Source organism: Durio zibethinus, chromosome 17 (assembly GCF_047325235.1).
Source record: "Durio zibethinus cultivar Kanyao isolate XHJ-2024 chromosome 17, ASM4732523v1, whole genome shotgun sequence".
NCBI lineage: Eukaryota > Viridiplantae > Streptophyta > Magnoliopsida > Malvales > Malvaceae > Durio > Durio zibethinus.
The window spans coordinates 23085708-23146265 of NC_143178.1; the positions used below are offsets into that span (position 1 = coordinate 23085708).

Here is a 60558-nt window from a genome sequence, read left to right on the forward strand (position 1 = left end):
AGTAAAGAACAAAAGTAAAAAAAAAAAAAAATCAACTAACTGAAGCTTAAAAAGTTATGAAAAAAGAAGATTTTTAATAATTTTTTCACAAAAATGAAAATTTGCATCAAAATCTAATACAACTGGATGACATGAAATACTACGAAATCAAAATAACAGCGCAATGGATTTTTTTTAATCCGTTAATATGATATTAAAATTAATATTTAAAAATTACGAATTAAAAAAAAATAATGTATTAATATTTTATTTGGTAAAAAAATATATAAAGAAGTTGGGGTGAAGGGTAAATTAATAATTAAAAAAGGCGCAATGTACACTGCGTTGCATGTTAGCGTTCTACCATTAGTAAAACGGAAATTTCAGAAAAAAATAAAAAAAATCCCATGGAATTTCGCAAACTTTCAGGATTAGGGTTTCGCTTCCTACTCTCTCTTTTCCCTCTTTGGTCTCTCACTTCAACGACACTGGTAAGATCACTAAATCCCCAAATTCTCTTTCTAATTTCAGATTTTCTATTCAATTTTGTTAAATTTAGGACTTTTTTTTTTCTTTTATTTCCAGGAATCAGAAAAAGCTCAAAGCTTTGAAATTAGTTAAGGAGAAAATATATATATTTCTTTTGGAAATTTTGAGGGAAAAAGATGGATGAAGGGGAGGGAGGGGATCAGATGGATCAGTTCCATAGAAACGAAGCGATCTCGGCCGTTGCTGATGAGGGTTTTTTAGGAGAAGAAGATGATGATTATGAAGATCTTTACAATGATGTTAATGTTGGTGAAGGGTTTCTTCAGTCTTTAAGAAAAAACGAAGCTTTAGGGTTTAGAAACGAGGAAACTAAGAATAGTGCAAATAATAATAGCGGTGGGAAAGTTGGTGGGTCACCAATGGGTGCACCGGAATCTGGTGTTTCAATTCCTGGGGTTGCTGGTGGTGGTGAAAGAGGGGATTCTAGGGTTTCTTATGAGAGTCAAGGGTTTAGAGGTGGTGGTGCTGGTGTTGATGTGAAGGGACCTAGCGTGGGCATTGGTGGTGGTGGGGCTGGGCTTAGGGTTGAATTAGCGCAGGAGTCAAGTAAGTTGAGTGAGATGGCTGCGGGGCAGAGCGGGAATAATAATAGTAGTTTAGGTGTTGTAGGTGGTAGGGGACAGCAGGTACATAGTGTAGGGAATGTGGGGAGTGTTGAGAATGACGGTTTTATGAGGCAAGGAGGAGTAGGGGTTGGGAGTGTCAATGGTGTTGCTGGCAGCGGTGGTGGCAGTGGTCCTATGATTGGGAATGGGGGTGGAAATGTGGGTGTTGGTGGTCCTGGTGTTGGTGCAAGTGGTGGTGGAGGTGGTGGGACGATATTGTTTGTTGGAGACTTGCACTGGTGGACAACAGATGCTGAACTGGAGTCAGAGTTGTGCAAGTATGGGCCCGTGAAGGAAGTTAAGTTTTTTGATGAGAAAGCAAGTGGGAAGTCAAAAGGGTATTGTCAGGTTGAATTTTATGATCCAGCCGCAGCCACATCTTGTAAGGAGGGAATGAATGGGCATATGTTTAATGGAAGGCCTTGTGTTGTTGCCTTTGCATCACCATTTACTGTTAAGAAAATGGGAGAGGCTCAATTAAATAGGAATCAACCGATGGCACAGTCTGCTCTTTCGCAAGCTAGGAGGGGCCCTAATGATGCTGGAGGCAAGACTGCTGCCAATAACATTCAAACTGGAGGGAATTATCAAGGTGGGGAAAATAATAGAGGTTATGGCAGAGGGAATTGGGGAAGAGGCAATGCTCAGGGTATGGGAAATAGAGGGCCAGTTGGTCCTATGAGGAATAGGGCTGGTGGGATGGGTGGTAGAGGTATCATGGGAAATGGTGGAAATGGATTTGGACAGGGTATTGGTGCGACGCCTCCTCTCATGCACCCACAGTCTATGATGGGTCAAGGTTTTGATCCTGTTTTCGGTGGACCCATGGGAAGAATGGGCGGTTATGGAGGCTTTCCTGGTGCTCTAACGCCTCCATTTTCAGGGATTTTACCTTCGTTCCCTCCTGTTGGAGGAGTTGGTTTGCCTGGAGTGGCTCCTCATGTTAACCCTGCATTTTTTGGAAGAGGTATGCCCATGAATGGTATGGGCATGTTGCCCACAAGTGGTGTTGACGGGCCTAATATGGGAATGTGGTCAGATCCCAGCATGGGAGGATGGGGTGGAGATGAGCATGGTGGTGGGAGAGCTGGAGAGTCTAGTTATGGGGAGGAAGTTGCATCTGACCATCAATATGGCGAAGTTAGTCATGATAGAGGAGGTTGGCAAAACCCCATGAAAGAAAAAGATAGAGCTTCAGAAAGGGAGTGGTCTGGTTCATCTGAAAGAAGGTTTCGTGATGATAGAGAACCAGGGTATGATAGGGACATGCCTAGGGAGAAGGATATGGGCCATGGCCATGATTGGCCAGAAAGAAGGCACCGGGATGATAGAGACATTGGTCGAGATCATGATAGGGAGCATGACAGAGATAGGGAGCGCTCTCGAGATCATGACCGCGATCGTGATAGAGAACGTGATCGGGACAGGGATAGGGATCGATATAGGGAAGACAGAGACAGATATGCAGATAATCATAGGTACAGGGACCGTGAACCAGAGCATGATGATGATTGGGATAGGGGACGGTCATCAAGGACTCACAGCAAGTCACGATTATCACAGGAGGAGGAGCATCGATCAAGATCTAGAGATGCTGATTATGGGAAGAGGCGACGGCTTACCTCAGAGTGACTTACGTGATGCTTCTTATAGCTGAAACAATATGTTAGAAAAATAATAAAAAAATCAGTAACTGCAGAAAGTTTCATCATTCTCTTTTGATGTCTCCTTCAAACTGTTGGTATTGTGGTCATCAATTCATAGCCATTCTTAGTTCATTGCCCGAATTTGTTGATCGCTTCTCTTCCCTTGGAGTATAGTCTCAATTTTTCATGAAAGAAGTAAGTTCCTTATCTGTGGTTTTCTACTCATATATCTGAGTACCGCATTGTCAATAAAATATCCTTTAATTTTTTTCTCTGAACATGTGGGATTGTGTAATAATTGTTTTTGTATGCATATGTAACAAAGTTACTCGTACATTTCATTATCTAAATCATTGAAGATCTCAAAATGTTGCAGTAGGCTAGCTAATATTCATGTAATGTTGGTCTTTATTCATTTTTCTGCTATCTTCGTTAGATTAGGAATGTTCTATGTGCTCATTATGACTTGTGTTGAGTTCAACATAATAGTTCCCTTGTTTTACATGCATTTCTTCCTTATCATAAAAGATTTAAAGTAGGTGCTGAGTCATTTTAATATATGATTAGGGAATTAATGGTTGTTGCCTTTCTCCTTTTTATGCGCTGTTGCTTGCCAAGAATGAATTTTCTGGCTATAAGATGCAAAACTTATCTTCCTGATGTTTACTTTCTGATTTGCTTAAAGGTTTGACCTTTGCAGTATGCTATCTTATGTTTGTTAATTGAGTTAAGCAAACATTCATTATTACTGGGTCAAGTACTAGAACCTATTTTATTGTGCATTTCTCAAGTTTACTATTGATGTTCAAAGGCAATTACTGTGATTATAGTCTGTCTTATTTTTTAAGAACATGGTTCCTAATATAATTGTTACTCTTTTATATATATATATATATATATATATATATATGTAGCTTGAAGGTATTTGATCTTGACATTTGAAGCTGTTGAGCAGAAATATGGGTATCGTGGAGATGGAGATGATCTCAGTGAGAGAGACGACAGTAGATGGTGTTTCCTTTTGCCGGCATTCATGTAGAAGTGGAAATCAAGCGTATAAGTTTTTAGCTTTCTTTTGCCTTTATGTTTTAGTTAATCAACACTTGATGAAACCCATGTTGTGGATGATGTTATGGCTTGAAATTTCTTAGGTCTGAGATGTGGTAGATTATTTCAGAACTTAAAAAGTTTGAATGTGATGTAATAGTATTTAGTTGAGGATGTTGCTGCTGATGTTTATTTTCTGTTGGTTGGTTGTATCATTTTTGCCCCCCATTTTTTCTTTTTTGGGTTAGTTTTAGTGTACCATTATGTTAACCATGCAATTTTTGAAGAGGGATGTAGAATACTAACCATTTGGTTTGAGCAATGCCATTGTTAGAGCCTTGAGGATTGTACAAAGTGACTTTGTATATAAGAAAGATTTTTATTCAAGCTTCTTGTTCTTTAACCTTTTTGCCCATCTTTTCTAGATGTTCTGATTGAATGAGTTGCTGAAATATAAATCTTGCGTATAGGGATTTTACATGCTCATTATCTAAATCATTAAATGCAAATATATATTATTTTTAGGCTACTTGAGCTTAATGGAGATTAGGGTTGGGGCAAAAACTTCAATTGAACCCTACTACTCCTCTCTTGCATGTGTGTGGGTAAAAAAAAAATTCCAAACTTCAAGTTCAAGACTTTTGTTTATAATTTCCTTGTCTACTTATGTTACTCTTCCTACTATTTGAGCAGTAAACTCAAAATTTCATGTAAAAAAACATCAATTCCTTGCTTGAATCCTTCTTTTAAACCATAAGTTGGAGGACAATTACAATTAACAACCACTATTTTATTTTTAAAGATAATCCATTTGAAAATTGAAGGGAAAATGACTTGAGTAGTTTGATACTTTAGAATCTCATAATTTTTAATAATAAAAAAATAAAATTATCATCCATGTATTGCACTTGATTAAATTTATTTTAAATTATTTTATATCTTATATGATAAAAAAAATATCATAATTGAAGTTTAAATTAGCTTCCAAATTCTTTACTAAAAGGGAAATTCTCTTCAAAACTAGAAAGGCAACCAAAAGTAATGCAAAAAGTAGCTTTATGGTCTTTATACTAAACAAAATTGACCCTCCCTCTCCCTTTTTGGGTTTGATTCAATGGATAAGCAAGTTGTTTAGGAAAAAGAACAATCTTTGTAATTAAGCTTAGTTTTGGGATCACTTTCATTAATCATTCAAAATTGTTCTTTAGATTCTTGAACTTTTCTTGTATAGATAAACAAACATTTAAAACAAAATTTCTCTTTGATTTCTTTAACATTTGCAAAAATTTTACCCTCATTTCTCATTATTAATTACTTTTATTTCTCAATATTTAACAAAAGTAAAGAGAAGTAGAGCCAAACAATGATGTAAAGGGGGTTTAAAAGTTAACAAATAAAGATGTGAAGGAGTCTCAATATTCTATATAGTAATAATGTGATTCCCTTTGTTGTCTTTGTACTAGGAAAGCTGAACCCAATGGAATCATTTGGGCCAGTCTTACTTTGATTTTAGTGCAATTCTTTTTTCTTTTTTTTTTCATAAATTATAAACCTCAAAAACTAAATTGTTGAATGATATTTTTTAAAAAATGATTGTATAAATTAATAAAATTTTTCATAAAAATTTAAGATTGCTCGTGCTTATTGTCGATATGTTATTGGGTTATCTTAGTTAGAAGAATGTGAGATTAGAAAGAAGACTAACTTAAACTTATAGTCAAAAAATACAATTAAGGGCCGTCAAAATTGATATTTTGGGATACACTTCAACACTCAAATTAATATTGTATTTGAGATAAGGAAGGAAGGAGGAAAAGATATGAAAGTGATGAAGTGTTGAAAAAAGTTTCAATGAAGGAAAAGCTAAGTGTGTAATAAATAGGATTTTCTCTTATGTATTTGGTTTTCAATTACTTTATGTATGAGATCAAGAGGCAATGCTTGACTGAAATAATTAATAATTGATGAGATATTTAAATAAAATTTGAAAAGAATTTACGTCAATAAATATGAATCGTATTTAATAATTCTAAATAAAATTAGATTATATTTAATGATTTTAAATAAATTAAATGTCAAATAATCAATTTTAAAGTGATTGTCTCGATAAATTATCAAAAAATCTTAAACGAACTCTTCTTTTAATAAATGACGAACCATTTCCACGAAATAAGTAACATGAGTGTCTACACGTGCCTTAATGGAATAACCCCAAAATATAATTGTATTAACCAAACTTTAATCAAGTTGATAGTTGATTAGTTAACTTAGGCATAACACTTCCCAAGTTGTTTAATCTCTCACAACACCACCCTCCCAAAAAGAAAAAAAAGAATAATAAAAGTTTTTAATGACCGAAATTAGTTTTTAAAATAGTTCGATATTAGATTCAAATAAAACTTAAAAATTTATTTTGATTAAGAAAAAAAAAAAAAACTTAATAACTTCTTTAGCTGATCATTGAGTGATATAAATTAAAATAAGCAGAAAATTCTAAATTAGACATCATTGCTTGCAAATTAAAGAAATAGGCTAAGAATATCTTAAGAAAGAGACAAGACAAGGGTTCGACTTTAATCTCTCGCTTCTCTCTTAGCGTAAGATTCTGTTTCTCTTGAAATATATAAAAAAAAAAAAAAAAGTGAAAATTTTTCATCAAATCACAAAAAGAAAAAAAAAAAAAAACAGAGATTTTCCATGTTGTTCCTTTTTAAATACTTAAGCAACACCTAATCTGAGTAATTTCCAAAAATGTAGAAAGGATGTTCTAACAACCTATGTAAGTGTCGGTGCTTCATTCATTTTTCGTTAGACTGGTTTTAATAAAACTTCGCTTCAGAAAAGAAAAAAAGAAAAATAAAATTGTCGGCAAAAAGTTGGGACAGCTGAAAGGCATTGAAAAGTATTTGTTTTTTTGGTTTATTTGTTAACAACTTAAGCATCACTTTTCAATAATTTAATTATTTCGGCAGATTACTTTGTCAATTCGTACAAATTAATCAATGGATTGAGATAAAAATCTTAGTTTATTTAATAAAAAATTTTATTTTTTATTCGAATAGAAGTAAAATAAATATTATATTATAAATACGATAATCAAGATAAATATAATTTTAAATTTTTATTTAAAATAAAATAAAAAATTAACACATATTTCATACTCGTATTTTATATATATAGTAAGTATATTTTTTTATTAAATAATATAAATTATTATTTTAAATTAATTAAAATTAAAATATATTATTAAAAAATATATATTAATATATATTTATAAAAAATTATTTAAATATACAAGATAAAAATTAAAAAATAAATTATATTTTTTATTTTTTAAAACGCTATGAATATAGGGATTCTCATACTCATTAAATATCTACAGAGATGGAGATGATGATAGATTTAAAATATTCATTACATATGAGTATAGAGATGGATATAATATAAAAATTCATAGATGAATATAAAGAATACTTTACTTTGTCTTATAGCTTATCTATTAACATTTTTAGCTCTTATGTTAACTCGACAAACTGTTCAAATTTTTTTTTTGTTATAATTATATATTAAAATAAAGAATTTAATGACTCGAAATCGAAGAAATAATTTTTTATTATGTTTATTTAAAATTTTTTTATCAAAGATAAAACATATCACAAAAAAGTCTTCAAAATTTTTTATATATTTAAAATTATCAAAATTTAAATTTTAATCATTAAAATTAAAAAAAATCTTGCATGGAGGGGGGGGGGGTTTCCAAACTTCAAGGCTTTATTTTTAATTTCCTTGGTTACTTAATTTACTCTTCCAACTACTTGAGCAGCAAAGCCAAAATTTCAACTAAAACATCATTCCCTTGCTTGAATTTTTCTTCAAACAACCCATAAAGTGGAATACCATACAAAGGTCAGAAGTTGGAGGATAATAACAACAAAATTAATTTTCTTTTTTAGATAATCCTTTTGAAAATAAAGGAAAAATTTGAGTTTGAATAATTTGATTAAACATTGAATATGAGATTTAATTCAATTAACTCAAATAATCACTAAATTTAAATATTAAAATTTAAACACTAAATTTATTGAATATTAATTTTAAAGATGATTTTATGAATCAATTAAATTAAAATTTAATACATTTAATAATTTTTTTTATGATTAACAAATGGATTCCATAACCAACACTTGATTAATAAAACCTACGCTAACTATAAAAGCATATTATATGCTTTTTCTGTCTCAAATTATTTGAATAGTATTGACTTTCACGGAATTTAAAAAATTTTTGATTTTAACGTATTTAATATTAAAATTAAAGTTTCATGATTTTTAATGTTAAAAAATAAAATAATTATTAAAATATAATTTTAAAATATAAAAAATAAGAATTTTAGATCTTTAAAAAAGAAAAAAAAAAACATAATTTTGGAACATTCCAAGAAAAAAGTAGACAAAGAAAATGAGATAGATGGAATATTAATATACACCAACAATTTTTTTTTTAAATTGAACTTCAAATTTCTTTTTTCTTAAACTATACTATTTTATATGTAAAATTATAAATCAAAATTTTTTATGGCTAAGAGGGATTTTTTTTTCACATTTGTTCAAACGATTTTCTAAATTAATTATAATAATTTTTTTGGTCTAAAATATTTTAATATCCATAATTAATTTGATTTTTGATTAATTGAAAATCGAGTTAGATCTAATTTTATAAAAAGCAAATCATGAATTAATTATAATAATATTTTTTTAGTTAGAAAGTCACTTAAAACATAATTTTGACCCTTCAACAATGGCTATGGAGCTATCATCCTTTATTATATTCCTTCCAACTTAAACAACTACTCTTTCAAATATAAACCATAAATAAAAATAAATATAAAATGCCATATTAATAATAATAGTATTATTATTATTATTATGCAAAGAAGGATCCCTTACCAAACTAACCAGGTCAAAACGACTACACACCAACTTCATAATACCTCACCTTCTAGGGACCCATGGACTTAAGGTTAGGTTAATTTCCATTAATTTTATATTAATTACTTAATGTACAATTCACTTAATTAATTATAATATCATTTTAAAGGGTTGTGAAATACATATGTTAAAAGATTATCCTATTTCAATCTATATTTCGTAATCATTAAAATTAAAAATTTAATTATCTGTTTACAGATTACATAATCATGAACACATTAATTATTTTTTTGTAAAATAAAAAGTTTTATTTAATAATAAAAAAAGAGATTGTAGATATTAAAATTAAAATTTTAAATTTACTAAATATATTTCTTGAGAAAATAATTGTAAGAACCAATTGATCTAAATTTCAAATTCAACAAATCAATTATATTTACTTATATATAAATCCGTATTAACATAACCGTAACAATTAATATTTGATATTGAAAAATTCATAGTATACATGAAAATATGAGATTGATATATTAAATTAGCACCTAATTATAGATTAAAAAAAGAGTATAGAACAATGGGACTAAGAGGGAGGACCACTTATGAAAGGATATGATTTGGGTGAGGAAGGGGTCCTTTTCTCATTATAATTATTAGATTTATAATATATGAAGCCTAAGGCCATCTTTCCATCTTGGTATTTAAGATTTCCTTTTCTTTTGTATAGTTATTATTATTTATTTTCTTGAAAGCAAAGAATCAATCCCCCACCATGTGAAACATAACTAAATAAGAGGCTTGAAGTATATTATTAGTAAAATTTAGCAAATACTTTTCCTTTTTTGGGTTTGATTTTAATTTGTTGTCCATCATAGAATTTATTAGTTTATTTTTGTCAAAACCCTTTTGCTAAATTTGACAAAATCATATCTCCTCAATAGTTTTTCCTTTCTCTAATTGATGTTGAAAATGGCAGAAATCTTAATATTTGTTAAATTTATAAGTTGATCTTGAGAAATTGAAACCACATGAAAAGTATGAAGTATCATATGATTGAAGATCCATTAAAGATTCTATAAATGAGAATAACACTAGCATTAATACATATAATAATAATGAGTTTCATTGTAGAACTAAAAAACAAGCTATTCTTTTGCATTATCAGGAGAGTTAAAATTAAGTCATAGTAGTTTCTTTTGCTTCTTTTTTTTTTTTAGTATTTTTTTAAGTGTAATGGTAATTTTGAGTTTTATCTAACACATCGGGTTTAATAAATTCATAAAAAATTACCTATTTTAATTTTTTTTTTTACCCCTGAGTTCTTATATTGGCCAACTAACATGGGTGATTGGAGATTACAAAGATGGTAACCCAATGAGTCCAAAGAGTCTCATTGTTATAAACAATCACCGAACAACTCCAACTCTGCAAATTTGTTAGTTTTTAGTTGTTGGCCAATCTTATTCATTGCTGAAAACCCACCCTCTCCTTTCAAAGTCCTCTGGACTACCATAAAAAGGAGGGAGAAAAAGAGCAAAAAGAACAGCAGTACAAGAAAACTTAAAAAAGGGGAGACATCAAGGCTTTGCTTGAATCCTTCTCTGATATAGAGAGAGGCACTTTGGTAAGACACAGATTTCATGCTTTCCTCCCTCTCAGGAATGGAAGACAGCCCAAGAATTCTGATGGAGAAGGCGAGCAGGATCTTGAGAAAATCAATCTACACCTTCCTTCAAAACTATCAGTACCTGACAGCAACAGCTGCAGTTCTTGCTTTTCCCTACTCAGCCTCGATTCTCCTTTCACAGGTGTTTGTTCCCTCCTCTCCTGTCTTGCCAACAGTTCATAATCGTCTCAGGATTCTTTTCCAGGCTGCAGGGTTCCCTCCTTCCTCAGATTTCTTCACAATTCTCAGTTTGAAGATTTCCCAAACCATCTCTTCCTGTATATTCACTCTTCCTTTCACCCTTTCTTTCCTCCTCATAGCCAAATCCTCCATAATTCAACTTCTCAACCAACATAAACCAAACTTGCCACCTTCTTTCTCTTCAGTTTGTTCCCTTTACAAGCCTCTCCTGGCAACCCATATATGCAATTTCCTTTTACTCGTCTCAGCAAATGCAACAGCTTTCTCCCTTTTATTCTTTGCCTTCAATTTTCTTGAAGGGTTTGGATTCTCATCCCCCAATTGGCTCCTCTTCCTGTCAGCTGCAGGTGCTGTTCTTTATTCTATCATTCTTGCCAATGCCCTCATAGTATGCAACTTAGCATTGATTTCATCAGGAATGGAAAGATCCAGTGGATATATGGCAATTCTCAAGGCCTGTGTTCTGATCAGGGGAAGAACTTCAACCGCCTTAACATTGGCAGTACCTGTCAGTCTGGTCCTGGGAGCCATTGAAGCCCTCTTCCATTACCGGGTTGTGAGAGCTTATCACACTGGTAATATGACCAGCTTTCCAACAGCTTTAGAAGGGATTTTAATTGCTTACTTGTACTCCACATTTATTGTTCTTGATACTGTTGTGAGTTGCATGTTCTTCAAAAGCTGCAAGACAGGTTCTTTAAGAGACCTGGATAGCAGATACTCTTACAGGGTTGAAATTGCAGAGGAAGATGGTAATGCTTATGTGGAGTTGAAGAATATTGAAGAACTGCCATAGAAAACATTGGAAGAAACAACCAGGGATCATCCAATTCTTTTCTTGAATTTCGAAGGGAGAGAAGAAGAAGACTGCACATATAAATTCATACAAATAATATTTGTATTCAAGATTCATTTCTGTTACTTGAACAGAAACCAGGCAACTTCTGAGATTTAAAGATCCATATATGCAATATAGAATCGAGTCAAGAAGCAGACGAGGAAAAAAATTTTTCATTGTAATCAATTTCTCTGTTACATACTCCAGTTATTTTTATCGCTTCTAAAATTCTAATATTTTGTATCAGAATTTGGAAACTACTGTTCATGAATGTTCTGTAAACAAAACTAAATACTGAAAAAAGAAGAAAGAAAATTTCATATTACAAAATGTACCTAGCATGCCATGATCAAGGAAATATTAAATCTCAGAAAAAATCAATTTAGATATGCTTAGGGTTAAAAATATCTACCATGGACAAATGGAACTTCTTTTTTTATATTTTGGGTTATGATCCATAGGGGTGTTTAGTTTTAACTCAATTAACCAACCCAATTAATTTAATGAAATTAATCAGTCAGCTATCGAATTAATTTTGATTAATCAATGAAAATAATTTTTAAAAATTTTGATTTGAAAACTGAATTAATTAAATTAATCGAAATATAACATAATTTAAATATAAAATAAAAAATACATGAAATGAATCATTTTATTTTATAAGTTATTAAAGTTTTTAATATAATATTTTGATATTTGAATATTTTATTTAGTTTATTTAAAATATTATAAATTAAGAGTTTAAAATATAATTTAACTTCAATGTATTTATTATTTGATTAATCAAAAAAATTAATAAAACTGATAATTAAATTTGATTGATTAATTTTTAAAATTATTAAATTCAATTTGATTAATAAAAATAAAATAAAATAATTTGATTTTGAGTAATTCAATTCGGTTTGAACTAATAATCCCAATAATTGTGGAGGTTCGAAATCAAGACCTCGAAGTTGATTTCAAAACTAACAGATCATCATTACAAGTCAAATATTTGTGTATTCGGTGAAGCAATACATATCACAAGAGAGATCTCAACATCAAAACAAAGAAGAAACCAGAGATGAGAGCAGCAGATAGCTTTGTTATTCAATAAAATATTCTTGAAATTTGGCATATTTAGAGGATTTAGCCAGGTCTGGCTGACTTGGTGTTTACCATAGTTGAGGACACTTTGGCTTTGGTTTCTGCTATAGGATCATTAGACCTTGATCAAGTCAACCAAGGTATTGACGATAATTACTACCAGGGGAAGAGAGGATCTCCTACAATATTTAAAAAAAAAAAAAAAAAAACCCTCCCTTTCATTTGCACATGGAGGGTTTGCTTAATTAACTCTGGAAACAAAATTTAAGAAGGATTTGTGCAGAGATCTTGGATTTTGAATAGTAAGTTTTTTCAAAACTTGTTTCACACTTCTGGATGATAATTGCTCTGATTGTCACGTTTTTGTCTTAAAAAATTCTCATGAGTATGGATCAAAATCTTTGCATATAAACAGCAATGTATCTCATAAATGCAGGATAGAAGGTGTTACCGATCTCTTATAATAAAAGAGAAAAAACAAAAGAAAAGTATGGTGAATTTTAATCAATAATGAAAATCCAATATTGATTATCTCAAAATTTAATTTAATTGATTTATATAATTATTTAAAAAAAATAACATTAAACATATTTGAATGTCAAATCATAACACTTAGAATCTCCTTTATCACCCCCCCCCCTCCCAACAAAAAAAAAAAAAAAGAAAATCCAGCAACGGTTAGTCCTTCCTTACCTTTACTTAGGCCCGAGAAATTGTTGGGCGCTTAGTGTGCTTACTAAAAACAATGAAATATTCTCTATTCACCATGTGAATCAACTACAAATGGAATGTTCTAAATAAGGATAAAGATAACCAATTATGAAGATTTCCATTTTTGGTAATAGTTAAAAGAGGAGAGAGGGAACAAACAATTTCATGAATTACTTCTTGATTCAGGAATCAAATCAAATGAAACAGCTATATTCTGGTGCTATATTACAATTACTCTAAGAAAGCCCTTCTTCTAATTTCCCTTTTCTAAAACCTAAAAACCTATACAATCTCTTCTATGATGGGCTACTGTAAAAAATCTCAATTTTTTTTTTTTACGAAAGGAAACAAAAAGGAAAATGATTATGTTACAAGAAAAATGAATTGAATTCTACCGTAAGTGGTTAAATCTTTGTACACTACACGTTTTCATGGTACAGTGGGACTTTCCGGCTTTCCGATCCCATGGACATCCGCTCAGGTGCTCAAAAAATATGCCAAATGAATGGCGGAAGCTGAAAAGAGATCGGCTAACATTGCGAAATGCTGGCCCATGACTATAAATTTCCTTCTGAAAATAATGCTAGAAGGGCCATAGCAGTGACCTTGATGAACCACTCTGCTTAGAAGCTTTGTCCATCTGACATCTACTTCCAAAAATTCATTGATCATTCACAGTAATGGGACTGAAATCTTCCCCATAAAAAATGTCTCCTGAAGCCTTAGGCATAGTTCAAGGCCTGCTAGCCTCCAGGACAAGGCCCTTGCCTCATTTACAACATCTCTGAAGGCTTAAAAAATTGCACCAATACCAGAGAATGGGAGGCATCTCAACAGTCCTCAAAAGCAGCATTTCCTGTCTTTCAGTCAAACTCTTCAGCACAGACATCTGCTGCTAGGCAGGAGCATATTACCTTTGTAGGAATAGAGAAACCGATCCTCAACTATTTTGCACCCTTCTTTGTAAGGTTAATTCCCTTAGCCTTCTCCATTTCAGCCTCCTTCTCAACTTTCTTCTTCTCTAATTCAGCTTGCTTCAAATTCTCTTCATGTGCTTTTCGAAACAACCTCACAAAATTTAAGAGTGTTGCAGTAACTGTATTGATCAATACAGCATCAGATAAGGCCAAATTCAACTTCAAATCAAGATATAAAACCAGAACACTGGGAAGGAACATGTCGATTTAGATTGAAATAAACATAATCCTATCTCAGGATAGACTCTGATACATGAATATTAAACAGAATCCTAAGTAAAATAAAATTAGGTTCTTTTTTGTTGTTGCTTTTACTATTGACTATTTGCTTTTGAAGGTACAAAGCACAAACCAAAAGATGAGTGTTCATATAAAAACAAAGATATTTTTGAAGATCTGACAATTTAAAAGTTGAATTCTATGAAAAAAAGCATGATTTTATTTCAACATAAAACCATTTGTGTAAGTTGGTGGTACTTTTAAGCCATTTCCTCCCTTTTTTAACCAAATATACATTTACTTTTTACCATTTGCTTTTGCTTTATGATAAAAAATTTATGAAAAAACATAGAACAACTTAGGGCCTGTTTTGTCTAGGAAAATGTGTTTCCATTTTGCTTTTACTTTTACTCTATACATGATCAATCAAATAAGAAAAACAAAAAGTTTGTAAAGCTTGTTTTCTAGTTTTCTAAAAAAACTGGACAACTACTTTCAATTGTCTTTTAACTAAGTTTGGAACCCTTTTCTCTAATTTTTCATATTTGGTTATTTACCTTGTTTTATTGATCATGGTTAGAGTCAAATGTGGAGCTGGAAAATGGAAATATTTCCCAAAACTAGACAGGCCATTACTTCCCTATATCTTTTTTTTTTCTCTTAATTATCCCATCTTTGCTTTTCTCCATAATTTAACAAGTAATTCAGTTTCCTAAAAATGATAAACATTCTAAATTCAATCACAAATCACCTTTATCCTTCTCTAAATAAGATGCTCATCCTCATCTTTACTTTTTTACTTCTTCCAATAGAATTTCCTTCTCTTTCGGCCCTAACAAGACAACTTCCCGAAACATTTGGCCCATTAACCATATTACGAGTGATATTCCCTTTTCCCATTTGATGGGGGGACAAGGAAAGGGGAAAAGGAGGTTGAATTGTGGTGTTGAAGAAAAAGGAGAGAAAGATAGGTGAATAAAATGCATTCTTCTAACATTCTCATTAGGCACATTGTAGATAAGTACTTAGGCATAATAGGTGCGAAAGGTATTATATAAACAATCTACCTTGCTCAAATGGGCATCGGGCAGGATCCTCACCAAAGTAGAGTGCAAGTGCATCTGCATTCCTACCCTGTACACCAAAAAGGTAAAAAAAATCAATGATTGAAGACAAAATCAAAATGGTTGGACGACATTAGATGGCGTATCGAAGAGAATGTCAACAGTTGGCAAATTACCACCACAGAATATAGATTTGATACAGATGCCTCCTCTGTTTCAGCAACAGAAATGAATTCCTTTAATGTCTAAATTAAAAAAAAAAAAAAAAAAAACGGAGAAAAAAGAAACGTTAGAATAATGGAAGTATTCTCCTGACAAATAAAAAGCAGTTGATAGTGTTTGATGTAGGTAACAAGGCCATAACAAATGCTCACTCCATTGCATCAGAAAACAACAGATAAACCCGATGGTGTTTCAATTGGAAAGGACTACCATGAACATTATCTGAAGGAACTTTCAAATAGGAAAGATTATTTCTAACTATATTATTTTATTAGTAAATATTCCATTATATTAGCAATAATCACTTCTGTATCAAAGCTAATGTTTTTGCATTATAAACTTGTACTACTCCGATTGTTAATTTACTGACCTCAGCTTTTAGGGGCATGTCATGTTTACATAATATTTCTCTTATTCTATTCTATAAAATAATTACACATGCAAAGGGTTAAAAAAAAAAAAAGCTAGTGGACAAGCAGGAACTCCATTGATGGTCAAATATGGAATGTTACTGAATTAAATATTTGAAATGAGGTAAATTATAGTGAAGACAATGCAACAAATCTTGTATATTTATGTTGAAGAATAAAAAGCATTGAAAAAACTATGTACCTTCCGGAAAACTTCAGACACAGGACCATCATTTTCAGAGGCAACCAGCTCCTGCCTAACCTTTTCTAATCCCTTAATTATAGCTTGCATTTCTTCTGCTAAAGATTTTAATTGTATCTGCAAGGGCACAAGGCTTCAAACTAAACATAGTGTTACCAAACTACAGACCTCAAACGCTAAAAGACTGATGGAAACCTTAGTTGCAGCCTCAAGGCTAACAAATTCCAGGTGAAAATCTAAAAGTGCCGGTGTCTTGGCAGCTAGGACCTGAACCACAATAAAACACAGTTGAGACTCAATTCAAATTGACAGTTGCTGTTTGCATCAGAAAGAAGTCTCCAGTAGTAATGTAACATATGAACTCAAGTGTAAAACATAATTCAGGCAAACCTTACAAGAAACAGAATAACCTTAATAACACCACAGAGAATAAGATAATTAGTAACCAAACCTTGCAAAGATAATGCATTAGCGTCATCTTGCTTGTAGAAGCACGTGTATCTGTGAGCTTTAGAAGACTGTCCAACTTAAATCCAACAGCAGAACCTGTATAATAGGAATGCTTTGAAACCTCATATTAAAGGAACATGCAGAAGTCAAAAAAATTTCACCAACTCAAATCTGAATAGTTGATCAGCATTAAATGCATAAAAAACAGACATGACACCTGAAACTAGTAGTTTTGGCAAAAAAAAAAAAAAAAAAATTGGAACTAGTAGCCTAATGATGGATAAAAAATTGATTGACACCAGCAGCGTATAAAAGTCAAAATGAAAGTCATAGATGTGGAAATTGGACATTAAAAGACATAAATGCATAATCTACTTAAACCTCTAGCTATTGACAAGAATGTGTTGATGATTTGCACCAGTGAAGCAATCTTCCTTTGATTTAGAATTAAAGCACATGCCTTAGGAATCACATTGCTCAAGCACTATCAAAAGTACAATTTAGTAGACATCTATGGAATTAGAACCCAGATAAACACCAAGACTCTGAGATATCCAGCCACATCTAAAATTAAGACACAAACAAGGAACAAATATGCAAAGTTCAGAAAAACAAGCTTCACTTTTCTTATGACATCCAGATAACATTTTCCATTTCTTCTAAAGAACAGGAAGTTAGCACATGAGGTCATAAGCAAACCTTAATAGAATTTGATAGAAACTATCAGAAATGATAAGCATACTTTCAACACCGTAATCTATGCCCTAGGACTACAAAGACCAACAAGATTTCCAGTTTAAGATGCAGGAATGCAGCTCAAAATACAGTACCTTAACCTCACCAGCAATAGTGCAGGTAAACATCAAAGCAAGTATTATTCAAATGCACGAGTCTAGACAAACATCATAGTAATACATTTTGGCTAGCAAATCTCTTCTCTACATGATATTTTATAAGCTGCAGCTCTAGCATCAAAGACTTGAGCCAAAAGAAATTTTGAATATATCACTTACCCCTTGCAGTTCCTTGGTTCAATGTATTTCCCAGATAGAGAATTTTCTTCATGATTTCCTTCAATCTAAGGGAATTTCGTACCTATATAGCCAATACAAAAAGTAGTAAGACAAAGAATGAATAAACACAGCAGTCAAGTCCGTTCAGCAACATTAATGATATACCTCATTACAGGCAGAATTTACAGTGTTTAAGCTCTTTTTAAATTCAGAAATCTGCAGATGGTAAAAAGTGTAAGAACACAGGTCAAACAGGGGATTCAACAAAACAAAAGGGAGAAAGCATACAAGAGATTAATTATTAAATAATATTGCAAATTTACAAAATCAGATTAACTATGGAGATACTGCCAAACCTGAGAGAAGAACTGAATCTTGAAAGAAAACACTCTTAATTTTGACTCTACTCGTGGCACTTTCATCTGCTCCAAAAAGTACTGTACACGAAAAATCAAAAGCCAGTTTGGGTTTATAAGTTTTTGCAAAGATGGATCAAATGATAGATGTAACTGGAGAAGCATCCAGGAACTTATTGTTTTAGCTAGAGTTTCTTCATAAAAGAGAATACCAGAATGTTGTTATCTTGTATTTGCAGAAATGCTATATGTTCTCTAGTGCTTTATTTATCTTCTTAACGTTGGATCAACCAAAATATAGTAATATAACAAACTTTATCTGGCCTTTCTTTCTTTTTTTCCCTTTATTAGAATAAGCAAAGAACCCATATCACTAAAAAGAGCCAAGGGAGTTCCAAATGAAAGTACAAAGCTAACTTTAACAGAACAACAGATATATAAAATCAATAGCCTCTTGCTCTTCGATTCACAGCTGCCTATTTATTAATAAAAATGAGGTGTATAAAAGCTGAGGAGCTTTTTTAAGGGTAATTCTTCCCTGAAACATCCTTCTATTCTCAATCTCCACAAAATCAAAAGAAGGATCAAATATGTCTCCTAACTGTTCAACCATATACACCCATCCAAGACCACACTCCTTTCTAAAGGCAAATATGTACTTTTCCAATATTTATTTCAGTCAGTTAACTAGCTTATCATCTCTCAGAATGAGAATAAAACAATGAATAAACAAAATAAAAATTTTATAGAAGAACATGATCAATAATCAAATACATAACTAATGGCCCCTCTGTTTGAAAATAATGATCCAAATTACCAAACTTTCAGGCAACAATCTTAACTGTATTCACGCTCATGAATAATGCAGCACTTTCTCAATGAAGCTATTAATGATGATAATACATCCTTAATCATACACACACACACACAAAAACAAGGTAAAAGAAAAAGGATATTAGAGACTAAAGTACTCTTCAGCATTGACTTTAGAAAAAATTACAAGACACCAGCTCTGCATGCCCAACAAGAGAAATCTACACTTCTTCCCAAATCCAACAGCTTCTGCTGCTAGATCAACTAAGTTGCTGCCAAGACATTGAGATTCTCACACATTATTTCTGTTATTGCTTGTGCATCTTCCTTGATTAGGCTTTTTATTTACTAGCATTACAGATTCATCTAGATTCATGTTTTTATTTACTATACAAATATAGCTGGAATTACTATCTTCATTAAGGAGTTATCAGGCATCAATTGTTCCAAAAATAATAGTAGGGAAAGATAGTAGCTTTCACAAGTACAAACTTCATCTTGGTTTACAAGTCCTTATCAAAAATGCAAAAACATAAAAGCAAATCAATGCTTAGACATTAATTACCATCTTTAACCTATAATATGGAAAGAATATCTCATCGCTAAAGTGTCTCATTAAGAATAATGTCAAAGGGTCTTACAAAGTATAAATTTGTGAAGTAAAGAACAAATATGTCTGGATTATTGAAAATAAACACTTAATTCGATACATCTAGAAACAGAAAAGGAGAGACTCAAACAAAGATAGAGGAAGTATTATATGGTATAAATGCATACATAAATACATGAAATTGTAGTCTCCTTTCATTACAAGAGGGGATGGAGGAAAATAAAAAGAACTTGAGGGGGGAGAGGTGGGGGGAGTTTTTAAATGTGTTTGCCTCACTCCATAAAAAAATGACTTCAAATAAAAATGGTAATATGAATCATTCAAAGACGCTTCAAACAAGCCAGATAACATATTTCATTATCATAGCATCTTCATTTTAAAACAAAAATCTTAAACTGGATGGCATAAAGATTTTTTTCATATTGGGGGATGTGGGATTTGAACCTCTTTGAGTAGGGGAGAAGTATGCACCAACCATTGAGCCAAATGCTCGGAAGCAAAAAAGTTAGATGGTCAAAATTTAGAAGAACATGAAGTCAAAGACAAATAAATTTTCAGAAAAGTGCACTTGTAACAGGTCAATGGCAATGCAATCATCTATCAATTCACCAATGTAAGAACCCAAGTCTAACAATTTGACAAAATTAGAAGATATGGTTTGAGAAAAATTTGCAGACCTGTTCACACTTCCCTAGGCTCTCCTTGTCACCAGTGTAGCCCTAAAAAATCATGAGGGTAAATCATAATCAAAGAAGACAAACTTGTAATGGTAAATGGATTCCTACACTGCATCAAAAACAGTTCTGAATAGCTTAAAATCCGATACTGAATCTATATATATGCTGAAGCTCCACCTTGAGAAGTTCCATTTCCTCTTTAGTTGGACAAAATTTTATGAGATTTTCGACTTGATCAACATCTAATACTGTATCATCCATTGCTAGCACTGCAGCCTGAGAAAATGGATGAAGCTCTATATGGTTAGTAAACAAATATAACCGATAACCTTTAGTTAAAACTAAGGAGAAAAAGGAAAACAAAATAAGAGAGAAGGAATCAATTCAAAGAAAATCCCATTTTCACCTATTTGTTCACTAAGTCAGTCAATGGCCCTAAGGACACCACATCTCAGGGCACTTAAGTGCAACCACTAGCAAAACAACATGAATAAAATAACCTTATCATCCTGGCCATGTGTATTATGTGGAAAACTGCCATGTTCGAGGTTCACATCTATATAAATGAGAATACCAGACACACTTCCTCTAGTTGTGTAAAAAACACTAATAAATGCAAGAACATGACCATATCCAGCTTACCATCATATCAGAAAGTGGCATCTTAACTTTAGTGAGCATGATTTCAGTGTTGTTGGCCCTCCTCAAGTCAATCTACAATGTGGTAAACAAAGTTCGTTAGCGATGACATTGGAGAAGGGGGAAATAATTATCATTATAATGATCTTACAAAGTTCCAGATTGGTAATAAACACAGAAATTATTTTATACATTTCCAGAAAGGCATTTTTGACATCAATATCAGGTCCCAAAAATTCAAAACAGAAAACATGAGAACATCAGGGCTATAAATCATAAAGAATGTACATAGTCCCAAGAGGACACCCTAGCAGTTAAGACTTGAGAATTTATCATCGAGGTCTTGGGTTCAAATATTGGTATGACTGGGACGGGATTTATGGGATGGGAAAAGGACACCTCCCATTTTATAGCTTAAAAATACTTATGTTAAAAAAATTTATGTGTATAGAATAAAAACTTCATTAATATCTTCAACTTGCAGCTCTTTTTGGAAAACTTCCAAGAACCAGAACGAGAATGAGAATGCATATATCATTAATTTGAACCACAAGACAAAGATTAGAATGCCTTTTTCCATGACAAAGTAGAATCTTGCACTATATACTTAAAATTACAAATTCTTCAATTTCTAAGAGTGCAGACTTTGTACCCTCTCAAGCCAATAAGGTGATTCAAGTAACAGTACCACAATCACCTATAAAAAAAATAGATGTATAGGGCTTATTCAGAAAAATGAAATTCCAGATTACCAGGTGGACTTTGTCAGTTTTTGATCCAACTGACTTGCGCCGGTCTCCAGATTTACCCCCTGAATCAGCACGCTTAGGAACAACTGCAGAGAAAAGAGTCTCAAGCTCTGACACATCAAATTCTGGCGCACTAGGAGAAAAAAGGCAATGCCAGCAAATACAAATTAGGAAATTAATAAATGTAAAAGAGTAATACAAACATATGATCCCATGGAATATTAGCATAAATATTTAGTCAGAAATTTATCACTTACGGAAGTGTACTATAAAAAAAACTAAATCAGTATAAGAAGATATAGTACATTTGAGGCTCTCCATGTCTTTGCAATTCTTCCCATAAGCTTCCTTGTATTGCCCTTGTGACCTTGCTCCAGTGTAAAGGCTTTAAGGAAGATCTCCGAGGTGCTGTAGCAGCTGATGGACGTGATAGCCCACGCCCTCTTCCTCTCACGTCAGCTGCCTTGGCACCGAAGGGCGGAGGCGGAGGAGGTCCACCACCAGGAGCTCCAGGTGGAGTTGGAGGGCCAGAAGCTCGACCTCCAGGAGGTGGAGGTGGAGGTGGTGCTCCACCTATTGGAGGTGGAGGAGCTCCACGCATTGGAGGCGGGGGTGGTGCTGGCGCTCCATGAGCAGGTGGAGGTGGTGGGGGTGGTGCTCCACGTGGGGGAGGAGGTGGAGGTGGCACTCCATGCAATGGGGGAGGGGGTGGAGGAGGGGCTCCAAATGTGGGAGGAGGTGGGGCACCAGACGTCAATGGGGGTGGTGGAGGTGGAGGAGGTGGGGCACCAGTCATCGATGGGGGTGCTGGAGGTACTCGCAAAAGAGGTTGTGGTTGTGGTGGTGGTGGTGGAGGAGAAGCTCCGTGCTGAGGAGCCATTGGAGGCGGTGGAGGCACCAAAACTCCATAGTGAGGAGGTGGAGGTGGAGGTGGAGGTGGAGGTGGAGGTGGAGGTGGGGATGGGGGTGGTGGAGGAGGTGTGGGTGGAGCTCTTTGCAAAAGAGGTGGTGGTGGTGGATGAGGAGAAGCACCATGACGAGGAGGCAATAATGCTGGCGGTGGAGGTGCCAAAGTTCCATACTGAGGAGGTGGAGGTGGAGGTGGGGGTGGCGAAGCTTCATGCCTAGTAAGCGGTGGTGGCGTGAGGGCAGGTGGAAATGGAGCACCACACAATGGAGGGGGTGGGGGTGAGGGTGGAGGAGGGGCTGATGGCACTCCACGCATGAAAGATAGAGCCGTAGCACTTTGAATTGGCGGAGGGGGAGGTGGTGGAGGGAAAGGACGTACATTACCAAGTTTTGACGTACTTAATGATCTGACAGAAGGGGGTGCAGGAGGAGGTTGTGTAGGTAGAGAATGTAGTACACTAGGGGCAGCTGAAGAATACCCAGACTTCCAAGGTGGTGGAGGTTGTGGAGGAGACGACACCAGTGCAGCAGTCTGCTTATTAGACAATGGGGGAGGGGGAGGGGGAGGTGGAGGAGGAGGAGCTGCTGATGCATTTTGTAAAACCATCCCAATATTCTGTACATTTGCTGCTTTGAAAGGTGAAGGTGGAGGAGGGGGAGGTGATGCTGCAAGTGACATTCTAGAAACAGCATCCCCAATTACTGGCAGGGGAGGAGGTGGGGGAGGTAGCATAGATGTTGCATTTTCCTGAAAAGATTGTGAAACAAACAAAGAAGATCTGGGTGGAGGTGGGGGTGGAGGAGGAGGTGGTGGGGGTGGGGATGGTGAGAGTGGAGGTGAAGTGCTGGGTGGAACACACACCAATTGCTGCAGACCAGGTGGTAATGTTGGAATTACTGGAGTGGAAGATATTTCTTTTGGAGGGTCTGAAGGTTTCATAGGTTCAAACTTCTCACCTTTTTGCTCGGATGAAACATCCTTTGAAACCACAGCTCCAGTAGAGCCCTTTATGTTGGTACCTGAATTTGATTCCTTCAAAGCTGCACTGCTGGTAAGTACAGGCGGTGCACTATTATATCTTGATGGCGGATATGATACATGCATTGAATTGGTATAAGACCCTTTGTTAGGAGGGATCCACCGAGATATGACATTTGGCTTTGCATGTCTTGCAGAAGGGCCCTGAGGTTCTAGTTCTTTGCACTTTGGTTTCACCAGAACAGAATCAGAAGCAGGTTTTGGACCCAGCCCAGCCTGTTTCTTTGAAGCAGGCAGTATTTTCTCAGGTTTAGGTTTGGAAACATCGGTTTTCAACCATTGCTGCAACATCTTAGATTCTGAAATATTCAGTGGAACAGTGTCTTCTCTCTTCTCCTCATCTTCCGGGTCTTCCAATTTGCCAAGCACATCTTCTGTCACTTCCTTGGTTTCTCCATCTCTCAGCACATCAACAGTAAACACCACTGAGTCGACCTTAATGTCTCGATCATCAACTGCTATGTCTTTCACAGCATTAATGTCAGAATCCATCTTCTTATGTAATTTGTAATTCACATCATCCACAACTATGTCCTTCACTGCACCTATACTAGAATCAACCTTGACATCCTGTTTGCGATTCCCATCATCCGATGCACAATCTTGAAATGCAGGAGGATCCACATCCTCCCTCCAGACATCTTTCTGCTCTGGCTTGTTGTCATGAACCATCAGACTGTTGTCATCCACCTTTCCTTCCAGCGCATCGACTGCATTGCTGAAGATCTCTTCCACCTCAAAAAATTCCTCTGGTGAAGCACTTTCTATCTCACTCCCATCTTCATTTGCCACAACTCTGGTGAGATGAGGGACAACAGCATCAGGATCCGTAAAAAGTACCTGATACAGAGTATGCATTCAACTCCTACAGCCTCAGAAAAGAAAAACATTCACAGAATAATAATTACCTACCTCTGCTCTAAAGTCCTTTGGAAATTGATCCCTTGCATCCCACAACACATCAATTTCATCGCGGTTGAATATCAAAATATTTCCTCGAACAAACGCTGTGTGAAACATAATTCTGAATATCATCTCTTCACGTACCAAATCTTCATTTAAATGGATGCACTCAAGCACAACATCCCCTTGAATGTGGCAATGAACATCTATTTTCACCAATGCACACTCTTCCTGCAGATAAACCTTATTAGAAATCCCAAATTTTGGTCAATTTATCTTTTCAGTTTCAATTGTGTGACTTAGGCATCACCTTTAGGAAGTGACAAACTTGTTTTTTTGTCTTTGAAGTTGAAAACAGGAGCTTAGAACTTCTATTGGCTGGTGTTTTCGGGTCCTGTCCATAAACACGTATAACTGGCCTGCACCCTTCTCCCCCTTCAAAGAGAGGAAGAAATCTAAGAATTAGACAATCCAAAAATAGAGGTGTATCTGAGGGAGGCCAATCCGAACCCAAATTTCTTCTAGAAATATACTGAAGATATCTCAACTGAGAAGGCTGAGGGTTCAAAGGAGACAGAAGCTGGAGAAGGTCCCTAGGAGCTTGCTTGTAGACCATTTCAAGAGTCTTCTGCTCACCATTGTACTGTTTTCGATATAACAGAAGACCAGCAAGCATGAAAGCAAGTATAGGCCATCCTCCTCTTTCGCAGTGCATCAAAAGCACATTCTGCTGCCCCTCCAATGACAACCAGCTTTCACTTGATCGAAGGAAGTGATGAATCATTTCAAGTGGCAGCAGCGGACATCCCTCATATTGCCGTGGGTAATCCATAACAGTCATGTCATACTGAGATAAAATGTCTGAAATTTGGCTCCGCCTCTCCCCTTCTCTGAAATTAAACACCATGAAAGAAGCATCAGGAGAGTAGTCTTGTAGCTGCGCCACAATGCCATCCATATACACCTTGTACTCATCTTCTTCCAATACATCCGCAGAGAAGCAACAGTCAAATACTGCAAAACAACCAACACAAAAAATTGAACCAAATAAGCAATACTTCTTAACCACATGCCTCCAAAAAGCAAAATATAATATGGTAAGTTCTTAACTGTAAAGTTCAGTACAAAAGCTCAAAAAAAGGAATTTATGAACTTTCCTAATAAGGAGAATAGCAAATTATATCTCCAAATAGAAACATCTATATAGAAAATGGTATGAAAACTTTTATGCATCAATATGAGAGAGAGAGAGAGAGAGAGAGAGAGAGAGAGAGAGCATATCAGATTCTAAGCTCCAAGTGATTTGTTACAAAGTTCAAAAGCAAATCAATTTAGTAATTCTAGTTTAAGGCAACTATGCCGCCTTATTTCAGCTTATCTCCCCGACAAACAAGCTAAAAATCATTAATAATTTCTTAATTGTAATAAAATAACCCAAAATTAATCAACAAAACCCTAAAAATCAAGAAATTAAGCAGTGCATTGTCCACATAAATGAATATAAAATCAAAAATCGAGCTAAGAATTTTGAAAGAAATATTCCAAAGAGAGAATTTGAAAAACTGTCTTTGTAGGGTAGAATGAAGATGATTTCGACATTTTAAAGCTAAATTGAACAATAAATTAAGAAGAAAAAGTAACAAAAAAAAAGAGAGCGAAGAAAAAGTTACCGTAGACACGTTCAGAGATCTCGAGAAGCCGATCCGGCGGCTTCCGGTAAAAGAAGCGTCTGAACAGCGCCATCTGATGGCGCTGTTACTCCCCTGATCGGATCCAAAACCCTTTCTTTCTATCACCAATCAGATCACATTTCAAATTGATTCTCCTCTCTTCCCGCAAAACCACAAGATCCCCGATTCAGATTCTCAAATTCAATTATAATTGACCCAATTCCGACGTAAAATCAACACAATTTTCCGTCAATGCCCACTCCAAATTATTCAAATTCAAACAAATGAAGCTTTCTTATCACAGAATTATTAAAAATTCAATTCCTTAAAAAACGAAACGGTAAATTAAAGAGAGAGAGAGACAGAGAAAAGGACATGTTGGGGAAAGTTTGGTGCAGAAAAAATAATTAAAAATTAAAAAAAAAAGTAAGAGAGAAGTGACAGTAGGTGGTGAAGGTGGGGATTATGATGAGAAAATAAAAAGAAAAAAGAAAAGAAAATTTTCGGATTTACAGAATCGGGAGCTGTAATAAAAATTGTAATGATTTTAATTTAAAAAAAAAAATCAGGTGAAAAATGAAAAAGAAAGACTCGACTGAAAAGAAGAATACACTTTTGGACAGTTGAACCCGGTTTTTTAATTTTTTCTTCTGACTTTGCTTACGTGTATACCACGTGGACATCACTGAGTGATTTTTAGTAAAAAATTTGAGAAAAAGACATGACAGTTAGGGAACACAGAGGGATTGTCCATGTGTAGACTTTGGACATGATGTCCTTTTCTATTTACGTTTTTTGCAAACAAAAAATTTAAAATGAACTTGGAAACAGCTATTATTTCTTTGTACAAAAATAAATAAAATGAAATTATTTAATATTTATATCATATTAAAAGATATTTTTCAGATTATTCTTTTGTTTTAATCAATAAAAGTTTACGTAAATAGTTAAAATTTAAGATTTGAGTGTAGAATATTAAAATTCAAATTTTTATGATTTTTTATTGATAAATTATTTATAAATTTTAAAAAAATTTTAAAAATAAAAAATGAATAAATGAATCTCTTTGTGGATTTATAGCTTATCTTAATCTTGAAATTAAATAACTTCTCCTATTCTTAAATTTTTTTCAAAAAAAAATGTTCTTGTTTTCTGCTTTAATATTTTAGTTTAATATATGAATTTGTTTTTTATATACTATTGATAAAATTTTTAAATTTTATTAAAAATTTTGATGAGTATTATTTTAATTGTGTTAATTTTTTATATATTCTTAAAGATTGAAATCTAAAAATTTTAGGAAACAATGTAAGAAATAATTTTTTATACATATATATATTTTTGCTTCAAACTTGATTCAACAATTTTTTTAATTTATAATCTAAACATTATCTTTTTTTTATTTAGAAATAATTTTCCACAATTGTACTAACATTTTAAAACAAAATCTTTAACTAATTTTTTTTATTTTTCCTTATCAAGAAGAAAAATAAAAGAAAATATCTTGTAAAAATTTTGGGAAATTAGTTTTATTCTTTTTTTTTCCTCTTTTTTATGTCTTCTAAGAAAAACTTAAATGGATGAGTCTAGAATTGTCTAGATTTGGAAGATTCAATGTCTCATTTTTTTTTTTCTTCAAAAAAAAAAACATTTTTCATTTATTTTACTTTTCTTTGGTTTTCTTATTTGGCAACATTTTGTTGGATAAACCATTATTAAATATGATAGAGGCATTGGCAATTGTAACTTTTTTAGGGGATCAACTACATGATTTTTATGTTGCCAAATTAAAATTGCAAAGAATTATTTTAGATCATGACATTTTATTTGGAAGTCCATTACTGTTTAAATATTTCAAAAATTATCATAGTCACTCAAATTGAATTTAAAAAAATTAATTTTAAATTTTATTGTTAAGGTTAAAAAAGTACATATATCTTTTAAAGTATAATAAAAAATAAAAAAAAATATGTGATAATTTTTTAATTTCACTTATAAATTTGAAAAGTGTTTCAATGTTAGTATATAAAAAAAATGCTCTAATTGTTTTTTTTTTAATTTCTAATCTATCTTTTATTTCTAACACTATTTATTTAACTAACTTGAAAAAATATTACATGTTTAAACTTTTTAAATTTATAATTTTTTAAAATCTATCTGACATGCATGTTAGAGTAAACAATGCCCTCATTTTTAAACTTTGAGTCAAATTCTATTTTAATTTATAAATTTTTAAAGGTTTTAATTAAGTTCTCAATTGCTCAAATATATACTAATGTAATTCTTTTATCTATAAAATCATCTAAATTAATAGCAAATACCAATTGACATCATGACGTAAACTACCATCTCATATTACAAATGAGGGATCAAAATATAATTTTCTCAAAATTTAGGGATAAAGATAAAATTATCTCAAAATTTTATATATTTCATATATATTTTATAAAATATTAAATTTAAAATTATACTTTTTATTGTAATATAATTTATTAGTTGTATTTTTGTTTTTAATAGAAAATAATTTTTTAAATTAAAATAAATTAAAAATATTAAGCCAATAATGATTCATTCAGACTAAATCTTCTAATCGATAAGTGGACCAAATAAAGAACTTTAATTTAATTAGTTTTCTTTTTATCATTATCAAGATGTTTGTATGCATACCATTTTTATCTCTTGAGTTAAAAGAAATTGAATTTGCAATTCTCTCTTAGGGAATAAAATATTTTTAAGAATAAACAAATCATAATGGTTTTTCGTCTTTATTTTCAGTTATTTTTTGATATCTTACAATAGATTCACCCAGATTCTTGTTATCAATATAGTTTTTCTCTTTATATCTTTTATTAATTTAATGTCTATTTTTATGAAACAATAAAATGCTTATAGTTTGATATAGAATAAATTATCTATAAGTTTTTACAAACATGCTTATCATTTTAAAAACAAAAAAACTTATTTTATATTAAAATTATTATTTTACTTATAAATCACAATAAAAATATTGTTTTCTATCCATAAAATATATTTTTAAAATGTTAAATATCTTTTATTTTTTCCTTTTCAAATATATTTTATTAAAAATAAATAAAGGAAAAAATAAAAATAATTCAAGAAAATTTTGATTTTTATATATTTCAAATATATTTTATAAAATATTATAATTTAAAATATTTTTTAGTTTTTATTATGATATCGTTTATCAATAAAATAATATTTTTAATTGAAAATGGATTTTTAAAAAATTCAAAGTAAGTTGAAAATTTCAAAATAATTTTGTTAAAATTACATATCATTTTGAAAAATTAAGTAAAAATTTTTATATTGGTTTAGGAAATTAATGAAAACTTTATATCATTTTAAAATATTATGTAAAAATTTTAAAATCATTTTCAAAAATAGATTTATTAATCTATTCAAAAATATAAAAACTTTATATTCATATAAAATAAAATATAATTTAAAACATTTTTATTTTTTCTTTTTTTATAAAGTGTATTTTATAAATATATTTAAAAAGAAAATATAGAAGATATTTAACATTTAAAAAATAAATTATTTGGATAGAAAATAATATGTTTTATCATAACTTATGAGTAAAATAGTATTTTCATTTTTTTTTTGTTTTTAAAATGCATTAAATCAAAAAAAAGAATTTGAAAATTTTAACTTAATTTTGAAGTTTTTAATATTTATTTTATATTTAAAACAAAATTCTATCTAATAAATTATATTATAATAAAAATTATAATGCAAAAATATTCAAATACAATTTAAATTTATATTTTTTGTTATAATATAACTTATTAGATAGATTTTTGTTTTAAATATAAAATAAATATATAAAACTTAAAATTAGTTAACATTGAGTGAGAATTCTATTTTTGTTCCTAAACTTTGAAAAATATTTATTTTGATCAATCATTTATCATTTAAGATGTTAATTGACGTCATCATGTGATACCAATTGATATTTATTGTCAATTTAAACGATTTCATATACAGAGGGATTAGATTAGTATACTTTGGATAATCAAAGATTCAATTATAATTTTTTAAAATTTATGAATCAAAATAAAATTTGGTCCAAATTTTACAAATTTTAAGGTCATGGATGCTATTTATTCATGCATGTTATTTCAGCTAATATTGATGTTTATCCATAATCTTTATATGGCAATTAGCAATTATAAATTGGTAAGTTGGAACTAATATCCAATTTGATTGAGTGACATTAACAAATGCAAAATTAAATGCTGTTTTAAAATTCTGTACTAACTTTATAATTTAGAAAACTTTATAAAATTTTAGCAATTATAATTAATGTTAAGTAAAAAACTTTTGCTGTTAAAGTGAAATTTGAATTTACTATTTCATCTTTGAAAAAAGGTAAATAAAGTGTCTTCCCTTCTTTCTTTCTTTATTCCATTGATTATTCAACATAAAGGTATGGTGGACTTTATTAATTTGCTGCACCACCAACACATTTGTTAACCTGTTTCTAATTTACAATATTTTCTCAATCTTACACCATCTTTTCCTTTATGTATTAGAGTAATAATAGGGAAGAGCATTCAATCAGTTGAGTGGTTCGGTTTTAAAATTTTAAAAATTAAATTAATTAATTTTCATTTAAAATAATTATTAAATTTTTAAAAAATTATCAAATATATTGTTAATATAATTTTTTAATTTCGTAAATAAAATTAACAAAGTAATACATATTTTTAAAATATATTTAAAAAATAAGATGTGCATCATTCTATCAATCTCACTTGTAAAATTAAAAATTTTCGTTAATTATATATCAAATAAATTTTTAAATATTATTTTATATTTATGTTATATATTATATAGAATAAATGATATATTTTATATTATTTTAAAATATTATGTAAATTATATTATATTTAAAAATAAATTAATAGAATAAATAAGTGTGATTTATTCGATTATGAATTTTCACACTCAACAAATTGAATAAACTAATTTTCTAATAAATTAGAATTAAAATAAAATAAAATAAAATAAATCTATTTAGATCGGTATTAATTGATTAAATCGATTACAATCGGTTAATACTTACCTTTAATTAAAAATAAATTAAATTTCACATCATTTAAATCAAAATTTCTCACATAAATAATATAATAAAAATATTAAAATTGAATATTTTATGTGATATTTTATTGTTTAACATAAAATTATTAAAAAAAATTATATGTATAAACTCGTTTGAAATTTTAATCCCTAAAGATCTACTTCAATGATATAACTCTTTAAAATAAAGAATTGTAAAAAGATTCACGTGTATCACACGTGTTGTATAATTAGTTGTTTGGAGCACATGCCTTAGCTAAAGAGAAAAAAAAAATCATATGCACGTGCATCACACGTGTCTTGTAATCAGGGGTAGAAATTATAGTTAGACCACATAATTAAGGAGTTGTTTACTTGATAATCCCATCAATAATTCCTTCTAATCAAACACCATTTCTAATTAGAGTCAACTAGTGAGACAACAAAGTCAACATGACGAACGGCGAGATGATGTGGATGATGATAAGTAGGACCCACTTGAAATTATAGCAGCCACTCCACGGTTGCCATTTGCAAGATTGAAATTGAGAAATCCGAGTTGTCTTGTGAAACTGTAAGTTGACAGACTGCCATCATTCTTTTTTTTTTTTTTTTTTTTAATAATATTAAAAATATTAAAATCAATTTTAATATTATTAAACTAACAATTGATATTTAATTTTAACTTTAATTAATTGATATTTAATTATGTTATTGTCAACTTGCCAAGTTGTCATCCTCACGTGATTAACTAAACAGGAATGAAAAAGTAGAAAGAAAGAGATAGGAAAGACGGATCGTGCAAATTCCATTTCTTACACAAAAGACACGTATGCTAAACATTATATAATTGGCTTTGGGTATTGGAACAACGAGGCCTTTGAAAGGTATCTTGTCTTGATTCAAATCTTCCTATAACTTTGGATTAATTCAAATGATTCATTATTTTTTTAAGAAATAATTGAAATTCGAATCACCAGTTGCAATGTTTTTTTTTTTATTTTTCTTTAAATTTGGGTTTTTTTTTTTTGTATATAAAACTATTTGTAGGCAAGAAAAACATACAAAAGAAGTATGAAAAATTAAAAAAATTTCCTTTTATTTTTGGTTCGACAAAATTTAAATATTTGTATTGAAATTAAAAGTTTAACATTTTATTTTAGTGATTATTTGATTTAATATAACCAATTGATTTAGCGAAACTAAACTGTTTTTGGGCCAAAAAAACAAGCTTCTTTATTTTTGGGCCTTATATTGAGATTGAAGCACGTAGCCCATGGCCCACGGCCCACGTCCTAATCTTTGGTTTTCAGTTTGAGAAAACCTTTAAACTGAAATCATTACAAATTTTCTGGTTGATTTTGAAAAATCACCGACACCAAAGTTTCTTCTCAATCAGTTTGGTCGCATATGATTTATTTTACCCTCAAGCCAGCAGTTTAATTTCAATTTATTTTTTTTTTAATTTGTGGAAACTGATTTGATTTGGTTTTACAATTCAATTCTTCTTATAAGTGCTAGCCAACTTTTGCACATCCATTCCACAAGATTCACAATACCAAACAGCTGATAAAACAAAATTGTATAACTCAAATCCACCCAATTTTGATACCAAGTGGTATGAACAAGTCTTCTACCTTAGTTTAACATATATATGATGATTTATATATATTTGATATAAATTTGATAATTTATTTATTCGTATTTATCGATTTTATATCCAACACATAAAATACAAAAATTATTATATTATAATTCGTATCGATAAATCAAAATTTATATTATAATATCTTTTTTTATTTTTTTAATGTTATATACGATTTTTACTAAAATTTCAAATCATATTACTTTTGTGCTTTTTTTTATATATCGTGTCATTATGTAACATTTAAAATTATTAAAATTATTAAGCATTTGCTATTGTCACCATTTGGTATTTAAAATTGTCAGGCATTAGTCTTTGTTTTTGGATAAACCTCGTGATTTCACAGCCACTGCAATCAAACAGAATGGTTTCCATTTTTTCAGGTAATACTAAAACTTAGGAAAGGGGAACAAGAAAAAATGGATACCACTCAAGCAGTCAGGCCTGGGGAGAAAATGGCAAAGAGAAAGAAACATTTTGCTGCTATTCTAAACACCTTTGAGTTTAATGACTTCCCAAAGACACAAAATCACTTTCTATTGCACTTTGAGCATACTCTTTGAGTCATGTAATAGATACTAAAACACTTGTGAATGTAGATAAACGCTTCCAGGTGGCTAACCCTGTGTGGCTATGGCTTTCTCCTGACATTTGACATTTCCAAAATCCATTCTTAAGGCTTTAAAAAAGACTAAAGAACTACCAAAGTAACACTGAACTACAGATATGAGAAAAGAGAGAAGCCAGACATTGATAAGCCTTATGAACCATGATCATGTTCGAGACTGATCTCAATTCAATTGTGATGAACCTATACATAGTGGGGTCAGACTTGATGAGAAGAAAGTAAGGAAACAAAAGGAAGTGAGACGAAAACTTCAATTGAAAGGGAAAAAAATAATCATGGTTCTTTGCAGAAAGAGACTGAGCAGCCACCCAGGGGCCCTCTTCCTTTCCTCTTTCATTAGAGTTCCTAGAATTGTAACATGCAGCGTACCATCATAGTGTAGTTTCTCGGTTTTGTTCTTCCCCACTTTTGTGCAGAAGCTTCAACTTGATGTTGTTATTGGCATGATGGATGGGTATGGCAGCCAACCTATCGCTTTTGCACTTGGATTGTAGGACCCTGAATGACTGTTTCTGGTCAGAAGCTTCATCTTACTGAGTCCTGAGGCCTGAGAATATCTGAAGATTACTTTTTACCTGCAATACAAATTATTAGTATAAATAAATAATGTTAGACTGTATAATCTCGTTCAAGAACATGAACTAAATGAGAAATAACTCTGTGGGGCAAAAGTCTGGCAAGTATTTACAGCTTTGATCGATAATCAAGTTCAATCTTACGGTTGCTTTAAATGAGATTTATGTCACCATAAAGTGGTTGGGAAGAAGTGAAAGTTATAACACCAAAAATAGCCATCATAAATGTAAATAGTTGTCTAAACAGTTAATAAAGTTATTTCTGTTGTTATTGTTGTACCTCTTTGGAACCATGACTTTCGAATTGCTTGGCGGATCTGTCGCTCATGTCGTTCTAAGAGTTCATCAATTCTATGTGATTGAGACAACAAAGGACCTGAAAATTCAACCTTGTCCCCTTCATCTTGGTAACCCTGTCAGAACAAACAATATATAATTTGATCAATATACAAATTCTAAAGAAATTGAAGTGATGATATCTACTGTTTTTGGTTTAGGGGCATAGATTAGAAATGAGTTATTTTTCCTTATTTTCGTCTAATTTTAACATGAAAATAAAGAGGATCCATTTACAAAAGCCATATTCATCTCTCAATCTCTTAGGGTATGAAAGGCACATTATGGAAGGCAGCTTCCTGTTTCGTTTTGGTAAGGAAGTTTATTGAAAACTCATCTGCTAAAGTAATCCAAGCTCAACGACAGTAATTACTTTCAGCTCATCGAGGTTCGAAATTTTATTAAAGTTTCAAGTTTTTTAGTTTTATATTGAATTCGAATCATTTTAAATCTAGTCGATTGACATAATTCTTCATGCAAAATTGAATTAAAACTGAAAAACTGATGTATGTGTAAATAAGTTTAAACTAGATGTCAAGAACAAAATTTTAATGTAATTTCTGGTTCTGATATTTACAGACATACCAAATTATTTCTCTTGACTGCCATTTCCTCTCTTTGATAAAGTGCCAATGATAGCTCTTGTGAGTGGTATCCATCAGAAGCATCAAATGAATCTGGGCGCTCAAACTGGCTCCATTGTTTCTGCATAGCATGCTTGGCAGCTTCATATGAATCTTGGCCTCTAGAATCAATGTGGCCTCCATATATTACATCCCCATTTTCATGTCGTTTTGAATCAAGATTATTTCTTGCATGAAATTGAGCACAAGGTTCTAAAGAATTATATACGTGACCTCTTGAGATAGATCTGCTGTATGAACTTATGGATGCATCATCTTTTCGTCTTTTGGCCCATGCAAAGCCACTTGATGTAGAAACTTGTAATGGACCAGAAAAAGGAATATCACCTTGGGATGAATGCTTTACATGGACAGCCTCTTCTAATGCATCAGTAGATAGATTTGACACTCCATCGCTGATAGTGGCATTTCTTTGCTTTGAGTTATGGACATGGTTACTATTAATTTTCTCAGAACCTCGATTTTGTGCAACAGTATCCTGCATGTAAAATAGATTGTATATAAATTTTTCTGGGTAACCATAAATACAAATACAGAGAGAGAGAAAGGGAGAGAAACCTCAACTGGTGCCAATTTACTTAGTCCATGGGGTTTTCTTATTGGCTTTCTTGTTTCAGGCCCACGAACTTTTCCACTTATCTTTTTCCTGAGAATTCATTGAAACATATTGAAGATGGTATCAAACAGTTTTAAGTGGTATATATGCGTGTATATGGTGGAATTTGCAGATGATCATCATTGTGTATGTACTATAGCATGCATGAGTTTACTACATATTCTCTAAAACCTGAAAAAGAAACAGATCAAGTAGCCAAATATCAATTGAACATTTCCATCTGTCAAGGAAGCAAATCATTCTGTCAGAAAATTTTCAATAATTGGGATAGCATTCAGGAGAGTACTAGGATCCAGCTTATTCATTTAAATGATATGATATCTTCCAAAACACAAGGAATGACTTACTTTTGATATGTCATCTAGCTGAAAATGAAAAAAGAAGGAAACTTTGGCAAAATATTGTGTGGATATCATATGCCACAGTTATTAAAATTTATTACACTCAATATAAAAGAAGCCAGAAACAACACGGTTCCAGGTTCAAGAAAGCTACCTAAATTAATGTCTCCGTACACATTTTAAAACAAAGTTCTTACCTCTTTGCCTCTTCACGATGTTTTGCATCAATCTCTTTGCTGGGTGGATATACTGGCAAGCTTGATGGATCACATGCATAAGGCTTAGTTGTGAAATACTGAAAATTTTAGATCAAGAATCAGAATATTGTAAATGACGCAAAAGAAAACCAATTAGAACTATAACACTGGGTATAAAACTGGATATTGCATTTGCAGTGTTTCTAAAGAAAATGCTACCAAATATATAAGACAACAAAGCCACATTATAACTTCATAACGATATGCAAGTGAGATAGAACTGAAACTTATAGGCAAGTTACTTCAGGCCCTGAGTTTATTAAGGATTTTAACTGGTGTCATTCCACATTAGTTAAGTTTGATTAGTTTTGTGCCTATTTGATGTCCTCATTATATCTTCCCTTATATGGATCTTTTTTGTTTGGTGCCTCTTTATGTCTGACACACATCCAACCATGTTAGAGGCGTTCGATATCAGACTTACAACATAGACACAAAAGGGGATATCAAGTACCACTGCTTCATAGTTGCCCCTTCTGTTAGATAATTAGTTGTTTGTTGCTCCAAATTTCTTGTCTATGTCGAAGGCCATTTGGTTCAATTGTTTGCACTGGACCTAAATTTAAGGGTGTTTAGTTTTGTTATTCTAAGTTTTTACTTAAATTTGGCCTTATATTCAAATTGGGTACTACATGTATAGTCAATTATTATTAGATTAGATGCTTAACAAGGGTGAACAACAAATTACAATTTCGAATGAGAAATGATCATGGTTCCTTTTTGCATAATTACCTCTGATGCAAGAGCGGAGGAAGCAGTCCCACGCTTGTACGGCTCCACTGAAAGCAAAGTTTCTATTAGATTCACAGCAGTGGCAGGTAAATCTTTAAAAGTCTCCCCAAGACAACTATCATAAGGTTGTTGTGGTTTGAATAGAGTTGCATGGGGAAGTCTGGACTTTTTCCAGTAATCGTCGGGTGGGGACCCGCAGAGCTTGAAAATTTTATGCAGTTGTTCAACCTGTACAGGAACAACATGCTTTCATTAGTCTCGGATATGTATACCAACAAGAAATCATCTTAAGAACCGCCAGAAAACAATGAAGAGATTGAAGTGAAGCAATGATCATCAGACATAGCACTCTCATAATCAAAAGATTGATACAGTAGCAACAATACTCAAAAGAATTACCCAATAAAAAGAAACATAGAACTGGCATTTCTAGAGACTCCTTTTGGCACCAATGCCGATTCCTAGTAAAATTTCCTACGCACCATGAAACTTGTTCTGTTCTTGCAATTTATCCTTTTCCTTATTATGAGGAATCAATTATTGTATAACGGCTCATCCCAGTAATACAGATCATTTCCACAGCAATTGTCCTTTTGTTTTCTTTTTAAAAGATTCTTAACTACTCTTTGTCGATATTAAAATTATTAAGATGAATATAATGTAAAAGGGATGTACTTTAGCAAGGTGCTAACCTCTGTTCTCCCTTGCAGGATAGGTTTACCAAGGAGAAGTTCAGCAAATACACAGCCAACACTCCAAAGATCCACAGCTGCAGTATATTCTGTAGAACCCAACAAAAGTTCTGGGGGACGGTACTATAAGGTTACAACACGGCTTGTCAAGGGTTGCTTGTGCCCAGAACCATAGAAGTTTGCCAAACCAAAATCAGCCATCTTTAGTATTCCTTCATTATTTACAAGGAGATTTGATCCTTTAATGTCCCGGTGCATTACACCCCGTGAATGGCAGTGATCAAGTCCAGAAAACAACTGCTTCACATAGCACTTAATCTACAAAACAAAATCAATATTCATTGTTAAAGATGCATGTTTCTATTTTATTAAGGCATATGCTTAGCTAATTTTTCTCAGCATTATAACACATTCACTTTTGGGTTTTAGCAAACAACTTTACGTTTTGGTACACCAATGACTTAAAAATTGTCCTCATCAACTTGTGTTCTATATGCATGCCATCATAGAACATTACACTAACCTTAGCCACAGAGGCAAAGTGAACAAACCTGTGACTCGCTGAACTTGATATCTGGACAAGACAAAAGTCCAGCGATATCATGTTCCATGTACTCAAATACAAGGTATATGTTACATGACATTCGGGAGGTAATTATCCCCTCCAATTTTATGATGTTTGGATGGTCAAGCCTTCGAAGAATCAGTATCTCTCTTGCCATGAATCGAACACTCTCAGGCTCAAAATTGTCAAACCGCACCTTCTTTAGAGCAACTATCTTCCCACTCTCAAGGTCTCGAGCACGGAACACAGTGCTATATGTACCTTGTCCTATCTGTTAAAGCAGTTGAAAATGGTACTATTACATCAAACATCAGGAACAGTATGACATTCCAAGACAATGTTGAGAAATTAGAAAATAGCAAAAGGTTAAAATAAATAAATAAAAAAACTCACAAGCCGAAAAAATAAACAATCACAGCCCATTTAGTTAGTTGATTTAGGAAAACAACACCTATCTGCCAACCTTCTAAACATAAAAGTTGCTTTGAGCTCCATAGCAGAAAGAAGCTTAACAAGTGATAGAAAGGTTAAAAATTCAAAGAAGTTTTAGAACTGAAGGGTTAAAAGCATCAAAATATATGCATGTAACATGCATGATTCAACAAGAATGCCTCTGCCAGCATGGCATGGAATCAAAGAACTTCCCTATTAGGCTATTATCAACAGTAAATAAATTCACTTCAACCAAATGCATGTACAAATTGCTCTATTTTTTAAAGCTCTGCTTGATCTCCAAAGGGTATATAACTGCAAGAATTATATGTAAAAAATTTTACCCTTAAAGTGAATTAAAAAAAAAAAGAAGAAACCAAAAACACACACATCAAGAAAATGACATAACAAAAATATTAAGAAGCAAAACAAAAAATAAAAAAAAGGGTAAATTTATTGGAAAACATGAAAGAAAAAGAAAAGAAATTCCAAACCTTCTCAAGCTTCTCAAAAGAGTCAACCTTAAGTGGAACCCAACCATGGATAGCTTCACCGGCGACGGCACTGAGCCAAGCAGGCCACCCGGCTGCCACGTGTTCACCTTCTATGTACTTTTGTAAATTCCCCAGCCTCAAACTCAACGAGTCGGATCTCGAACTCGCCCGACCAGACTCACCCAACTCGCTCCCACTCAGCGCAAAGCCACCAACCCCACCACCCAAATCACTCACACCCCCACTATTACTATTATTTTTCTTCTTCTTACTACCCCCACGGCCACTGCTCCTGTTCTTCTCAAGCTCCGAGAGCCCGACCCGAGACCGGCCAGAGTTGGTCCCAAAACTACCGGCACGCGCATTGTCACGTAAAGCGCCGGAGTGATCGACAGCAGGCGTCACTGACACCGCCTGCTTCGAACTCACACAACCCATCAATGGCCGTTGATCATATGATCAAGAAACAAAGATCCCAACTTTCTTTCTGGGTTTTCCTCTTTGGCGCCAACCCGACCCCAAAAATCACCAAACAATTGTGAGGTGAGTTTGCAAACTAAATTTCACGCTTTCAGCTTCTTCAGAGTTCAGCTTCTCTCTCTTCTTTCTACTGTAAAAAGAAACAGAACACAGAGCAAAAACGAAGCCTTTTTATACAATAAACATCCAACGATAGAATTTCTTTCTTTCGCTTTCATGTATTTGATGGGAAGCGACAATTACGCAAGATAGATTTTAATGTGGCAGCCAAACAAAACACTCTGAGGCTACCGAAATCAACGGAAAGATCGAAATGAAAAACCATTAATGATGTTTTTTCTTTTTTAATTTTTGGGGGAATTAATAACAATAAAACAAAATGTCACTACTCTTTTTGTTTGGGAGTTTTTATCCTTTGTTCTTGTTTCTGTCTGTGAAAAAAAAATTTTCGCTTGTGAACTCTGTTTCAATGGTTGGCTGAAAAGAAACTCTGTTTTAATGAAGTTTGTATGATTCTCTGTTTGTATTTGAGGAAACGAGTTCAAATAAAGCAGAAAAACCGGCTGCCACTTCACTACAAGTGGGATACCTTTTTATATTTTATATATTTTTTTCTTATTTTGATCTTGAAATAATAAATAATAAAATTATGTTTAAAAATAAAAATAATAATTATTTATTAGTGGATCATTTTTATTTTTGTTTTAGAATTTGAAAGATTAAGATTTCTTGGTTTTGTTTATTTAGAATTGTTGGGGGTCGTCGACCAAATTGTGTTTTTGTCTTCGAAAACATTGAAGTTTGAAATTAAATTTAATAATTTTAAAATAATATCATGATATGATAAGAAAATAATATAAATAAAAAATATAAAAATTATGTATTTTAAAAATTTAATAAAAATTATAAATAAATTAATAAAACAAAAAAAATATTTTATATTTTTATATTAATATAAATTATAATACATAATTTTTATTTAAAATATAATAAAAATATATAATTTATAAATATTTTATACAATATAAATATGTAAATATATAAACTATAATATTGAAATGTTGGATTCACATTCTTTAATAAAATATATGCAAGGAAACTTGTTACATCTACTATTAGTAGGCAATAGGCATATGATTTGAATCTTAATTTTTTATATAATTTACATTTATATCTTTAATTTTTTAATTTAATAATAAAAAATATTTTTTAAAAAATCAAGATTGAGGTTCGATCCCGACCTCTCCTCTTTTCTGGTATTATGGGCTTTGTCTTCTTAAAATATTAAAAAATTCACAATTACAAAAGTATTTTTAATTTTATATAAAAAATCATAATAAAAAATGAACAATTATATATTTTAAAATTTAAATTTATTAAATATATTTTTATAAACAATTGATAAATTTATTTGGTTACTTGGGACTTGATTTTCCATGTGAGATAAGTTTATAGTTTTTTAATTTGTATTATTTTTTGGTTTTTTTTTTTTTTTGGAAAGAAAAATTATTTTATGTATATGGTTGAGAATTGAGATGGAAATGGAGAAGAATAATAATTGTGGGAATGGAGTTTTGAATTTTGTGCTACGTAATGAGTGGGGGATAAGGAATGGGAGAAAGGAACATGTACTACGAAGGAAAGGAAGACCCCTAATTCCTTTTCAGCTACGTCACGTGAAGAGAGAGAAAACACAAAAAAAATTCATTTCACTAAAGAAGATATTGAATTTGAAGGAAAAATAAAGCAAAAATTAATTTAACTTAGTCAGGCTTTATATGATAAATGATGAGATTAAAAATAATAATAATAATTATTATTATTATGATTAAAAAATTTAATAATAAATTTATAATAAATAAATTTAATTAAAATTAATATTTAAATTTAATTAAAAATATAATGAATTCAATGATACCGTATTAAAAGTGTGATATAATTCAAATAAGTACTTAATTTGATCACTTTTACTTCCCACAATTTTCTCTACATCTAATGTTTTGTTTACTTTTTTTTTTAATAATTTAAAATATAATACAATGATATAATATAAAAAAATAAAAATAAAAATATTTAAAATTTTAATATTAATTGTATATAAATTTAATAAAATAGAATTTTTTTTATATTTTAATATAAACACAAATTACATGAATTATAATTATAATTTTCATATAAATATGATATGAATATATAAATTTTAATATTTATATAATTCAAATATAAATACATAAATAATCAAATTTAATTTTTCCCCCCTCTTTTTTATATCATTGCTTCTTTTTTTCCTATATTATTAAAAATAAAAAGTGGGTCCAATGATTTTTGAGTTGGGAAGCCTAAATCAAAGACCGAAACAAAGTATCTCCCCCACCTCTATGCTGAACAGTGAGAGATTTTTAAATTTTATTCAATATTTTTTTTTCAAGTCCCTTCAAGTAAATTTTTTAATTCTAAATTATAACAAAGGCCAAAGCCAATCCCAAATCCCTAAATATCTTGTTTGTAAGTTTGACATTGATCATTTAATTTTTTTTTATTCCTTTCTTCAAAAATGTAAACTACTTTATTTAGAGTGTTGGATGCTCCATAATGGTGGGGAGTTCACATTTGATGATTATGAAAGCTCTTCCTTTTTTTTTTTTTTTTTGCCCTTTTGATGTTGGGAGTTGGGACCACTCTTGTCTGGGCAGGATTGGTGATGATTACTTAAAAGATTAATATAATAGTACCAAATAAATTTCTGGAGTGCATTAATATTATTAAAATTAAAATCTTATATTTATTAAAAATTATTTTTTAAAATAATAATATAAATCAATAGAATTAAAAATCAAATTCGGGAATGTGGGAAGCTTATTTTTTTCTAAAGAATGTTTGATTAATAGAATATCATATCCCAACTTGACTTTTAAGTCATGGATCTAACAATAAGCTAGACTTGTTTATAAGCTAAGTTGAATTGGGTTTGAATCGAGTTTATTATGATATTTTAATATTTTAAGTAAATTTAAATTTAGTTCAATTTGATTTTTTGAATCTTATTTTTTATTTAAATATATTTTTACATATAATAATAAAATTTATATTAGTCTAAAATATTAGTATTTAAAATTGAGAAAAGATTTTTTTTTTTTGTAAATTATTAGTTAATTAATTTAACTAATTTTGATTGAATTTATAAATTATTTGGGTTTAGATCTAATTTAATTTTAAAAAATTAAAATTAAAATATTTTTTTTTATAAAATTTTTTTTTATCATATTATAAGTAATAAAATAAATAATCATTGTCTATTATGAAAAAATAAAACAAATGTGTTTTATCCTATTATGATTTTCAAGGCAGGTTGAACTTGAACCTTAAATGCTAAAATTTAAACCCGATCTTAATTTTTTATCGGGTATTATTTATTTGTTTAAACTTATTTAATGGATTTAATATTTATATCTAAGTCTTTCAAAATTTTAGATGAACTTTTGGATTCAAGCAAATCATCTGGTCCATGAACATGTCTACAATAAGCTAGTTTAGCATTCCTTTTACAATTAAAAAATTTTAAATTAAAAAAATACATTTAAAAAATATGATAAAAAATATAATTAAAAAATTTACGAGTGAATTTAAAAATATGACATGAGTTTATGTTATTACATATGTGAACTTAATAGTTTTCTTATTTAGAATCATATGGACATATGATATACATTTAAATATACTTCTAAAGTTTAAAAGTTCTACCTTAATAATTTTATAATTATATATAGAACATAATGAGTAATGGGTGTTGGTTCAAGTATTTAAAAAGATATATAATTTTATTATTTGGGATCGAATATATTAAAAGATTATAAGAAGATAACATTTTATAAATTCATCAGATTCAACGTAAATAAATTTACTTAGACTAACACAAAATAAAATTATATTAAACAAAACTCAAAAATTTTTTATCGTTCAAAAAAATATAAAAAAAGCACATACTAAATCTCACAATAACCTAAACTTAGAAAATTTTAAGATCTAATTAGTACTACCATAAGGACACTGCCTACAATCTTGTGCAATTATAAAATTATTTAGGTCACTTTGTGACTTTGAAAGATTTCATGAACTATAAACAAAACAGTGTTAAAAGTTTGGTAGGGTTTTGCATCCCCAAAAAACCAGGCTTTGAGCCTATATAAGAAAGAAAAATGCATGTTTTGTCATCATCAAACTGGCCTCTCTCAAAAGAAAGAAAGAAAGAAAGAAATTATGTCCTTTGGATTCATCAAATGAAAAAGAAATATTAGAGATTGTGGTCCTCTCTTCTCAAAGAAAATATATGAAAATTGAAAGGAATTTGGGAATAGCAAAAGGCAAATGGCAATGGCAATGGCAATGGCAATGGCAATGGCATCTTCTCCATTTGCATGCAGTTTTAAGAATTCAACTCATCATTGCAGATTTAAATAAAAAATGTAAAAACAAATACTTTTAAGATCAGTGGAATTTTACTATTTTTAGTCAGATAAATGAAAAAAAAAATATATATATATATATGAAATTTATTATTATTATTGATCAATTTGCATGTGAGCTGCCATATCCAATCAATCTCCCATGGTAAAAAAAAAAGGCACTCAATTGCACTCATGCACAAAAAAAATAAATATTTTATGATTTTGTCATATAGAAAAGGAAAAACCCTTTTAGAAAAGTGTAATTATACACATTTTTTTTTACCAATAAAGCAATCACAAAAACTTAACAGTAATCTTTTGATTAAATTCCCCTTTTAAAGATTGTTTATCTTTCTCTCTTTTTTTTTTAATCTTCTGTTGCTTTGTGGGAAGAACATCAAACAATGTTTCATTAGAGACATTTTAATCTACCTTTTGATATGGTTTTTATTGAACAAATTCATGTTAGTGGTATCACATGAGAGCTTTTTTAGTGGAAAATAAAATTATTCATATGTTAAAACTATGAAAAAAAAATCAAATGTGAATGAACAAAATGTTTGATAAACAAATTATGAATAAATTTAATTTTTGTTCGTCCATCAAATTTAATAAACGACTACAATTAATATTTCAAGATTTATTAATTCAATAATCAGATAAAAAGTTTAGCAAAATTTCTTTATGTTTGATTATTTACAATCAAGAATATAAATGAATAAAACGTTCGACGAACAGTTAATAAACATATTTTTTTATTCATTTTATTAAATTTAATAAATGATTATGAATAATATTTTAAAATTCATCAATTAAATAAATCAATCAAAAACATAATATTTGAAGTTTTTATTTTTATTTATTTTTCCTCTTAAACCTATTGCAACTGAGTAACCATAGGCAAACTATATAGTAAGGTAGATTTTGTAAATGCAAGAGACAAAACAGGGTTTGAGTTTAAAGAAGCTAATCATGTGGTTGGTTTGTGTTTAGTGCTTTGTTTTGGGGCCTTATGATTGAAGAACACTGTTTCATATACATTTTGTTTCAATTGGAAAAACCCTTTATTAAAAAAAAAAAAGAAAACCAACTAAAAGCAGCAATATCAAATTTAATATATGATATTAGAGTTTTTGAATCAAACAAGAAAAAAAAAGAGTGATGAGTGAATTAAGTCAAGAGTAGGTCAAGTGGTGTCATAATCCAAATCATGGCATAACAACTTTGCTCTAAAATGAATATTTTCCATCAACTTTCTATGCTAACTGTTTAGTTTGGTAATGACATTTATATTTGCATTCATTAACAGAGATGGAAGCACCTATACAATAGGAGCTTTTCCTAGCCATACATGATAAAAGATATCATTAAGAAAAATTAAGGGAAGACATCTCCATGGTTAGAGTTTGAAATTTTCCAACCTTAAAGATATCAAATTTAAATTTTGAGGTGGGAGAGGGTTATTTTCAATTGTATAGTTCAAGTTTTCAATATTAACAACTATGTACGTAATCCTTAATATAAATCGAGATGTTGTGAAAATACATTATAATAAATATAGAGATTTTAATTTATATTTATGAAATTTTTTTAACTAAAATCATAAAAATTTTAAATTAAAGTGAATAATATTTTATAAATTTAATGTGAATTTTTACGGTTATAATATATATGTAAAAATAAAAAAATAAAAAAAAAACTAAATTTCTCACTCTTATCATGTTACTCCACTATGATTTGGTCAATACATTATGCTTGAAAACAATAAAATTTACACTTATGAAGGAGTTATATTTTGTTTGCCAGCTTAGGCAGTTGTTATTATTATTAACAATCATTACTAATGAATTTTTCAACCCTCAAAATGGGGATTTAATTAAACTCTCTCTCACTTTCATTGCATTTTATTAATCAAAGTGCATATTGAAGAGAATGAGGCCAGTGGCCACTTTGGTGGTGTGGTTGGTTGAAGTGGGGAGTCTACCTTTTCCATCCACTTACAGACATTTTCTTCTTCTTTTTCAATGAGAATCAATCAAGACAGCATCCGATAGACATGTTTTGTCAGTCAATATCCAATGAACTATGAAGCATTTGTCAACTTTTTCTACTAATCTTATGCCAAGTTGTTTCTGTCATGTATTGGGAGCTAGGTATGACTTTTTGCAGCTCTTCTGGAAAGAATGATTTTTCAACTTTCAGTGGGAAAATTTTGGAACATTCAACATTTTAAAACCAACTGTCGAATTAATTGATGTTTTTCGGGCATTCACTAGGGCAGATGCAAGTCCTTTTCAAAGATCTAACAAAGAAGCACCAGCCTCAAGCAAGCTGAAGTTTGAGGGCTTAAGACTCCAAATGATGAACCTGAAAAAGCTGAGATAGTCAATTTACGACTGTTCACAAGAGTGTTAGACTTTTAGTTCCGGTAATCAGGATTCAAATCCAGATAAAATCGAAGAACAAAGAGCTGAGAGAATTCAGCTGAGAGCATATTCAAGGCTGATGGTTGATTTATGGTATCATGCTATCATGCCTTTAAGATAAAACTTGGGCAGCAAGGCATCGGAAACTAGTTCAATGAGCTCAATCATTCCTTCTCCATTTTTCTCTGTTCTTTTTCCAAGTCAAGACAATGGAGTTATCCCCAACTCAATTAAACCCTGTTTTACGTTAGAAATATGAAACATTGAAGCACAATTCGACCCACCTTTGACAAAGCAACACTGCCACACGAAATACATGGAAAAAGAAATGAAAATGGCATCTCATTATGTCAAAGTATAATCAAGGATGTGATACACATGTTCAATTAATGGCCCCAACGATTCGGGGATATTCAATTTCAGTTAACATTCCTATCAAATGACCATATGCTTTCAGCATCTTGCACAAGATCAGAAATACAGAATGAAAAACAGGTAGCTTAAAATCTTCCTAAGATTCCGGCATCAACTTATAGCCCTTGCTTGCTATACAGATTCTTTATCAAACGGCAATTTGCATGCAGCCAAGTTGTCTTTTGATTTGTATTGTCCAAGCATTTCAGCAACAGTTCTGCAACGACAATGATTACCAGGCCGGATTACATCCCCATAAACAGCCATTTCGATAATCGCAAGCTCCTAATCTACAAGTTGTAAAAAGTACATTTGGATTTAGGTAAATACTTCAAAACTGAAATGATAAATTTTATATAACAAAAAATAGAGATATGAAACCACTATTTAACAAAATGGTTATTCCAAGAAAATTTTCAATAGGGGGTAAGGTAAGAACTGCCTATTTTATGCTTAAGGAAAGAAAGGGTGAGGTTCAGAAGTTGAGGCAAACCTGAATGGTGAACAAGAGGTCATTGTTGGCTTAGATCAAAATATCCTAACTGGACAGGTCAATGTTATAGGCTAACCTTGTAAACATAAACCACTAAGTACCATTAACCATTATAGTGACCAATGAGGGGGGGAACCAAACTACTTATTGCTGCAACCACAAAAACTGCAAATTAATGGTTTGTTGTGAAACATGTTGTCTAAGTACTAAGACACTTATGTACCCTTGCTAGTCAAAAGAAAAGTTTTAAAACAAGTTAATGCATTTTAATAGGATACTGCTTGACTTTACCTAGAACAAAATTAATGGAACCAAAGTTTCAACTGTTAAAATTTTTTGTTAAAGTAAATTTCTACTTGGGTTATCTCCAAGATTAAGGATTGTCATCCAAGACGTTCTCAACTTGCTATGGTGTGCTAGAATTCCTGTCCTAGAGAATGGAGGAACAGTCATCCACAAGGATACCATCATCAACGGTTGATGGGTACATACAGAGATGCTCAGGAACAAAGGACGTGCTGATTTAGCAAAAATTCGATTATCAGTGACAGCAAGAGAAGGCATTTGAAATCCATTAAGAGTAGTATGGCACCTAAAATAAAGCAGTGCCAGCAGTTAATCCTTCTTCATCACAATTCACAAGTCAGTGGATGTTTTGTAAACCTGTCACTAAACCAATTAGAAAGACAAAACCTTTCCTAGAATTTTAAAAATAGAGACTATTATCAGAACACTGATGTTTCCCAAAATAACTTCTTGTTTTCAGAGGTTTCTACCTACATTTGCTACCTGAAAACCAGTGTTTTACAGGAAAGCACCAGACTGGGCATTTAATAAGCAACTGTTGCTTTCACCAGATAAACAGAGATCCCTGATCTGACTCAATCTTAGGTTCCCTGAATTAGAATGATACCAAACTCATAATACGAGGATCAAAGATGATCTTTCCATAAGGCTGTCCTCGTCCTATATCATGATCTTTCTGGAGGTCAACAGATTACCGGAGACTTTTATCCCTTCAAATTGATCAAAATCTGGCAACTTCAACAGATCACAGTAATGGATGTTTGAGTCAGAAATCTTTAGTTTTTTTTTTTCTTTTAAAATTAAATTCAAAGTTATTCCTGCTGAACATGAAACAACTGAAAACAAAATGAACCAAAATGGCAAGTTAGAGGTCCATTCTTGAGACTCTTGACAAACTATGAAACTAAAGAATAAGAAAAAGAAGAAGACACCTTTCGAGAAGGGAACAATATGGTCATATTGGAAGGAGAGGCAACCTTGGCAGTTACAGAAACGTTTGCAGACGATGTTGCCAGCACTGTTTCTGCATCGGCCCAGCACTTGCTTTTTGCCTCTCTTCTTCTCCATTGCCACTACGAGAACGACGAGGCAAAGACGAGGATGAACTCATCCTTTCCGACTCAAACATTTTTTTACTAACATTGTTTGATTATTTTCTACATATTTTACTGTCATTATTTTATTTAAATCCAATACTCTTTAAATTGTTCTAATATCGAGATTTCAAATTTAAAAGAAACAAACAATTAAAATGTTAACAATATATTTTATCCATTTCTTTTAGTAGAAAATATTTTTATCATTTTTTTATTATATCTAAAATAACACAAATAAAGGAGTAATTTTATTTATTTATTGAATTTAACGGTAAGAGATTTTTGCGTTTCATTCAATACATTCTCTCTTTAATCAATTCAAGCAAGCTTATGTATCCTGAAATTAAGGAATTTATTAGTTATTACTATATTATTATTATTATTATTATTATTATTATTATTATTATTAATTGCAAACTTTACTTATTTTCTTAAAAATTCAAAGACTAGGCATCCCTTAAAAAAAAAATTCAAGTTTTAACTTTTGAGTATTATTGTCTATTTATTTATTTAAAATAATATTAACAACGATGTGATTTGCTATTATAATAAAAATTTGATCTTAAATTTTGATTAAAAAAAAGGTTAAACATCTTACCTTTTATTGTAAATAAAATTGTAATTTTTTTATTTTTCTATAACTATAATCTTAATTTTTTAAAATTAATTAAATTTTCAATTAAAATAACTTTTAAGTTGTTAATATTTTATAAAAAAATCTAAATGAAATAACGAAATTTATGACTTTTGTTTACGCATATTATACTACATAACAAATGCTAATACTCCACCATTCCAATTAAGCATTTTTTTATTAATTTAAAAAATTTATGATTATAATTACAGAAAAAATAAAAAAATATTTTTTTATTTATACAAAATAAAAAATAAAAAACTTGATTTTATTTTATTAAAATTATGTATTTAAGTATGAAACCTATGGTAAAATGTTACTCTTAATAATTATTCTAATTATGATTCAGCATACTCAAATACTTGAAGACAATTTTGGGACGCCAATGCTTCGGCCCATTAAAACCTTTTTTTCTGATAAGAAAAAATCTGAAAATAAATAAGCTATTCAATCCCCAGAGAAAATATATCATACTCGATACCTGATAATCTAAATCAAATAAATAAAATATACCGTACTTAATACTTGATAACTTAAAATAAATAATTACAAATTATATATTTGAGATAACTTTAACAAATGATCCATTAAAAATAAAAATGTGAGTTAAAAAATTGTAAATTAAACATTGTAAAAATTCAAGAAACTGTGTAAAACTTAAAATTGAACCGAAGATTTTAAAACCATTTGACACAAAAATTGTAATTCATTTCAATCATGATTATGGGGATGAGGCACATTTGGAAAAATAAAAAAAATAAAAAAAAGTTTATTCAAAATTTTATTTTGATATACTTTTTTCGTCCACAAAATTGATAAATTCATTAATAATTTTTTATGTATATATTATAAATAAAGCAAAGTTTTTTTTTTTTTTTTTTTTGTGAATTACAAAGAAAAGCTTGAAGGAAAAGGACTTGAAAAGATAACAGTAAACCATAGCACAAACTAATAGTAATTATGTGTTTTTCGTATCCAGACCAAGCATAAAAACCCATCCAAACAAACCGAGTCTTGGAGAGGGAAGCTATTAAAGGTCTTACGAAAATCTTTCCATTTAAAATTGCAATAACAGGCTGCATATCAATCAATCTCAAACTACTTTGGACCAATATCCTTGAGAGCGCAGATCTGTTCCTCCCCCATTGCAGACATAACAGACACAACCAGGTCTTTCCCTTCAGCAAAACCATCCTTGATCTGCAGAGTCACCAAAAGATGTTATTGCAGCAACAGAAACATGAATGCAAAATATAACTATCAGTATGACGATTCAGAAAAGCGATTACATATATATATATTGACCTCACATCAATTACTAATCATGAGACTTGCAAACATATAAGCAAATGGTAAAATGAGAATGAGTTGAATAGAATCGGAATAAAAACAGAAGAGTAAACAGTTTCAGCTTGTTTAAACATGAGAAAAGGACTATATTCCACCATTGGAATATGGGATTCAATCAGGATCACCATGTCAAGAGGCTAGGATATCAAAAAAAGACAGTGTGAAATCAATAAAATATAAACCTTGCTTTTTTACCAAAACAAATAAGGCTACTCAATAGGAAAAGAGCCATCAGCCATATGTCAAAAAAAATATAAAAAGTAGTTAAAGGACCTGTTTCAACAAGTTGTCATCAGTTGGGAGCCTCAGATCATCTTTAGTGTCTCCACTTTCAGTCAGCAAACTCACCTGAAATGTTTAACTAGTTAAGAAGAAAAGCACAGATACGGGAGTACACACAAGCAAATGAACTTACAAATCCATCCTCAGAAATGTCAATCAACTGATAGTCAGTACGATTAACATGTGGAACCTATTAAGACACAAACAAAAAAATTCATTAACGCCATAACAAATTAAAGTTAAAACCGAGAATAAGAAAACAATAACAATTTGCGAAGTAAGTTATTTCATACATCACAGTTGTGGGAAGAGGGAACAATATCTTCCAGCTTCTTAGCAGTGAAAATGTCAATTCCAACAAAGTGACACTTAGCATGACCATGCTTCCCAGTCTTGGAGGTGGAAACTTCAACAACCTGGGGCACGCAACACAACAACAATCAAGTGAGCTAAAATTGCAAATTATTGTAAAACCTTGTTTAGCATTGCTGTTGAACATAACTTTTGCATTCAAAAGCTGCTTTCGACCCAGACACAATCCTAAACAGCAAAAAAATTTTGGCTTTTCAGTTTAAAAGCTTGGTATCCTAACAAAAAACTAAAAAAAAAATTGTGTTTGAGATAAAAAAACACTTTATTATTCTTATATTTCTAATATTTTATTATTTTATATATCTTTTTAGACATTTCAATTACTCACAACACTTTTTCACAGCAACACCAAACACTTAAAATTTCTAACCACGCTTTTCTCAACGCGCTTCTTAAACGCACCTTTTCCAACCCAAACTTTTTTCAACCGTAACAGAATGCTAAACTAGCCCTAAATAGATAGCAATAATCCATCCGGTGTGAATCAACAGTCAAACCATCAACCACTAATTCATCACATGTCAATACATGTCATCAGATTGCTCATGATAAGAAGATTAATTGTTGTTTGTTTTTTATTACATTTCCTAATTTGCTTTTACTTCATCAAAAGTTAAAAAAAAATTAAAAATGCAAAATCATATTCGATTCTTAATTCTTTTAATTTTTCAACAATTGTATAGATTTCAATTATCGAAACATTAAAATTAATTAAGCAAAAAAGCAACAGATCTGAACCATCAAAATATCAACAAGAAATTATAAATAAATCAAAATCCTAAATAAAAAAAAAGACAATTCTCAGTTTATTTTGAGAATAATATCAAACATATCCAAACAAATAAATTACAGAGAAACAAATAAATTACGAAAGACCTTGCAGGGACGGGCCTTGATGACGATGTAGCCGTTTTTACGGATGGTACCAGCCTGTTGAGGGTAGGTTTTGGAGGCACCGGCATCAGCCTTGGATTCGAAATGGTGTTCCTCGTCCGACATTTCAGGGTTTCAAATTTTCTTTTTTTCTTTTTTGTGTGTTTGGCAAAAGCTGAAAATGGAGGCGGCGCAGATAGGAAGAGATACGGTTTTGATATCTTTTAATAGTTAGGAATTAGGGTTTTCAATTTTATTCGTCGTTATCCTTTGTCCGAGTAAAGGTGGGTCTCAGGGCCTTTCTTCCCCGTTGCTTTTTAGCGGTGATTGGATTACGATAAATGGACGGGAGAGGAAAATTCTGGATGGATAATGAGGAATATGCTGTCTGCGATACCTTTTAATTGGGCTTTTGATTTGTTTTTTTTAACATAAATTTAATAATTTTAAATATGATATAAAAAAATATATAAAAATAATATAATTTAAAATTTTAATAAAAATTATACGAAGAAGTAGATTTTTGGATAGATAATGAGAAATATGCTGTTGCAATACTGGGCATTAGCTGGACTTGTGCCCATGTTTTTTTTTTTCTTTTATTTTTTCATCCATTCTCTTTTTTCTTTGAGGCAAAGTTGATATTTTTAAATATGATATGAAATTATATTTAAAAATATATATATATAATGTAATTTAAAATTTTAATAAAATTATATGAAAACACTGTTTTTAAGATTGGCCATACTAATTTTTGCATATATAACACATGTGGAAAGCAATAATTGTACGAATAGGGGGAGAAAACACTGTTTTTAAGATTGGCCATACTAATTTTTGCATGATAAGTTAGCAGTACCAAGCTTAAAATTCTTTTACTTTAACAGCGTCAACCTTTGCAGACGTGACTCTCACGTAATTTATGTATTTATATTACGTAAAATAATAATAATTCATAAAATTATATTATATTTTATATAAAAATTAAATATTATAATATATTGATACAAAAATATAAAATATATATTTTTTATTTTTATTAAATTAATTTATAAATTTTATTACTTTTATATCTTTTTATTTATTTTATTTTTATATTATATTATTATATCATATTTTAAATAGTAAAGGGTCCGTCCATAATTTCCAAAACATTAGAGATGATAATTCACGTTTAGTAGGGATGGGTTTTTATTCATTCCAAATTCGGTTTAATTTTATATATTTAATATTTAAATTTAATTTAAAATAATATTAAAATATTACTTTTATATTTAAATTTAACTTGATTTATATATGTATAAAATAATAATTAATTTAATTTAATTCAATTCAAAATTAATAAAAAAAATTTTAATATAAATATTTTTAAAAATTTATCTTATAAGACCAACCACAATTTCGGATTAGATTGTCGACCTTAAAAATACTGTTTCCTGTCTCCCGTCCTCTACATTAAAACCATCCAATATGGTTACCAAAAATTCGAATCCAGCAACAATTACTATTTCTTCGTTTAAACGACACAAATTGTCTGTCTAACGGCATACTCCAACTTTTGGAGTTTAAAATTAAGCTCGTTTTGAATCTGATCTGATTTTATGTATTATTAAATTTAAACTCGATTTTATTTGAATTTTTTTTATTTTTTCATACACGAACTTTAATTCGATCCGAAATTAATAAAATATTATTTTTTAAATATAAATATTTTAAAATATCATTATATAAATATATATAAATAAAAAATTAAATAATTAATTAAAAAATAATTTTTTATTTAATATCGAATCGAATCAGATTTATTTAAAATTCAACCCGACCCAAAATCTAAATTAAAAAAAAATTAACCTCATAAAATCAGATCAAAATTCATAAAAAAACAGATTAGATTACCGGCCCTATTTAAAACCTTATTTTACACAGTACAAAAGTTAGAACCCAAAATTTGGCAGGCCTGCTTTCTCCCTTGCAGTGGGAATTTAAAACTTAAGTCTGTTTATTAGACTTGCTGCTCAAATTCGGGCGAAGTTTATTTGCTCTATACTAGACTTCAGGCTCTTTATAGGAGGCCCATTCCTTTGCTTCATGTCAAAAAAAATTATTGGAAATGACTGTATTTAACATGCTCTGAATAGTCTTCAGGCTGAGGTTTTCTCCCCTTCCTCTCTTATTGCAGGCTCCATTCCTCTTAAAATAAAAAAAAAATGCTTTGAATAGAATTTCAAGCCTAGATCAATTATATGTTATTACAATTAGTATTTAAAAATTATGAATTTAAAAAAATTTATGCTTGTAATATTTTTCTCAATCAAACAAATATAAAAATTACAAAATTAAATTAAAAATTAAAAAAAGAATTTCAACGTTCTTAAATTATATTAAAAAAGAAAAAAAAATAATTAAAAACTAAAAAGAAATTAGACATGAGACAATCTCTTAATTTCATTTACAAAGTTAAAAAATCATTCTAAAACAAACTCAATTTTATTTTAGATGTTAAAGAATCTAACATATTACCCACTTACCACGAACAAATGCTTACCCTCTTCAATTACTTCTATTAACCATTTTCATCAACAATTCAATATTTTTTTCCCAAAAAAAAAAAAAAATGCTTAACTTGAGGGTTAAAAAATTTCCAAAGCATGGGTTGGAATAAAATTGAGTGATAGGTCAAGTCGTCTAAATCTAAATAAAAATTTGAAAATTAAGAATGTGGGTTATTTTTTTCTCCTTAAGTTCCTTATTTTCCATTTTTGACTTGTTTGCTATCACTCAATATTTTCTTGGTCTTTGCTCCCAAATTTCAAAAGGAATTAAGTCGTTGCTGCCCATGAGCAACCATTTTTTTTTTTCCAAAAGCTACTGCAGATCGGATCATGGAAGTATTTTTTTCTACGACGGAATTAGTTTCACATGAAATCTAAAATTTAATTTAATTGAATTATATAATTATTTTTAAAATTAAAGTGACATTGGTCAAAGTTTTTATCAAACTCCATTTCTTTAACATTGAAAATCATGATTATATTCCTTATTATGTACGAATAACGTTGAACAATCGCAAGCCTAAACTTGATCAAACAAATTTTTTTTTTTACAAAATTTAAATGGTTATTGTTAGATATATAAAACTTCACTAAGCTAAAATGTTTAAATTCAACAATTCCGGTGGCATTGCAAAGTGTAAACATAAAAATAAAATTAATCAACGCTTGTTGATCTGGACGATAAGAAATTCGATTTTTTTAAAATAAAATTTTAATTTTGAGTCTTGTGAATGAAAAAACAAGTTTGAGAGAATTTATTCAATTCGACTCGACTTTGAATTAATCAAGATCCAAAGTGACTATTGCACGTTGAAAAGTCTTAGATAAAAAAAATCAAAAAAATAAAATTGAGAGGGTTATATTTTATTTTTCTAAAAAATGAAACAAGGGTCATTTTTTATTTTTTGGAAAAAAACCTTGGCCCTGGTAGAATTTAAGCTTAATCTTATATTTGAACGATTTTGAAAATACAATTTCTCATAATGATACCAAAATATTATCACAAAAATAAAATTTTCGTTGTACGTAAAATTATATTTCTTTTGTCCTAATTTATTTGGTTAGTATTGGTTTTTATGGAATTTAAAATAATTTCATAATTTTTTATTTAAAATTATCTAAAATCAAATTTAATTATTAAAATTAAAATTTTAATATTAATATTAATATATTATTGACAAACTCATAAATTTAATTTGGTGTGAGGAGACCGTAGAAGTTTAATTAGACAAAAACTCTTGATTCAGAAATTTTAGAAGATCAAAAGCTCAATATTTTCCACACGTGCTCAAATGATGTGGCTTCTCCTTTATTTATTTATTTTTTTAAGATTATTTTGAATATTTTATATTTTATCTATTAAATTTTTTAAAAATATTATTTTAGATATTTATATTTTATGATTTATTTTTTTATATAATATCAAATGCAATAATTTAAAATCATCTAAAATCAAAATACTTTAATAATTTTCTCATCATAATAATTCATAATGATTTTAAAATAATATGAAATAAAAAATTCAATTGTATTTAGAATGAATTATGATTTTGTAAGCATAATTTTTTTGTTTAAAATTATTAAAAATTAAATAGTATTGACAAACTCACAATTTTAATTTGGTGTGAGGAGATTGTGATAGTTTAATTAGACAAAAACTCTAGTTTCATAAATTTTAGAAGACCAAAAGGTCAATATTTCCACACGTGCTCAAATGATGTGACTTATCCTTTATTTATTTCTTAAAAAAATAAAAATTTCTTTTTAAAAATTTATGTAGAAATTTTTGGTGCATTTGGTGGGCACCAATGGCCTAGAAAAAGCTTTTGTGGCTTGTGCACAAGCCAAATGGAGGTGAAAGATAAAATGGTATTAGTGTTTGCTGACTATATAAGAATAATTAAGCAAAATTTAATCAATCTAATCAAGTTGAATTTTGACTAAATCATATTATGGGCCCTTTAAACTTAGCCTTTAAGACTATAAAATTTTGAATCATGCACATTAAACATAAGTTTAATCAAGGTTTTTGTTTTGTACAAGTTTGTTCATATCTACTCATAATTGTCTTGCCCTTTTTCATTGTTTGCTCTTAGTTAGTCTAATTTGGCTTTGACTGATTAACATATTAATCAATGTATCTTAATTTGGCTATGACTTAAAAGCCTAAAAATCCAGTAACTTTTTGGTTTATTTTAGTGTGTGTATATATATATATATATATATATATATATAGATGAGAAAATTTTTGATAAAATAATTTAGATAAAATTTATGAATTTTTTTATTAAAATGATTAAATAAAAATTAAAATATAAAATCCAAATGAATAGATTTAAAGATTTTTTTTTACATAAATTAAGTATGTAATGTTTAAAAATTTTTAAATTTTGATACATTTTTAGATAAGTATTTTTATTAAAAATTTTGATAGAATTTTAGTATTTTATCATTGATTAAGTACTAATTAAATTTGAATTATAAATGATATTTTTATTTTTATTTTTTTACATATTATTAATCTTGTCATTTAATTTTATTAATTTATTGGTTTGAGTTTTTTATTGAAATTTTAATTAAATCATTTTTAAAAAAATTTTCACCTAAACAATTTCATCTAAATCTTACCTATTTAGGCTAAAGATAATTCTTTTCGATCACATAAATTTAATTTCATTTAATTCAGAATTTCTACAAGACCTTCAACAAAATTGTTAATTATTAATTAGTGTGCATCTCATTAGAGATTTTTTCTTAAAAAATAAAAGTATCCAACTATTTAAAAAATTTTTTTTATTAAATCAACAAACATTAATCAAATTAATTTAAATTTGATAAACAAAAGCTAATTTTGAGAGAGTTTTCAAACAAAAGAAAAAAAAATTGTCAAGGGAGTTATAACATGAAACAAAATGTATGGTCTCATTTGTCTTTACTTATGGAAAGATCAATTTTTTATCCAAGAAAATAAATGAAAATTCGTCTTCAGCTGCTTGGTCTAATGCCTCTTTGAATGACAAAAAAATAATAATAATAATAAATGGAAATTCTAATATTTATTTATGTGTGCTCGTGTTGTGGACTATTTTTTTTTCTTTCGGTGGACTAAATAAAAATAAAAAATGTAGTAAATTGACATTTGATTTCTAAAATAAATAGGAATTTCGCTGTTTTTCTGATAAAAATTTTGTTTATTCTTCTTTTGGATGGATCATTTTTAACAAAAATAAAAACTTAAAAGTGATTTGATTAATCCCTAGTGAGAGAAATAAACTCAAAGAGAAAATTTTAGGTGAAATTTCCCATTTTAAAAATTATTTAAAATAACCCATGTCTTTATAATTATTGATGACTTGTATAGGATTAATTACACCTCTAATATTGAATCAATAATTTGAGAATATAAAGAGATTTTTATAAAAAAAATAAAAAAAAAATCAATTTTATAAGATCTAATCATATCAAATGTTGTTATAGTGAAAAAATAAAACAATCAATAGCGTGATTTATTAATAAAATGTTAAATTTTTTATTTTAAAATTTAAATTATATTAACGTTAAATACCATAAAAAACAAATAAGAAAAACCCTAAATATAATTAGGCAAATAATTATGCATTAATTATTCAATAAAATTGTGCTTGTATTTTGACAAAGCAGCTTGTGAGAGGATATGGATTGTGAGATTTTTTTTTAAATTTTCTTCTAGTTTTATAATGGGATTCTTTTAATAAATACATAAAAAGAAAATTTTTTTTTAGCTTTTATAAAGTCTTAACTTGATTTATTTCATTTTATAAAAAAAAATCCAAAGAAATGCATTAATTTTTAACTATATAAAATTTAAGTAATCAATAAGGAGCAAGAAGTGATAAAACCACCCCAACAAATCTTATTGTTCTAATAATTACAAAATGCTTGACAAAACAAAGCCTTGGTTTCACTTTGATTTTCTTATGCAAAAAGGATAATTACTAATTGCATGAGAATGATTTCTTTGTCCTAAAGTCAAATCCATAAACATTTCTTAAATATAAGGTTGCCATTTGTCATTTGAAAATTTTATCTTCTTCATCTTCTTTCAGCCAAAGGGGCCCTTTGAAGAAAATTGACTAATTAATTGGCAACAAAAAAATATATCAACATCAGCCTCTTGAAAACAAAGACAAAGTGGTTGAGTCAGATTTTGTCATTTATGTACTTAGGCAATTGCAAAGGGTTAAGGGATTTTGAGGGCAAATTGTCCCTTTGACTTGTTACTATTTATGCTATGGACACTATACATTGAAAATAATGGCTACCATTTGTGTGCTTTTCTTGTGACTTAATATATATATATATATATATATATATATATATTACATTTGTGGGTCATGGATCATGATTCATTCTCCATTTCCCATCTCATAAATTTTAATTTCGAAACTTTTAAATTGGAATCAATGTTGAAATATCCTTTCACGTATTTTTTTAAATTGAAATTAAATTTTTTAATACAAAAAATATCGTAATCTATAAAAAATATATATATATATAGTGAGATTTGAATTCTAAACTTATTGAATGTCGTATCTTAAAGGTGATTATATGAATCAACTGAATTAAATTTTAATAAAATAAAATAATTTACTTTTTAGACTTATATCATTCATCGATTTATTTTAATTAGTAACAAGGGTTTATGTGATAATGATGAATGCTATGTATTTGCACACGTTGTAATGAAAATAAAAAAAAAAATCATCATAGTTTTGCGTATATTAAGCTTTAAATTTATAATAATTGAAGATAATAAAGTGATTTAAATATAAATTTATATATATTTAGCATAATTTATATAAAGTGCTAATTATAAGTCATCTCAGCATAATTGAAATGGTTGGGCATATAAATAAATAGCTAGAGGAGAAATTCTTTGTGTTAAAGGGTAAAAAAAAAAAAAAAAAGCAAACCACTAGACTATACTTAATAAAATGACTTAATTTAATGTGTCATAAAAATGAAGGGGGATCAATACAAAGAAATGAACACTTTTTTCGCGTTGTTTTATTAAAAAAATATTATCAATTTTCAAAACATGAAAATGGTAACAATGTTTTAAAAATAAACGTTGTTGTTTGTTATCGTAAAATGCCGCTAACATATAAATTAAAAAAAAATTAAAAATAGAGCTCATTGCATTCATCAAGGATTGAACTTGTAATTATTATATAATATACTCAACTGTCCAAAGCAAAAACAAATTTGGTATACCAATAATTTACATTACATATATGTCCCTTTTGGTTTTATTGTCAGCACATATAAAAAAAAAAAGTGGAAATATTGCTAGCATTTTCTCTAGTTCTATTATATTTAAGGAGACATGCAAAATGTTTCTATCACAATTAACAAGTATAGAAAAGATAAAGAAAACAAATTAAACATTTTGAAATATAGGTCACTTTCTGATGAGTAGGACCAACCCATTTATTTGGTTTAATTAACTGATTAATTAATTAATTAATTAATTAATTAATTAAAGATGGCCTTTGACTAAGGAGCTTGAGATCTCAATCATAAATTTGTTTCTTATTGAAAAATAAATAGTAGTCAAAAGATTAAAAAAAAAATTATAACT

The 60558-nt window shown here is 30.0% G+C and overlaps 5 protein-coding genes and 1 pseudogene across 9 annotated transcripts; 2 read left to right on the forward strand and 4 right to left on the reverse strand.

Moving 5' to 3' along the window:
• Nucleotides 1–331: 331 nt before the first annotated feature.
• On the forward strand, nt 332–4213 carry LOC111283871 (uncharacterized). 2 transcript variants are annotated; one of them, XM_022872522.2, is made up of 3 exons: nt 332–470; nt 565–2974; nt 3694–4213. In XM_022872522.2, the coding sequence occupies exon 2, from the start codon at nt 645–647 to the stop codon at nt 2763–2765; it is 2121 nt and encodes a 706-aa protein (XP_022728257.2). In that variant the 5' UTR covers nt 332–470; nt 565–644; the 3' UTR covers nt 2766–2974; nt 3694–4213. The 2 variants fall into 2 exon arrangements, with proteins under 2 accessions (XP_022728257.2, XP_022728252.2); XM_022872517.2 differs by having other exon boundaries at nt 3735–4213.
• A 5923-nt stretch (nt 4214–10136) lies between these two features.
• On the forward strand, nt 10137–11477 carry LOC111275034 (uncharacterized). Of its 2 annotated transcripts, XM_089745834.1 has the most exons (2): nt 10137–10965; nt 11035–11477. In XM_089745834.1, the coding sequence occupies exons 1-2, from the start codon at nt 10392–10394 to the stop codon at nt 11412–11414; spliced, it is 954 nt and encodes a 317-aa protein (XP_089601960.1). In that variant the 5' UTR covers nt 10137–10391; the 3' UTR covers nt 11415–11477. The 2 variants fall into 2 exon arrangements, with proteins under 2 accessions (XP_089601960.1, XP_022715850.2); XM_022860115.2 differs by having other exon boundaries at nt 10142–11477.
• Nucleotides 11478–13403: 1926 nt separating this feature from the next.
• On the reverse strand, nt 13404–26614 carry LOC111283886 (formin-like protein 20). Of its 2 annotated transcripts, none has more exons than XR_016329328.1 (17): nt 26176–26517; nt 24816–25519; nt 24515–24736; nt 21960–24442; nt 21658–21787; nt 20909–20980; nt 20444–20542; nt 20267–20308; nt 18167–18247; nt 17976–18026; nt 17811–17892; nt 16799–16893; nt 16543–16614; nt 16348–16487; nt 15690–15758; nt 15517–15583; nt 13404–14349 (listed from the first exon to the last, which is right to left on the reverse strand). XR_016329328.1 is itself a non-coding variant. In XM_022872535.2 (17 exons), the coding sequence occupies exons 1-17, from the start codon at nt 26246–26248 to the stop codon at nt 14198–14200; spliced, it is 4611 nt and encodes a 1536-aa protein (XP_022728270.2). In that variant the 5' UTR covers nt 26249–26614; the 3' UTR covers nt 13404–14197. The 2 variants fall into 2 exon arrangements, 1 of the variants encoding a protein (XP_022728270.2); XM_022872535.2 differs by having other exon boundaries at nt 16348–16464; nt 26176–26614.
• An 8400-nt stretch (nt 26615–35014) lies between these two features.
• Nucleotides 35015–40162, reverse strand: LOC111283899 (protein IMPAIRED IN BABA-INDUCED STERILITY 1-like; annotated as a pseudogene). The gene is made up of 7 exons (XR_016329329.1): nt 39215–40162; nt 38275–38559; nt 37724–38041; nt 37032–37259; nt 36240–36337; nt 35644–35731; nt 35015–35563 (listed from the first exon to the last, which is right to left on the reverse strand). The product of XR_016329329.1 is annotated as a protein IMPAIRED IN BABA-INDUCED STERILITY 1-like (transcript).
• A 6716-nt stretch (nt 40163–46878) lies between these two features.
• LOC111275041 (uncharacterized) lies at nt 46879–49432 on the reverse strand. The gene is made up of 4 exons (XM_089745762.1): nt 48711–49432; nt 48281–48368; nt 47965–48064; nt 46879–47264 (listed from the first exon to the last, which is right to left on the reverse strand). Exons 1-4 carry the CDS (start codon nt 48844–48846, stop codon nt 47112–47114), a joined length of 477 nt encoding a protein of 158 aa, XP_089601888.1. The 5' UTR covers nt 48847–49432; the 3' UTR covers nt 46879–47111.
• A 994-nt stretch (nt 49433–50426) lies between these two features.
• On the reverse strand, nt 50427–52767 carry LOC111283911 (eukaryotic translation initiation factor 5A-2-like). The gene is made up of 5 exons (XM_022872590.2): nt 52390–52767; nt 51435–51557; nt 51275–51331; nt 51133–51207; nt 50427–50709 (listed from the first exon to the last, which is right to left on the reverse strand). Exons 1-5 carry the CDS (start codon nt 52510–52512, stop codon nt 50608–50610), a joined length of 480 nt encoding a protein of 159 aa, XP_022728325.1. The 5' UTR covers nt 52513–52767; the 3' UTR covers nt 50427–50607.
• Nucleotides 52768–60558: the final 7791 nt, after the last annotated feature.

What these genes read in the sequence shown, in the direction of transcription:
- LOC111283871 (XM_022872522.2), top strand. Translation starts at nt 645, where the DNA reads ATGGATGAAGGGGAGGGAGGGGATCAGATGGATCAGTTCCATAGAAAC.
- LOC111275034 (XM_022860115.2), top strand. Translation starts at nt 10,392, where the DNA reads ATGCTTTCCTCCCTCTCAGGAATGGAAGACAGCCCAAGAATTCTGATG.
- LOC111283886 (XM_022872535.2), bottom strand. Translation starts at nt 26,248, where the DNA reads ATGGCGCTGTTCAGACGCTTCTTTTACCGGAAGCCGCCGGATCGGCTT. An exon ending in AGATTCAGTTCTTCTCTCAG is followed by an intron (nt 18,027 to 18,166) that starts GTTTGGCAGTAT and finishes TACCATCTGCAG; the next exon opens with ATTTCTGAATTTAAAAAGAG. An exon ending in CAAATCTATATTCTGTGGTG is followed by an intron (nt 15,584 to 15,689) that starts GTAATTTGCCAA and finishes TTTGGTGTACAG; the next exon opens with GGTAGGAATGCAGATGCACT.
- LOC111275041 (XM_089745762.1), bottom strand. Translation starts at nt 48,846, where the DNA reads ATGGAGAAGAAGAGAGGCAAAAAGCAAGTGCTGGGCCGATGCAGAAAC. An exon ending in TATTGTTCCCTTCTCGAAAG is followed by an intron (nt 48,369 to 48,710) that starts GTGTCTTCTTCT and finishes ATTCTAATTCAG; the next exon opens with GGAACCTAAGATTGAGTCAG. An exon ending in CTTTGTTCCTGAGCATCTCT is followed by an intron (nt 47,265 to 47,964) that starts GTATGTACCCAT and finishes CTTGTAGATTAG; the next exon opens with GAGCTTGCGATTATCGAAAT.
- LOC111283911 (XM_022872590.2), bottom strand. Translation starts at nt 52,512, where the DNA reads ATGTCGGACGAGGAACACCATTTCGAATCCAAGGCTGATGCCGGTGCC. An exon ending in TCAAGGCCCGTCCCTGCAAG is followed by an intron (nt 51,558 to 52,389) that starts GTCTTTCGTAAT and finishes TGCGTGCCCCAG; the next exon opens with GTTGTTGAAGTTTCCACCTC. An exon ending in CCTCTTCCCACAACTGTGAT is followed by an intron (nt 51,332 to 51,434) that starts GTATGAAATAAC and finishes GTGTCTTAATAG; the next exon opens with GTTCCACATGTTAATCGTAC.